Source organism: Rhinoraja longicauda, chromosome 27 (assembly GCF_053455715.1).
Source record: "Rhinoraja longicauda isolate Sanriku21f chromosome 27, sRhiLon1.1, whole genome shotgun sequence".
Lineage (NCBI taxonomy): Eukaryota > Metazoa > Chordata > Chondrichthyes > Rajiformes > Arhynchobatidae > Rhinoraja > Rhinoraja longicauda.
In genome coordinates this window covers 11597671-11669759 of record NC_135979.1, presented here as the reverse complement: position 1 = coordinate 11669759, position 72089 = coordinate 11597671, and the positions used below count along the sequence as shown (strand labels likewise).

Genomic DNA, 72089 nt, shown 5'->3' with positions numbered 1-72089 from the left:
TGTTATATTTTCAAAGTTATTCACATTTTAAAGTTAAAATCCTATCTCCTAGGGAGGGACGGGGGAGGGAGGGAGTGAGAGGGGGAGGGAGGGATGGGGTGGAGTTAGGGGGGGAGGGAGGATAAGGGGGGTTGAAGGGGATGGAGTGGGGGAGGAAGGGGAGGAGAAGAGGGGAGGGAGGAGGAGGGAGGGAAGGAGGGGGGAGGGTAGGAGGAGGGGGAGGGGGAGGGGAGGAGGGGGAGGGGGAGGGGAGGAGGGGGAGGGGGGAGGGGAGGGGGAGGGGGGAAGGGAGGGGGAGGGGAGGGAGGAGGGGGAGGGCACCCAGGGAGAATCTCAAATGACAGGGAGAATGTGAATGTGCAAACACCACACAGAATGCACCTAAGTTCAGGATCTGACCCACTACTCTCTCACTGTACAATCAGGTACTTTTTATCTACAGTCCGTCTGAGATCTTTCTAAATGTGATGGGTAGAAATGGACATAACTATAAATCCACGAAGAGCCTGATGACTTCCTTCAATGACCTCTGTCTGTTTAGCATTTACGTCCATTGTAATGAAGTGCTTCAAACGGTTGGTTAGGTTGTAAATCAACTCCTGTCACAAATTACCTGGCTCTGCTTCAACTTGCCTGCCAACACAACAGGTCAACAGCAGATGCTATCCCACTGACATGTCACAAGCTTACCATCAGATTGAATTAGTCAGGTCAGTATTACTCAGCGTTAAATATTCAAACTGAACTGTTTCAATGCAACAAAGTTCCTGTTACAATACAATACAGTACAATACAATATATCTTTATTGTCATTGTACCCAGGGGTACAACGAGATTGGGAATGCGCCTCCCATATGATGCAATAATTTAAGTAATTTAGACAACAGCAACCCAACGAAACGAAACTATTGTAACAGTTTTAGACAGGGTAAAGTGCAAGTTGATCTATGCGTTGTGGCCATCCCGCTCAGCAGGACCGGTTCATAGCAGCTATGGCCCTGGGGATGAAGCTGTTCCTGAGTCTGGAGGTGCGGGCGTAGAAGGCCTTGTATCGTCTGCCCGATGGAAGGAGTTCGAACAGACTGTTGCAGGGGTGTGAAGAGTCTTTGTGGATGCTGGTGGCTTTTCTGAGGCATCGTGTGTTGTAGATGCCCTCCAAGTCTGGTAGCTGTGTTCCGATGGCCCTCTGAGCTCTATGGACTACCCGCTGTAGAGCTTTCCTTTCTGCCTCCGTGCAGCTGAGGTACCACACAGGGATGCCATGCGTTAGGATGCTCTCTATGGTGCAGCGGTAGAAGGTCGTCAGCAGCTGTTGGGGTAGACCAGACTTTTTCAGTGTTCTTAAGTAGAACAGTCTTTGTTGTGCCTTCTTGACCAGCGCAGCAGTGTTATTGGACCATGTTAGGTCCTCCGAAATGTGAGTGCCCAGAAACTTGAAGCTGGACACTCTCTCCACACTGTCCCCGTTGATAGAGATCGGGGCATATTCCCCGTTATGTGACCTACGGAAGTTGATGATCAGCTCCTTGGTCTTGGTGGTATTTAGGGACAGGTTGTTATCCGAGCACCAGTCCGCTAGGTTCTGCACCTCCGCTCTATAGTTTGTTTCATCCCCGTTGGTGATAAGCCCGATCACCGTTGTGTCGTCTGCAAACTTGACAATGGTGTTGGTGTCGAATGCAGGAACACAGTCGTGTGTGAAGAGGGAGTAGAGCATGGGGCTCAGAACACAGCCCTGTGGTGTGCCGGTACTCAGGGTGATAGTGGAGGACAGGTGCGGGCCCATTCTCACTGCCTGCGGTTGTTCCAGCAGGAAGTCCAAGATCCAGTCACATAATGACGAGCTGAGGCCTAGCTGGTGGAGTTTGGTGATGAGCTTGGTGGGGATGACTGTGTTGAAGGCGGAGCTATAGTCTATGAATAGCATCCTCACGTACGTGCCCTGTCTCTCTAGGTGAGTCAGGACAGTGTGAAGAGCCAGAGAGATGGCGTCCTCTGTGGATCTATTTGCCCTGTATGCAAATTGATGTGGGTCCAGTGAGTCAGGGATGCTGGATTTGATGTGTGAGAGGACCAGCCTCTCAAAGCACTTCATGACTATCAGCGTTAGGGCAACCGGGCAGTAGTCGTTCAGGTTGGAGATCTTTGCTTTTTTCGGCACCGGAACTATGATAGCCAACTTCAGGCACTTGGGGACCGTAGCCAGAGATAATGACAGGTTAAAGATCCTGGTGAATACCTCAGCCAGCTGTTCAGCACAGTCCTTCAGTACCCTTCCTTGAACTCCATCCGGTCCTGCAGCCTTACATGGGTTGACCCTTTGCAGAGCGCGTTGTACCTCCTGTGTGCTCAGTTGCAAGACCTGTCCCACCGCCTCGGCTGGGGTTCTTTCACTCAAGGTGGTTTTGCCAGTTTCAAAGCGGGCAAAGATAGTGTTAAGCTCGTTGGTCAGTGCCATATCGCTGTGGGGGCAGGCAGGGCTGCTCTTGTAGCCAGTGATGTCCCTGACACCCTGCCACATGCTTCTGGTGTCCGTGGTGTTGAAGTGGTCTTCCACCCGTTGCCTATGGGTGTCTTTGGCCCTTTTAATACCTTTGTTCAGGTGTGATCTGGCAACACTGTATGCTGAAGTGTCACCAGATTTAAAGGCATTGTTGCGTGCCCTCAGCAGGTTCTGTACCTCCTTGTTCATCCAGGGTTTCCGGTTTGGGAACATCATTATCTCCTTGTCCTCCGTGACATTCTCCACACAGCAGTTGATGTAGGAGAGCACAGTGGATGCGTATTCCTCCAAGTCTACCTCTGAACCGTAGGTGGCCTGTTGTGCAAACAGGTCCCAGTCGGTGCGATCAAAGCAGTCCTGGAGTTGTAGGGTGGCATCCTCGGGCCATATTTTGACCGTCTTTATTGTGGGTTTGGTCTTGCGGATGAGGGGTTTGTATGCGGGCAGTAGAAACAGTGAGAGGTGATCGGATTGTCCCAGGGGTGGGCAGTGGAGAGCTCTGTAGGCGTCCTTTACATTGGTGTACACCTTATCCAGTGTGTTTGAGCCCCTGGTAGGGCACTGCACATGCTGATGGAATTTGTGGAGCGAGGCTCGTAGGTCGACCTGATTGAAGTCCCCTGCAACAATGAAGGCACCGTTGGGGTGGGCATCCTGCTGCTTACTGATGGCCGAGTGTAGCTGTGCTAGTGCTAGGTTAGCATTAGCCTGTGGGGGAATGTATACGGCCATGATGATGACCACCGTAAACTCCCGCGGCAGATAGAATGGCCTACATTTGAGCAGTAAGTACTCCAGGTCTGGGGAGCAGTAGCTCTCTATTGCGGAGTGGTTGGTGCACCAGTCATTGTTGATGTAGATGCAGAGCCCACCGCCCTTGCTATTACCGGAGTCCTTTGTTCTATCAGCACGATGTAGTGAGCGGATTGCATCAGCTTTGAAAACCTTCAAGAAGATAATAGATAGTTTGATCAAAGATGTGCTGGGTATTGTAGGGTACACAGTCGATTACTTTCCGTAAAAGCAGATTGACAGAGCCGGAACATAAGTAAAATGTAGAAGGTGTACTTAGATAAAGAGCCAAACGAGTACCTGCAACCTCATAGCATCTTTCTCACAGTTCACACTACCACCCAGCTTTGTATCATCTGCAAATTTGCTAATGGTACTTTTAATCCCTTAATCTAATAACTTGGATGAAGGGATTAAAAGTACCATCAGCAAATTTGCAGATGATACAAAGCTAGATGGTAGTGTGAGCTGTGAGGAAGATGCTATGAGGTTGCAGGGTGACTTGGACAGGTTGTGTTAGTGGGCGGATGAATGGCAGATGCAGTTTAATGTGGATAAGTGTGAGGTTATCCACTTTGGTGGTAAGAATAAGAAGGCAGATTATTATCTGAATGGTGTCAAGTTAGGAAAAGGGAACATACAACGAGATCAGGGTGTCGTAGTGCATCAGTCACTGAAAGGAAGCATGCAGGTACAGCAGGCAGTGAAGAAAGCCAATGGAATGTTGGCCTTTATAACAAGAGGAGTTGAGTATAGGAGCAAAGAGGTCCTTCTGCAGTTGTATAGGGCCCTAGTGAGACCGCACCTGGAATACTGTGTGCAGTTTTGGTCTCCAAATTTGAGGAAGGATATTCTTGCTATTGAGGGCGTGCAGCGTAGGTTTACTAGGTTAATTCCCGGAATGGCGGGACTGTCATATGTTGAAAGACTGGAGCGGTTAGGCCAGGGCCGTTTTTACAGCATTATGGGCCTCCCGGGCAAAGCAGTGTACTGGGGCCCCTACCGCTACTCTCCCCCACCCCCTTTCCCTACCAGCCCCCCCCTGTCGTGCCGGTGAAAAGCACTTACCGAAAAGCACTTAGCGATGGACTTAGGGTGCTACATTGTTGCGAAAAGCACTTACAGATCGCTGTGAGAAGCACTTAGTGACTGAAAATGTTGCGAAAAAAGCACTTATTGAACCTACATTTTTAAAGTAGTATTTATTTATTGCAAGTCACTTAACATACACAGATCAGCATGGGGCCCCTATGCTCGTGGGCCCCCGGGCAAGTGCCCATCAGGCCCATGCGTTAAGACGGCCCTGGGTTAGGCTTGTATACACTGGAATTTAGAAGGATGAGAGGGAATCTTATCGAAACATATAAGATTATTAAGGGGTTGGACACGTTAGAGGCAGGAAATATTTTCCCAATGTTGGGGGAGTCCAGAACCAGGGGCCACAGTTTAAGAATAAGGGGTAGGCCATTTAGAACAGAGATGAGGAAAAACTTTTTCAGTCAGAGAATTCTAAATCTGTGAAATTCACTGCCTCAGAAGGCAGTGGAGGCCAATTCTCTGAATGCATTCAAGAGAGAGCTAGATAGAGCTCAAGAATAGCGGAGTCAGGGGGTATGGGGAGAAGGCAGGAACGGGGTACTGATTGAGAATGATCAGCCATGATCACATTGAATGGTGGTGCTGGCTCGAATGGCCGAATGGCCTACTCCTGCACCTATTGTCTATTGTCTATTGTCTACATTTATTTCTTCAGAAGTGGTTCATCTTGGGTGTAAGATAGATGCTTTAGAATCATGCCCATTTGAGGGCAAGGTTAAAGCAATGTTCGATGCATGTTTTTCCATCAACTTGAGAGATTTGAAATCCTTAATTTTTATTAACCGCTTTAACAGTTTGCTGTCGATCTTAAGCAAGGTTTTAAGACATTATGATAAGATATAGAGAAGGACAAAAAAACAAGAAGCTGTGGTTGGAGAGTTGAAGCAGTTGGTTCTGGTATCACCCAATGAAATTGTTACAGCCTTCCGGTTATGCCTTTTTTATAACATTTGTTTCATTTTGCCACATGATGCAATCTTTATCAGTCTTGCATCAGAGTATGTCCACTCACGGCGTCAAAGATGGTTTATATTATCATCAACAAAGTGATGAAGTTCAATACGTACATGTATGTCTGGATCATTATGAGTATGACAGCCGATGGGCATTTTTTCTTCCCAGCTCTTGCCACCATGGCAAGGTATCTTTGGAGAGTCCATGGGATATCTCAGATGGTCTGAGCCACACCATGGCAATGGGCATTTCAATTCCCACAGGTGTCTATATTCTGATGTAGATGAATGGGCAGTACAATGAGAATAATGGTGGCAGATGCTAGTTTAAATCGGAGGTAGACACAAAATGCTGGAGTAACTCAGTGGGACAGGCAGCTTCTTGGGAGAGAAGGAATGGGTGACGTTTCGGGTGACTTCTCTACATCGGCGAGACCAAGCGCAGGCTCGGCGATCGTTTCGCTGAACACCTCCGCTCAGTCCGTCTTAACTTACCTGATCTCCCAGTTGCTCAGCATTTCAACTCCCCCTCCCATTCCCAATCTAACCTTTCTGTCCTGGGCCTCCTCCATTGTCAGCGTGAGGCCCAGCACAAATTGGAGGAACAGCACCTCATATTTTGCTTGGATAGTTTACCCCCCAGCAGTATGAACATTGACTTCTCTACTTCAAATAGCCCTTGCTTTCCCTCTCTATCCCCTCCCCTTCCCAGTTCTCCTTCATCAGACTGGGTAGTAAAGGAGTCCAGTCGGAAGAAGGGTCGCGACCCAAAACGTCAACTTTCCATGTTCTCCAGTGATGCTGAGTTACTCCAGCACTTTGTGTCTTTTTTTGGTAAACCAGCATCTGCAGTTTCTTGTTTTTATGATGTAACCATCTTTAGGGTTGTGTCTGTTGTATTGTGCATGAGTTTCACCAGTGACATAATCTCACCCAATATTGGTATTTCAAATAAAGTAGTACTAATTGGCAGTCAACCCAGCTCATCTTTATTCTCAAAGGTAGACACAAAATGCTGGAGTAACTCAGCAGGCCAGACAGCATCTCTAAAGAGAAGGAATGGGTGACATTTTGGGTCGAGACCTTCTTCAGACTGATGTCAGGAGAGGGGGCGGAACAAAGATAGGAGACAGGAAGACTAGTGGGAGAACTGGGAAGGGGGAGGGGATAGAGAGGGAAAGCAGGGACTACCTGAAGTTAGAGAAGTCAATGTTTTCTTCAACTCAAAGGAAAACAAAATCCAAGTCGTGTGAATTATTAAACTCTTATATAAATAATGCAAATATAAAAGATGTTTGGAGGATTGATAATCCTTCAGGCCGAGAGTATTCATTTTATTCACCTGTGCATAAAACTTATTCAAGAATTGATTATTTCTTGGTGGACTCCAAACTTATTCCTTATACGTATAATTCAAAATATCATAATATTATTATATCCGATCATGCCCCTTTAACATTTAGGGTAAAACTCCAAGGAGTAACGGGGAAACAGACTAATTGGAGATTTAATCCGCAAATCTTAAATGAAAAAGCATGTTATGATTATCTTAAATCGCAATTTGAGATTTTTTTTAACGCAAATGACCTTACTGCTGTGGGAAACATTTAAAGCGTTTGTGAGAGGATGTATTATTGCTTTTCAAGCGTCTCAAAACAAGAAGAACCGAGCTGAACAGAATGACCTGGAAAGTCAGATAAGACAGTTAGACATAACAAATGCCATCGCTCCCTCTATTGAAATACATAATAAAATTGCAGCTCTCAAATATAAGTTAAATTATATCCTTTCAGCTCATATTTTAAGGCTTTTTCAATATACTAAACAAAAACATTTTGAATTTGGAGATAAACCACAGAAATTGCTAGCACGTCAACTCCGTAAATTAGAAGATGATTCTACAATTCATAAAATTAGATCAGAAAATGGAGATTTGCTTAAACTACCTAAGGATATTAATCAGAGATTTTTGCAATTTTATCAGTCATTATATTCATCAAAAATAACAGATACTTCTGCGCAGATGCAAAAGTTTTTGCAGGAATGTAACCTTCCTGGTTTGAATGTGAGTGATAGAAATTTACTGGGCGCAGAAATAACTATGAAAGACGTTGAAGAGACTATTAAATCCATGAAAAATGGGAAGACTCCTGGCCCTGATGGCTTAAATAATGAGTTTTATAAAAAATTCAGTGGTTTGATCTCTCCACGTTTGCAAACTGTATATAGTCACGCCTTTAAACAACAGAGATTGCCACAAACTCTGACTGAATCAACAATAATCCTCATTCCTAAAAAAGATAAGGATTCTGAAGACCCTGGTTCGTATAGGGCGATAGCTCTTTTAAATACTGATCAGAAGATATTAGCGAAAATCTTAGCTCAGAGATTAAGTCTAGTTATAGACAAATTGATACACCCCGATCAATCAGGCTTTATAGCCAAACGATATTCATTTTTCAACTTGAGACGCTTGTTTAATATAATTTATTCAAATAGACTATTAAATGAAGATTTAGCAATCATCTCGCTAGATGCTGAAAAAGCATTTGATCAAGTAGAATGGCCCTATCTTTTCTCAGTGATGGAAAAATTTCAACTAGGTGAAAATTTTTGTGCATGGGTGAAACTTTTATATACATCCCCAACAGCTAGAATATTAACTAATCAAATGCTGTCATCTAAATTTCATTTAGCTAGGGGTTGTAGACAAGGATGTCCACTATCACCACTTTTATTTGCCCTTATTATAGAACCACTTGCTGAGAGTATTAGATCAAATTCAGATATTTATGGCTACAACACTAAACATACAACCAATAAAATTTCTTTATATGCGGATGATGTATTAATATATATTACAAAGCCAGAAATTAGCATTCCGAATTTATTAAATCTCATAACTCAATTTGGTTCATTTTCAGGTTATAGAATTAACTGGTATAAAAGTGAAATTATGCCAATAATGGAGCATAATCCGGCCATACTTCAACAATTTCCTTTTAAAATTGCCTATGAAAAGTTTAAATATCTTGGAATTTACGTGACTAGGAAATATACTTCTTTATTTAAATCAAATTTTCCTCCTTTACTTGCTAAATTACACAGAAATATCCAATTTTGGAAAACACTTCCTATATCATTAGTTGGTCGTAGTAATGCTATAAAGATGATCTTTCTTCCACAGCTATTATATTTATTTCAAGCAATTCCGATCTACCTTCCAAAAAAGTTTTTTTTTTAAATTGATTCAATTGTTACTAATTTTATTTGGGACTACAAGACTCATAGAATAAATAAAAGACACTTATGTAAGTCTAAAATTAATGGAGGAATTGCTTTACCTAACTTTTTATTTTATTATTGGGCGGTTAATATTAAAAATATAACCTGCTGGTTGGATGATTCTGATCAACAATCGGATTGGTTAAAGATGGAGAAAGAGGATTGTTTACCATTTGATATTGGTGCGATCCTCTTAGCTCCAATAAATTTAAATAAAAAAACATATGGAGGTAATCCCATTATACATAGTGTTATCCGTACCTGGAAACAATTAAAGCTTACGTTAAAATTGAGTAAATTATCTGTTTTCCTTCCTATTGCGAATAATCCTTCTTTTAAACCGTCTGTCTTAGATAGAGGCTTTGCTCAATGGAAAAGTTATGGAATCAAAAGGGTGGGAGATCTTTATCATAAGGGAACTTTTCTTTCGTTTCAGGAGTTACAGCAGAAGTACGGATTACATGTTAATAATTATTTTAGATATTTACAACTTAGAGATTATGTAAAATCACACATGCAAGAATATAAGTTTAGAGGTCCAGAAATACTTGATGTATGCCTGAATCGACATTATAACTCAAATAAATTAATATCTTTTATTTACAATATTCTCCTTGACATCGACATTCCGTCATCAGAATCTTATAGACGAGCATGGGAGGACGAATTGAATCAAGTTATAATGCAAGATATATGGGATGAAAGTTTACAACATATACATCAATGTTCATTGAATACTAGACATTCCTTAATACAATTTAAAATAATACATAGATTACATTATTCGAAGACGAAATTAAATAGGATTTTTCCTAGTATCTCTCCTATGTGTGATAAATGTCAATTTCAAGAAGCTAATTTAACTCATATTTTCGTAACTTGTATAAAAATGCAAAACTTCTGGTTGGAGATTTTTAAAATAGTTTCTAAAGTTATTAATAAAAAATTAGATATGGACCCAAAATTAATTATATTAGGATTATCAGAACATACTACAAATTTTACAGTAAGTCAGGTACATTTTCTTGATTACAGTCTAATAACTGCGAAAAAACTAATACTTAAATTTTGGAAAAAACCAATAACCCCCACAATTAAAATGTGGACTATGGAAATGACAGAGACCCTGCATTTGGAAAAAATAAGGTTTGCCTTAATCGACAAACCTGAGTTATTCTTAAAAATATGGTCTCCATTTATTGAATTTTTAGAAAAGTAAATGGGTTTGGCACAGGACTAAAATAAAAAAAATTAAAAAAAATTTAAATAAAAAGTTGAAACTTGAGTTGGGGGTTGGATGTACAGCTGTGGTTTTTGTCTCCCGGATCTACTCCCGTTAATTTTTATTGTTAGATCTTTTTTTTTTTTTTAACCCTCTTACTCTCTCTCCCCAAGTTTATAGTTTTATATTTTTATTTTTACTTTCTCTCTTCAAAAATTTAAAAATTGAAGCTATGTAAGAACTTTGTAACAAATGTGTTTTTTTTAAAATTTCGATTTGTACATATGCTTTTCAAAAAAAAAAAAAAAAAAAAGAGAAGTCAATGTTCATACTGCTGGGGTGTAAACTACCCAAGCAAAGTGGGTAGGAAGTGAATGGGCAGGAAAGTGTGAATACATTGTTATCACAAAATGAAATGAGGTTCAAGCTATGCACCCACGATGCCAGAGTAAACATGATGCCAGAGTTTGTGATTGCCATTTCAAAGCAGATGAGCTCATTTGAACTTTTTTTCTCGCCTTCTACTGAAGCCAACAGGAAAAGAGGACTAACCTTGAAATGCAAATTAAGCTGTTTCATTAGTGATGAGCCACAGAATGATCATATGGATTCAATTTGTAAGTAGCAAGATATATATTTTTGACTATATGTGTGCATTTATGACAGAGGAAGAGATGTAATAACCAAGGTACACTTTAGGACCATGGAGAAACCTTATGTTGTAATCCTATTGTTATCAACATTCTTCAGGGGTTCGATTAGCCAATGGGTGGGATAAATGACAAAGGCTTGAGGTGAAAAGCAGACAACAGAGTGTCCGATAAGGAGAGAAGATAAGTGAAATGCAGCACGGAGGAATATAGGTGGAAGGGAATGAGGTGGGGGGGGGAGGTAAAGTGTGAGGATAAAAGGGAAATTAGGGACAGCGATGGGAGATAGGTGCCTGAAGGAGAGGAAAGGAGCAGGGTGACTGGGAGGTAGACACAAAATGCTGGAGTATTCAGCAGGTCAGGCAGCAACTCGGGAGAGAAGGAATGGGTGATATTTTGGGTCGAGACCCTTCTTTAGACTGTGACTGCGAGGTCTATCACAAAACATATCCTATTACAAGTACAACTGATTCATATTTTAGATTTCTTCAGTCTCTTGCATTATTTCTGTCTTTGATAGGTTATTATTGATAGCTTATGAATTTGAATCTTTGACCTGGGATATCTTAAAAGAGAAAAAAGATAGAAAATGCTGGACTAACTCAGTGTGTAAGACAGCATCTCTGGAGGACGTGGATACGTGATATTTGGGTCGGAACCCTTCTTCAGATTCCCGAGCCGAAACATCACTTATCCATGTCACTCCAAAGATTCTGCTCGGCCTGTTGTGTTCTCCAGCACTTTTTGTCTTTTTTTGTAACCTGCATCTGCAGTTCCTTGTGTCTATCAGAAGAGAAAACTTTGCTTCACTGTTAATACTTCTCATTTTAACTTTGCACATTCTCATCACCTTGATCTTTCCATATTCTGTTTCTTTCAACATTTACTGAGAAAGGAAAATGTCATTTGGCAGGAACGATCCATCTAGGTCGCCACCTTTCTTAGCCAGTTCATATGTATGATGCCTTTTACTGATCTTTTCAATAGGACTCGCACGGCTCAGTTACTCGATTTTGCTATTGTCTTCCTTTGGTTTCAAACAAACTTTTGGCAAATGTCCCATGATACCACAATTATTTAGGTCAATGATGTGTGCTGTTATGACAATAACATTTTCTTCAGGTAAAGCTTTATTTTTCTCTGTTACCATTCAGCTAATCCCTAATGTATTAATGCTCTGTGCTTTTGCAAGGTGACTTTGCCTGTGTTTTTATTGTGTGATGTGCTTGTTTGATCATTGAGCAATATCAAACACATGCTTGAAACTTATTTTCTTGATTTTACTTATTTTCCAGGATAAAGTTGTATGTAATAAATTCATACATAGGTTCCACGAAGTATAAATGATGTTTGGCAACACCTTCCTCAAACTTGTATTGTGCGTACAGTGTTCAGCAGTCCACAACAGTTTCACCTGGCTGCTGATTCCATCTGTTAAACTCGTTTCTGTTGAAGTATTAGGACATGCAGTGGGCATTAATGTTGTTCAACTAATTTACCTAACACTTCAATTTAAAAAAAAAGACTGGTCAGCACGCAACAAAAGCTTTTCACCGTAACTCAGTATACGTGACAATAAATAAACAGAATTAAAATTTGCTATCATCTAGATTGGCTGAAACAGGCAAGATTTTTTAATCAACTTGGCTATTTTAACAACTACAACTAACAACAAAATGGACTTTCATGAATCTGTTTATCAGAATTGTGGTATCATGGGACATCTGTCTAAAAGCAAAGCAAGACCATGGCAAACTGGCTTAATTCAGCTATACAAACTTATTAGAAAGATTATAAGGCATTATACACATGAACTAGTTAGCGAAGTTGGTAATGTGCATGGATCATTCAAGTTAAAGGAAATTTCCTTTTGTCAGTAAATATTGGAAGAAAGGGAGTGTGCAGGGATCAAGATGACAAGAATATGAAGCAGAAACTGTTCCACCTTTCCACATTTCAATGAATCATTGAACTATTGAAAGAACCTAAAACATCAATTGTAGTCATCTTGGCTCTGATACAAACACATAACTCATATTTTTTTGTATATAAAAGTTAAATATTAATGAAAACTCTGGGAAACTAAAGCTGAGGCGAAGTTTAGTTTATATTAATTTTTATGCAGTTGTGTGTTTTGTTGCTTTTTTGGTATGACCGTATGGAAAATCAAATTCCTTGTATGTTTTTACATACTTGGCTAATAAATGAATTACAATTACAATTACAAATCTTCATCAACCTCTCATTATTGAGGTTTGAAGGTCCCACCTGTGTTAAAAGGGCGTCCAAGAAGATATGCCTCAGTGGCTACCGACTAGTGGCACTAACGTTCGTGGTGATGAGCATTGAGAGGTTGGTTATGGCACATATCAACTCCTATCTTGGCAGAACCTGGACCCACTATAATTTGCCTAACATCATAATAAATCAATAGGGGATGTGATTTCGCTGCTGCTCCGCTCTGGACTGGATCATTTATACAATAAAAACGTATACGTCAGGCTGTTGTTCACAGCCTACATTTTGGCGTTTAACACCATCATCCCCTCCAAACTTGTTATCAAGCTCAGGGAACTGGGTCTCTGTGCATCCCTTTGCAACTGGATCCTTGACTTCCTCATCAACAAGACTTCCTCAATGATAACCAACAGCATAGGGGCACCTCAAGGCTGTGTGTTGGACACAGTCCCAACTCCATCTTTAAATTCGCTGATGACACCACAGTTGTTGGATGAATTACAGGTAATGGTGAGTTAGAGTACAGGAGATCTGAATGAATGGTGCCAGAACAACAACCTTGCTCTCAACATCTGTAAGGCCAAGGAGATGATTGCTGACTTTAGAAGAGGAAGACCCAGGATCCACAAACTGTCTTTATCGATGGGTCGGTGGTGGAGAGAGTCAACAACTTCAAGCTCCTGGGTGTGCATATCTCAGAAGATCTGTCCTGGACCCAGTACATTGATGCAATCATAAAGATCGCCTCTAATTCCTTGTAAGATTTAGGAGATTTGCCATGTCAACAAATACCCTCTTGAACTTCTACAGGTGTAAGGCAGAGAGGATATTGACTGTTTGCTCTGGGCCTTATTTGGCAACACGAATGCCCAGGAATGACAAAGATTACAAAAAGTGGTGAACGGTGCCTGGTCCATCACAGATAATGACCTCCCCATCATCCAAGGGATCTATAGGAGGTGCAGCCTCATAAAGGCAGCCAGCATTGTTAAGGACCCACACCACTCTGGCCACGCACTCATTTTATTCCTGCAATCGGGAAGAAGGTATAGGAGTCTGAAGACTGCGACCTCCAGGTTCAGGAACAGCTTTTTTCCAATAACTATCAGGCTACTCAATACTTCAACTGTGAACTGTGAACTGTCCTTGATTGCACTAAGGACTTCGGGCTTTTGTTTTGCACTAACATTGTTTTCATTGAACTTCTATATTAGACAATAGACAATAGACAATAGGTGCAGGAGGAGGCCATTCGGCCCTTCGAGCCAGCACCACCATTCAATGTGATCATGGCTGATCATTCTCAACCAGTACCCCGTTCCTGCCTTCTCCCCATACCCACTTGTAAGATTTGAGAAGTTTTCCCTCATTCTGCAAACAACCAAACCAAAGAGCTGCAATTTTTGGACATTTTACACGGGAGACTGGGGCTGATAGCGGAGAAAGGCTGCGGTCAGTTTAACAAGGGATGTCACAATCCGTGGGTCCTAAGATGGCCGCGGGACCTCGTGACCAGCCACAAAAGCAAAAACCTTACAGCCCAGTCTCTAGGTTTCTGCAAAGCCACGGCCAGAACAATGGATGGATATTGGCTGTGCAGAAACCCGCGAAACCAGGTCGAAGTCCAGACACTGGGGCGCTGAAATCAGCATATTCACAATGCCCCAAGCCGACCTACACAGTTATTCCCGTTAAGGGGGCACAATAGCCCATAGAAACATACCTGGCAGGTGATGGAAAACCATTTACACCCATCACCTCTTAAGGGAAAATAGCTTAACAGACCGTCTAGCCATCACCGGTACCCCCGGACATAACGCAGAACAGAGAGAAAACTCAAATACCCATCTTTGAAACAAAGAGATCCCGAGATCTGGCGGGAGATAGGACGGGTCAGAATAGTATAACTGGCCACGACTTTTGGGTTTTAAACTCATGCAAGGAACGCAAGCCAGGAGGGAGAAGAACTCACGCAAGTCAGAAGTCAAAACGCAAGAAGAAAAACTCGTGCAAGACAGAAGTCAGAGGAGGCAACAAACGGCACGGAGAACGGAGACTCACCGAGAAGAACGGAAGGAAGAAACTCACGGAACAAGCACGACCCTCACGAAGAACAGCGGAGAAGCAGCACGAACAGCCAGTAAACCCAGTAATAGCCCCATGGTGAGCATGTACCCCGATCCTGCACATCCTGGACATAGTTTAGTGTAGAGGGGAGGGTGGTTTTAATTAACGTGGGTGTAAGTGTGTATGTGTTGGCCAATTTTGCGATGTGTCGTACGTGCCCCATCTTAAAGTATTCATGTATATGTCTTGTAGAACTGTACGTTTTATAATTCAGAGTAAAAGGTATTCATGCATATGTCTTGTAGAACTGTACGTTTAAGGATTCATAGTCAAAAGTATTCATGTAAATCGGTATGTGTTTTATAGATATGTCTTATAGAACTGTGAAGAGCATTCATGGACAATAGTCCCAAGCGCTCAATAAAAGCTTTTTCCATTTAAACACTGGTCTTCAAATCTGGTCTGGTTGAGTTTTTCCTGCACTATCAACGCTCCTGCATCTAAGGCCAGTGTCTAGAACCGTAGGGGGTGAGTGGGTCGAACCACTCACGGGGAACCAGTGTGCGCGGCCTGGTCAAGGGATCAGAGCAAGGCACAGGGACCTTAGGTCAGGTGAAAGCTCAGCGCAGAAAACCCCTTACAGATAATGGCGACCACGAAGGGACACTGGCAGCAGGATGATAGTGTGCCGGAAAAAGATTTGAAAACTGGGGACGTAATGGACGAACGCATTGCGGACTATGTCTTTAGCAAGGTGAATATCACCAAACAATGGATGTGCGTTTTATTAGAGGACAAGCGCCCACTGGATGCAGCGATCCGGTGGACGGCCAGCAAAGCCCACAAGAAATCTGTGGAAAAGGCGGTCTGGCTGACCTGCTACAAAAAGCAGGTCCAGCTCTTGGACCGCGTGGTTGTGGCACAGGCAGCCCAGATTAGGGAACTTCTTGACGAGGTAGAGGAGAAGGCTGCGGGTGGGCACCAATTGATTGAGGCTCTGGACTCTTTAAACAAGGAGCGCCGGGTCGTGACCAACCGCCACGAAGCCAGGGTAGAGCTGATGGAGTGCCAGATCACTGAGGCTATGCTCAGTGAGGGCAGGCTCCGGGAGCAGTGCGCTTCCCTGAGCCGCCAGCTGGAGACCCAGGAAGAGAACCTCAAGGGGATTAGGGCAGCCTACAAAATGGTTTTAGAGGACAGGTCGGAAGGGGCCGACCACGGGGCCTGCCTGCAGGAGATAGAGGGTCTGCGGAGTGCATTAAATAAAGCAAGCGGGCTGGTATGTCTAATGAACCCCCCAGTGAGCCAGTCGCTGGCGGTTGCGAAGGTCCCGGTTTCGATCCCCAGACTCACCGTGGTGGCTTCGGCCCCCAGACTCCACGATCCCCCTAGCTACGAGGCATCCTGGAAAAGGGGTAGTGTAGGGGAAAGGGAGAGAGAGGAGCTCCCGGTCGAGGACTCGGCACCGGCGCCCATGTGCCCGGTCCTGGAAACCAGACGGGGACCCACCGCGCTGAATGGGGATGCCGGACCCATTCAGAGCGAGATCGTGGTGCCCCACAGCTCCCAGCAGTTAAGAGCTATGATCGGGCATGTAGCAAAATTGTCCGAATCAGGGGACCCTTCGCTGCATTTCAGAGAGATAGAGCAAACCGCCGCAATCAACGGTTGCGACGAGGGAGAACGGGCAAAATTGTTGCTGTTCTCCCTGGACAGCTCGATCCTCCAATGCCTCTCAGATGAGAGTAAAAGAGGGACCAGGACCTACGATCTCCTACGGGACGAGGTCTTGGGGATGGGCGATGAGGGTCCATTTGCCCGATTGGGGAAGACCCTCCAGATGGAGGGAGAACCCCCAAAGGTTTTTGCGGCGCGACTGTGGTTAGTATACCAGAGCAGCTGCCCGCACGTCCCCGCGCGGGATGTCTTGGTCGGGAATGGGAGAGCCCAGTGGCTCCGATGTTTGGTATCAAACAGCCTGGCAGCCGTCAGGGAACAGGCGAAAGCCTGGTTTGATCACACAAATAGTACAGAGGAGGCGGTTTTGGACCGTCTCACGGTAGGGTATAGGAACACCCGGAGCACGTCTACCCGACTCGTAAAAGGGAAGGTGCACGTAGTGGAGGCTACTGCACCGGCCCAAAAGGAGTGGCGACAGGAGGGTAACCCTACCGCACAGTCCAAGTGTTTCAGGTGCGGTAAGGTGGGGCACTTGCGGAAGGATTGCAGGGCCCACACCAAGGAAGATAGGGTTGGCACCACCCTGCGCGCCGATGTCCCAGTTAAGCCCGAGATTATCGAAACGATGATCGAGGTGATTGCATCCCTCATGGCCGCACAGGGGAAGGTGGCAGTCGCTACCGGCTCCCCGGGTGCGGAGGAGGCACTGGACATTCCCCAATGACATCAGCCCGCGCAGCCCGCCTATCTGGAAGAGGCCGCTTGTGGAGATGGTAGTGGAGAGGCAAAGGGGCAATTATCTGTTGGACACGGGGGCTTCATGCCCTTTGACTCTCCCCTGTCCACAACCCTGTGACTCTCCCCTGTCCACAGGGGTCCCTTTCGCACTGGCGGGGTTCACAGGGAAGGAACAGGCTGGCGCGCGTTCCATCCCGCTGTCCATTCATTTGGGAGCACTCCGCACCACATGGGAGTGTATCCTGATGAAATGGACAGCAGGGGGTGGGAAGGGGATTAGGGGAAAAGAGGGGAAAGGGACTCTGTGCACCATGAAGCCGCCCGAGGGTTACGACCTCGAGCGCATGGTGGCGGAGGTCCCGGCCGAACTGCAAGAGTGTGTGGGGAACAACCTGAACGCGTTTGCGACCCACAAACACGATTGTGGTAGGGTAGGTAGTTATAAGCCTGGAACACAGGGGTCTACCACAGGGGCCAGCCCTGGGAGTGGGGACTCACAGCCAAGGATGAGGCAGGTCACGCAGACAGGCAAGGTTGCCTGCATGAGGGGGGAGGACATTCTCCAGGAATGGGGAGTCTCACGTTTTGGGTGGGATTCAGACGAGGAAGGGCCTGATCAGCTCGACCAGGGGCTGGATCCCATTACGGAGGAGGAGGAGGAGGAGGGGGACGACAGTAACGTCCTCGACTCAAGCACCAGGAAGGCGGGGGTAGCGGGCGAAGGCTCACCACCTGTAGGTACAGGCAGGGTGAGGTCGGATGCCGCGGGAATACCCAGCACCAAGGGGGCAGAGCTGGATGAGGAGGGGCCAGGGTCGGCAGCTGGGGGGGGTACCCGAGCTGCGACACGGCAGGAACCGGTCCTCAGCCAGGCTGTCCAGGGGGCAGTGTCTAAGGTGACTTTCCGTAGGTCTAGTAGGGAACCCCAACCTAGAAAGTTTTGGCCAGAGGTCAATCACGCCCCGAGGTACGGGAGCCAAGTGAGGAGGAGGGAGTTATCGCTTCAGAGGAGATTTAGCCCCCGACAGGCAGCGACAGGCTGCGGAGGGTCAAAGGTGGGAGACAGCGTGGTGCAGCCGCAGGAGACGACCCGCTGCAGCCCTGACAGAGATTAGCTGAGCCGCCCTGGGAAGGCGGCGCTGTATTATATTTTAGAATAGATAAGGATAAGTATTTTAGATAAGGATAAGTAATTTAGATAAGTTTGTGGGGATAGTTTAGAGTTTAGATAAAGTTGATGCGTCCAGGATGCAGGTGTGGGGTGCAGGCTGGGGGTCAAGAGACCCGCCCGCAGGGGCATTAACAAAGCCAAGCACTCCCCAAGAGGCTGGCTATACCATATTTTATCTGTTTTCTGGAGTGGAAGGAGGCACTCGTATGGTGGATCGTTGCCACGGCGATCGGATGTGGGTGGGCCTATCGGGGCCGCACCAAGGACATCATCGTCTACGGCTGCTCCGGGGACCGATGGGACTGGAAGGAGAGAAGCGGAAGAGACCGCAGTTCACTTTCATGAAGGCCGGTGGCCGGGGTGGCTGGGATCGAACTCTTCAGACTATTCCAGCGCCCCAGGCTTTGCTTATCGGGGCACTTCGTTATTGTGCCCGAGAGTCAAGATCATTTCCCAAAAGATAAGCGCCACCGTTGGCAAAAGGATCTGCCTGGTATGCACGGGGAAGGTCCCCACGAGCAGGCGGTGGTGGCTGAGGAAAACGAGCAGGACAATGGCCAACTCCACTGTTGAGTGGGAGAGACTTGACAACAACACTCACAGAACTATTTCTGGGACTAATGAACAGTTGAGTGTGTGTTGGGACAAATGGTGGGAACCGGATGAGGGGATTTATATGTGTATGTGGGGTTCGAGGTATCGCTGCCCCACGGGCAACAGCATATTTTTCCAGAGACAGTGGCAGGATGACGGAAAGGGGATGAGGTGGGATGTCAGCTCGCGGGCTTGTGGGGTCCCCCTTTTTCCCGATCCCGGTAAACGCCACTGAACTCATCACACGGCCACGCACGACACCTCCCACAGTTCCGCTGGCAGTAGCACAGGAGGGTGAGTGCCCTAAAACCACTAAGGGACCCGGGAATGGCCTGGTACTGATACCGACTGACCAGGTATTGTACCAGGGGGTGCACTATGCGGTAGCCTCGGTGATTTTAAACCTCACCGAGGTTGCCGGAGTGGTGCCCCAGGGAAACTGAAAGACTAACCGGGTATATCAAGGAGAATGGAGAGACCGTTACGTGCGGGTGGGCGAACAGGACCCAGCCGCAAGCTGCTAGAAGGACGGGCCCCCTCCGCACCGAGTGGACTGTGTTTTGCATTGTCCTTTTTCAAAATTGTATAAAGAATGATTGTGTTGAAGGAATGTACAAAATGCATCGTTTTGCTGTTGTGTTGTTTTCATGTCCTACATTAAAGCTGACACCAGTAGGAGGATGGCGGAGGCATCGGCCTGGGACAAGGTGTAAGTGTATATGTCTGACATGAAAATGTAAATACTTGTAATATAGTTTTGCCCGGGACACGGGCAGTAAAGGTCAGCCTAAACGATGGGGACCGTACGATCGCAATGGAGCACTAGTTAGTTAAAACTTCAGGTGTGGAAAATCGGGAAAATATTGCTCAACCACATTATTTAATTGATTCGATAAGCTGGGGTTATGCAAATCAACAGGAGGGACTGTAAGATTTGAGAAGTTTTCCCTCATTCTGCAAACAACCAAACCAAAGAGCTGCAGTTTTTGGACATTTTACACGGGAGACTGGGGCTGATAGCGGAGAAAGTCTGCGGTCAGTTTAACAAGGGATGTCACAATCCGTGGGTCCTAAGATGGCCGCGGGACCTCGTGACCAGCCACAAAAGCAAAAACCTTACAGCCCAGTCTCTAGGTTTCTGCAAAGCCACGGCCAGAACAATGGATGGATATTGGCCGTGCAGAAACCCGCGAAACCAGGTCGAAGTCCAGACACTGGGGCGCTGACATCAGCATATTCACAATGCCCCAAGCCGACCTACACAGTTAATCCCGTTAAGGGGGCACAATAGCCCATAGAAACATACCTGGCAGGTGATGGAAACCCATTTACACCCATCACCTCTTAAGGGAAAATAGCTTAACAGACCGTCTAGCCATCACCGGTGTCCCCGGACATAACGCATCTTTGAAACAAAGAGATCCCGAGATCTGGCGGGAGATAGGACGGGTCAGAATAGTATAACTGGCCACGACTTTTGGGTTTTAAACTCATGCAAGGAACGCAAGCCAGGAGGGAGAAGAACTCACACAAGTCAGAAGTCAAAACGCAAGAAGAAAAACTCGTGCAGGACAGAAGTCAGAGGAGGCAACAAATGGCACGGAGAATGGAGACTCACCGAGAAGAACGGAAAGAAGAAACTCACGGAACAAGCACGACCCTCACGAAGAACAGCGGAGAAGCAGCACGAACAGCCAGTAAACCCAGTAATAGCCCCATGGTGAGCATGTACCCCGATCCTGCACATCCTGGACATAGTTTAGTGTAGAGGGGAGGGTGGTTTTAATTAACGTGGGTGTAAGTGTGTATGTGTTGGCCAATTTTGCGATGTGTCGTACGTGACCCATCTTAAAGTATTCATGTATATGTCTTGTAGAACTGTACGTTTTATAATTCAGAGTAAAAGGTATTCATGCATATGTCTTGTAGAACTGTACGTTTAAGGATTCATAGTCAAAAGTATTCATGTAAATCGGTATTTGTTTTATAGATATGTCTTATAGAACTGTGAAGAGCATTCATGGACAATAGTCCCAAGTGCTCAATAAAAGCCTTTTCCATTTAAACCCTGGTCTTCAAATCTGGTCTGGTTGAGTTTTTCCTGCACTATCAACGCTCCTGCATCTAAGTCCAGTGTCTAGAACCGTAGGGGGTGAGTGGGTCGAACCACTCACGGGGAACCAGTGTGCACGGCCTGGTCAAGGGATCAGAGCAAGGCACGGGGACCTTAGGTCGGGCGAAAGCTCGGCGCAGAAAACCCCTTGCACCCTGACTCCACTATCCTTAAGAGCTCTATCTAGCTCTCTCTTGAATGCATTCAGAGAATTGGCCTCCACTGCCTTCTGAGGCAGAGAATTCCACAGATTCACAACTCTCTGACTGAAAAAGTTTTTCCTCATCTCAGTTCTAAATGGCCTACCCCTTATTCTTAAACTGTGGCCCCTTGTTCTGGACTCCCCCAACATTGGAAACATGTTTCCTGCCTCTAACGTGTCCAACCCCTTAATAATCTTATACGTTTCGATAAGATATCCTCTCATCCTTCTAAATTCCAGTGTATACAAGCCTAGTCGCTCCAGTCTTTCAACATATGACAGTCCCGCCATTCCGGGAATTAACCTAGTAAACCTACTCAATAGCAAGAATATCCTTCCTCAAATTTGGAGACCAAAACTGCACACAGTACTCCAGGTGCGGTCTCACTAGGGCCCTGTACAACTGCAGAATATTGTTATTTTATCTATTGAGTAATGTGTTTACAGATCTGTTACGCTGCTCCAAGTAATTTAATTGATCCATATATGACAATTAAACACTCTTGACTCTTGATCCATGGTATCATTGAATGACAGAGTTCCTCCTACCATACATTAATTAAGTTCCTGCTACCATAACATCTTTGGGCTAGGAATGACCAGTCAGAAAATATTTCTGTTCTGTGCCCACCCATTCCGCCCCTCCACCCCCCAACCTTGTTTCCCATTCACATCAATTTTATGAAGATTCTCATTCAATGCTACTTTGTTGTCACATGTACCGAGGCACAGTGAAATGCATTTTTGCCTGATGCCACAGTTATGTATGAATAGTTGAACATCACTGGATAAAGTTGTATTGAAAATCATTCCTTATCTGATAGAAATCCAGTCCTGTTTTTCAATCTACTCACTGTGGTTAGATTTCCTATCTATGGTGTCATAACCTGACTGTGTTAATGCAAACGAAGCCCTTCAGAACAGTTTCAACTGTTGCATAGCTGCTCACTTGTTTTTTGGAGCCTTACTACCTCACCATTCTGGAGCCTTTCGTCCCATGATTTGACCAATTTGTCGAAATGGATCAGGTAAATGCCACTGTTACACTCTGTGAGCTCACCTAAGCAATCATCATGCTGATGCTGCAGTGAGTTCTTGCTATGTTACAGTTTGTTGAGGCCACCAGTTGGTTCAGCCTGCTATTTATTAGGCCTCACAAGAAAACCAAACTAAAACTGCAGACTCTAGAAATACAAGATAAAAATAGAAAATGCAAGAAACACTCAGCAGGTCAATTAGCATTTGTGGAAAGAGAATTAATTAACATTTCGGTCCTAGGCTCTTGAAAGTTTGTAAAAGCATTAGAAAAGAGTTTACAAGGAGAAGCCAAAAATCAAACACCAATTGTCAAAATGGATCTGATATTAAATTGTGACATTGTGTGTGAATGGGAGAGAAACTAAATACGAGTGTCAGAATGGAAGTTATTGTGAATCATTTTCTGACGGGCTGATAACAGTGTTGATTGGGTTTGTAAGAATTACCATTTGAGTATTTACTTTAGTACGTGGCAATTTATACATTTAAGTTTCGAGTTACATGTTTATGAGAGCATGTAAGTACAATTGTGTGGCTTTGTGTATATTAAAAGAGAACTTTGGAATTAATTAGTTTGTAAAGAATTGGAACGTCGGTGGGTGTGCTTTACACAATGCGAGATTCAAATTAGAAATTCCATGGCAGCATTTCACTTAGGAGTAGCATAAAAGACGTACAATATTGATACTGGGATCAAAAAAGTTTATGATTCATCTATAAGTATGATTAATTTACCTGTTCAATAATTACAATTTTTTTGTATTGGTCCATAGCTATTTAACAGGAAACAGTGCGGCGCAAGCTTTTTTCACAGAGAGTGGTAGGTGTGAAGCACTGCCAGGCAAATGGATATGCAACGAATGGAGGATGTAGATGTTGTGCAGGCAGAGGAGATTAGCTTATCTTGACATCATATTCGGCACAGACAATGTGGGCGGAAGGGCCTGTTTCTGTGCTGTATTGTTTTATGCTTATCAATCTTCTGAACAATGAAGAATTATAAAACAGTGTCTGATATTATTGTAGATTAGAAACTAGGTCATAGTTCCCTTTTAACACTTCCATTTTAGGGTAGTTAAGGTACTCAAATTCATGGTGGCCTGACAGAAATAGCAATTGATATTGAACTCCAAGACAGGGCAGTGGCTCGATTGGATCTGACCAGAAGTCTGTTTATAATTTAAAATTCAAAGGAAATTGATTAGTGGTTAAGATGTTGATTTTCTTGTGTCATAAATCAGGTAGACCATAATGGAAAAACTGTGGACCTTCCTATTATATTGTGGGAAGATGGCAGGTGCCCTGATGCTGCTATTTGGATAAAGCATTTTGAATGTTGCTCAACATTGCTGTTGTCCGAGGCACGTGTGTGCATTGAGGAGAGAGATGGCAAATGGATTGAGGATGGAAGCAGGTTCAAGAGTTGGTCACTGCAGTTCTTCCAAACTCCAAACATTGGGCAGCACATTGAGATGCAGCTGCTGCCAACACAGCAGCACCAACAAGATGTGACATAGCACAAAGTAAATTAAGGACAGAGGCAGCAAATGCCGTGAGTATGGCACATAATTCAAAAGTAAGTCACTGCACTTCTTCCCAGCTTGCGAATGTAGGGAACATATTGGCACAAACCCATCATGCTGCCATATAGCTCCAGCAACCTGGGATCAATCCTGACCTTGGGACCTTTCAGCACGGAATTTGCATGTTCTCACTGTGGCGGTGAAGGTTTCCTGAAAGATCTCTGGTTTCCTCTCACATCTCAATGACTGACAAATGAAAATTAACCTGAGTCTAGGTGACTGGTGTTGCCAATTAGCCAAATTAAATGCAGCACATGACAAACCATATTGACAACGACTTTGTTTTTAACTATACCTCTTTAATAATCATGATGAGTTCAAACAACTCAAAGATTTAGCACGTAGTTTCAAACAAAGCTCATTAACTCTTTAAAAACACTTTTTCTGCAACATTTGGTCTACAAATTTACTGTTGTTGATCTGGATGATGAAATTGATAGCTTTGTGGCCAAGTTTTCAGATGATATGAAGATAGGTGGAGAGGTAGTGTTGAGGAAGCAGGGAGTCAGCAGAAGGACTTGGACAGGTTGGGGGAGTGGGTGAAAAAGTGGCAAAGTGTACAGTCATGCTCTTTGCAAGAAGGAATAAAGGTATAGCCTACTTCGAAAGCTATGTATTCAGAAAGATGCATAAGGACTTGGAGTGTTGGCGCAGGATTCCCAAAAGATTCATTTGCAAGTTGAGTCGGTAACGAGGAAGGAAATGCAATGTTATCAATCATTTTGAGAGGACTAGAATATAAAAGCATATATATAACGCTGAGGCTTTATAAGGCACGAGACGGACCACATTTGGAATATTGGGAGCCATTTTGAGCCCCTTATCTGAGGAAGGATGTACCGGCATTGGAGAGGGTCTAGGTTAGGTTTACGAAAATAATCCCGGGGATGACTAGATTAACATATGAGGACTACTTGATGGCTCTGGGCCTGTACTGACTGAAGTTTAGAAAGATGAGGGAGGATTGTATTTAAACTTAACGAATAATGAAAGGCCTAGACTGAGTCGATGTGGAGAGGATATTTCCTGTAATGGTAGGGTCTAGGACCAGAGGGCACAGACTTCAGGATTCAGGATATCTTTATTTGTCATCCAAAAAACAAGTCTTTTGGACGAGATTTCGTCACCCACAGTCCAACAATAGAGCAATAAAATAAGCAAATTACACAACCCCAACTAACACAAAACACACAAAAAAAAGAAATATCCATCACAGTGTGTCCAGTCACCTCCTTCCTCACTGTGATGGAATTTAGAATAGAGATAAGGTGGAATTTTTTTAGCCAGAGGGTGGTGAATCCGTGGAATTCATTAGCACAGACGGCCGTAGATGCCAATTCCTTGGATATTTTTCAAGCAGAGATTAATAGGTTCTTGATTAGAAAGAGTGTCATAGGTTACGGGAGGAGACAGGAAAATGAGATAGAGAAGGATAAATAAATCAACTATAATCAAATGGCAGAGCAGACCTGATGGGCTGAAAGTCCTAATTCTGATCCTATGTCTTATGATCTTGTAAAGTTCTTTTTTAATATATTTCTTTGTAAACTTTCCAGACTGCTTTGATTTTGCAGCCAATTATATGTTTAAAAGTCGTTCTTTCCATATATGTGTTTGTTTGATACTTTAAAACATTCCTGTTAATTTTCATAATCACCTCAGTCACCTGGTCCACAATTATCAAAAGCTTAAACTTGTACAATTTACTAATCTGTTCATGGTGTGCAGTATCTCAAAATTGTATGTGTTTCTCGGTATCAGGGACATTGGAGGAAAATGTTCACAACATTCCCCATCCCCACTCTGACAGTAACCAAATGTCCAAATGTCAGCGTGACCCCACTTCACATTGCTCTTCAGCTTCATACTGACCAAGTCTCTTTTCTTGTTTTCAATTCTTCAACTTCACTCTTCCTTTTCTCTCGACTGTCTACACTGTAGGAGAATCATGGAGGAGTTGACGAACATGTGCGAGATAATAGATTACAGGCAAATAATGATCTCTATAGGTGTTTAATCACTCGTTATCAAAGGACACTTATTTTTTACTAATCTCCTAACATTTTCTCCCATTTCTGAGGAAAGCTTGTTGTTCTGAAAAATTAATTCTGTTCCCCTCTCCTGTGATGCTGCATGATCTCAATATATGCAGCAATTATTATTCTTTATTTAATATTTCGATTTTATAGTGCACAGTAGTAACCAAAGTAGTGAATCTGGACCAATTGCATACCAGAGCATTCAAGTCTATAGCTATCAAATAATGAGAAGATGAATTGAGGGAGTTGTTTAAACAATCAACAACATCAGAAATGTTAGGATGAGTGAGAAGTCGGAGGTGCAGGATTTTGAAATTTCAACGCAACCAAGGGACGGAAATTCCGTATAAACAGGAAACTGGAAAACTGGGTCCCTCTTGCAAACTGGAAAGGCATGTTCTCTAAGGTGTCATTTAATCTGTAGATGGCAACATCACTGTGGAGGAGATACTGATACTAAATTGAATGAGGTGTAAGTGAAGACACTAGGAACTGCAAATGCCATCATTGAACATAGAAATTCACTGCCAGCAAAGTTGTTCTTGCAAATATCTCCTCACAAACAGATGTTACAACTGGATGAATTGTCCAAAGACTAGTTAAGCAATAGTCTGTTAAAATTGGACTCACGGGATCATGCATTTCAGAGAATATCCCAGTCTTATCCATTACAATCCCTGGGTGTATTCTGCTTAACCAGCAGGTTAGATTTACATATATAGTAGTGCAATGATAATACAGTGGGTGGGGCAAGACCACTACCTTGATGTCAGACCCTATGAAATCTGTGGCATCAGGCCAGACATGGGCAAGGAAACACCCTAATTACCACACCTTACTTCCTCAGCAAATGAATTAATACTCCTCCATGTTGAACAACACTTGAAAGAAGCCCTGGAAACAGCCAGGGAATAAAGTTTACACAGGGTGGGGAACTTCAGCCCCATCAGCAAGATTGGCCTAGTGATCACCCACTCATCAAGCTGGCTCGAAGTGCTGGAGGACTCGAAAGCTACTGGATCGAGTCTGCAACAGGTCATTTTAACCAACATGGTGGGTGGGGGAGGCAGGTTGAATCGACTTGACTTCAACCTCATCAATCTACCAGTAGTAGATGCATCTATCCACAGCAGTGTTGATAAGAGTCTCTGCGAAGATGAAATGCCTGTTGCACACTGAGGATACATTGCACATTGCTGCGTGTAACCACTGCACCAACAGAGTTTAACTCAGAATAGATCTAGCATCTCAAAACTGCATGCATGAAGGACTATGGAACATCTGCACATGCAGAAATTTATTCTATACAATCTGTAACCAAACATATCTCACTTTGTACCATTCTACCATTACATAAAGCTCGGGATTAGTCAAGTCCTATCTCCAAAAATAAGGAAAATCTATATGGTTAATTACTGCTTATTCAATCTACTCTCAATCATCAGGAAAATGATGGAAAGTAAAATCAACAATGCTTTTAACTGGCACTTTAGTTTAGTTTAGTTTAGAGATACAGCGCGGAAACAGGCCCTTTCGGCCCACCGGGTCCGTGCCAATCCCCGCACATCAACACCATCCTATCCCCACTAGGGACAATTTTTACATTTATCAAGCCAATTAACCCACATACCTGTACATCTGGAGTGTGGGAGGAAACCGAAGATGTTGGGGAGAACGTACAAACTCTGTACAACACCCGTAGTCAGGATCGAACCCGGGTCTCCGGCGCTGCATTCGCTGTAAGGCTGCAACTCTACCGCTGCGCCACTGTGCCACCACTTACTTATCAAAAATCTGATTACCAATAGTCTTTTGGGTTTCACCAGGACCATTCAACTTCAAACATCATTACAGCTTTGGTCCATATATTGCTTGAAGTCATGGAGTATTGTTTGCATATTTAATGTTCAAACCTGAATTCAATGCCCATCAAAGGGAAAACACTCCAATAGTTAGAGTCAGATTTCACATAAAAGAAAATGGTTGTGATTGTTGGAGATCAATTATCCCAGCTCCAGGGCTTCACTGCAGGAACTGTTTGTGACAATGTCATAGGTCCAACGATTTTCAGCTGGTTCATCAATAACTTTCCTTTCATTGTAAAGACAGAAGTAAAAGTCTAATTAGCAAGTAGTGTTTCTGCTACAAATGTATCAGGCATTGACCGTCTCTCTATCTGAGAGAATCTAATCATTTGCCCTTGAGATTTAATGGCATTAAAAGGATGCACCATCATCAAAGCTACCCTTTGTGTACATATTTGTCTCACCCCTCACTACAATCACCCATCTTGTGTCGATATGCGACCTGATAGTCAAATTTGTTCGAAGATTTGTTCGAAGAGTTCAGAGAAGATTTACGAGGATATTGTCAGGACTAGAGGGCATGAGTTATAGGGAGAGGTTGAGTAGGCTGGGTTTCTAATCCTTGGAGTGCAGGAGGATAAGGGGTGATCTTATAGAGGTGTACAAAATCGAAATAGATCGGGTAGATGCACAGAGTCTCTTGCCCAGAGTAGGGGAATCTAGGACCATAGGACATTGATTCAAGGTGAAGGGGGAAAGCTTTAATAGGAATCTAAGGTGTAACGTTTTCACACAAAGGGTGGTGGATGTATGAAACAATCTGCTAGATGAGGTAGTTGAGGTTGGGACTACCCCAGCGTTTAAGAAACAATTAGACAGGTACATGGATAGGACAGTTTTGGAGAGATATGGACCAAGCGCAGGCTGGTGGGACTAGTGTAGCTGGGACATGTTGGTCGGAGTGGGCAGGTTGGACCGAAGGGCCTGCTTCCACACTGTATCACTATGACTCTATGACTCTAAGCTAGCTATTCTCTTTAGAAAGTGCTTTCATCACCACACCAACCCTGCACTCATCAAAAAATCCTAAAAAACTGCAGTCTCATCTCCAACCTACCTTTCTTCCCCAAGTTCCTTTCTCCCAGTTTACCTTTAAATTTCTTCAAGCCAGCTTCCGCTTTTGATATGTAGACACAAAATGCTGAAGTAACTCAGCGGGATCTCTGGAGAGAAGGAATGGGTGACGTTTCGGGTCGAGACCCTTCTTCAGACTTATTATTCTTCAGTATTTTTGATTAAATTCTGTGTCTGATATTTCCATTCATGCTCGATGGAAATCAAAATAAAAATCCATGTGCTGCAAATCTGACATAAAAACAGAAAAGGCTGGAAGCAATCATGCAGGTCAGGCAGCATCTGTAAAAAGAGAAACAGATTTAATATTTCAGGTAAAAGACCCTTTTGTAGGAATTGGAAAAAAGACTAAATCGAGTTAATGTAAGTCACAGGGAAGAAGGGTTGGGGATAGATAGGCCAGGATTGCAGTGGAGTGAGTTGTAGATGTTCTCCAATCAAATGGGGCAAGAGAGGGAGTTAAAGGTAATGTAAATCAAAGCATGATATATTTCACATAGCAGGGCATTGGAACAAATCCAGCAGGTCAGTTTGTACGAATGAAGAGAGAAAAGATGAGTCAATATCACAGACTTATAGCAGAAATGATCAGTTCAGATACAGACAAAGAAATGAGAGAATTCTCACTCTGCAATATGATTAGACAATACATCGGGTGCTGTTCTTCAAGCTTGCGCTGGGCTTTCTTATAACAATGCAAGAGACCATAGATAGAACAGAGTGAGTGTGAGATAGATGACTAAAATCTCCGGGTTTCCCTGCGGACTAAATACACGTGCTCTGTAAAACAGATGACAAATCTGTTTGGTTTCTCCAGTGGAGAGGAGACTGTATTGTCTCCACAGACTGCCATACACTACATTGAACAAGTTGCTACTACACCTGGAAAGAGTGTTTGGGTGCCACGGTGTGAAATTGAAAAGATAGATGTTGCAGCTGTATGGTAGTTTCAAAGGGCAGGGAGTAACAGAAGAACGGACCAAGAAATTTTAAGGGGAGAAGACTCTTCGAAATGTTACAGTGAGAGGGAAAGTTGAGCCGGCTGGTGGGATCTTGTTGGAGCTGGTAGAAATTGCAAAGAATGATTCATTGAATGTGAAGGTTGGTGGGGTGAGGATCAGATGAACTCCTCAGGAGGGACTGGTGAGAACATTGTTGCAGGAAATAGATGAGATGTAGTTGGGTGCTGTATCCACAATGGTAGATGGGAGGCTATGGTTTAAGAAGATCTGCGTTGAAAGTATGAAATGTCGATGCTCCTCAGTCATAAACAATTTCATTTGTGACAATGTTCAATACTGCTTTCCTTTCTCAACGCACCTGCTCTTCTCCTTTCGTGCAGCTGCATTGATAGTTATCTCTTTTCTCAATTTGTGATCACTGGCATGTGCATTATTGGTGCAAAGTTAACCTATTTTATAAATGAACATATTAGTTGCAGTTGAAAAGGACCCCAGAACCATTGCCAGCAGCATCATGTGAAATCCAGTCAATATCAATACCAAGGAAATAACCTGACCTGATCTCCGAGGTCCTTTTAGTTTTCTCTTGCAGAAATTCTTCTGCGGATGCTGAAGTAATTTCCTTTGTTAATAATGTGGTAGTTTGAAGATAATGATCTGTGACTGTTATGGGTTTTGGACTCCAAGCTTGAGGCTCTTCTGAAAGTGCGCTGCTGTGTAAAATTGCTTTCTGGATACATGTTAGTAAGCTTTCCTAAAACAGTTTTTGTTGCTAAATCTGGAAAGCAGCAAACAGAGGTTTTGCTAAATTAGATAGAAACAATTTGCTTTGGTGCGAATCCAGAACAAGGAGTCATAAGTAATGGGCAAGAGGAACCAGTCGAGGGCAAGGGTGCAGGTAAGGACGATTCGTGAAATTTTGCAATGCATTCGATTATACATTGGGTTGCCTAGTAAGTACCCATTTAGACTCTGTGCAATTCAATTTTTATTTTATGTGGAGTAGTAACATGGAAGAGCAATGGCTGATGGCTTTTGAATCTGACAAGTGTGATGTGATGCACTTTGGCAGGATTAATGAGGGTTTGACATATACAGTGAATGACAAAACGCAAGGGAATATTGAGCTACAGAGTAACTGTAATAGTCCAAGGATCCCTGAAGGTGGCACCACAGTAGATGACTCATATGACTATAGGTTATGTGACTCATTCATCCTGGGGCAGTTTGTACAACTGGACATTTTCAGAGGCCTGCATGGACCAGATAGGAAGATAAGTTGCGTTTACTCCTTGGCTACTCATACCAATATGCTCTCAAATCACTCGCGTGCAAACACAAGAGCCATACAAGCATCAGGATAAGACTGGAAAAGTCTGCGAGTCTGCGTAAATTGAAATTTTGTGGCCTGCATCAGTTGGGGTGCCTTGCAGTGCATGGTTAGTAAATATTGAAACTATTATTGTTTGCCGTATGCTACGCTGCATTGCTAATCAAAGGCAGCAGTTGCTGATATAGTGAAAGTAGTAAGGAACCCTGTAGCCTGAAGGCCTTGGAGGGCAACAAGAGCAAAATAGGTAGTAGGAAGTCCATTGGAGGATGTCCTTACCTAACATCCACAGTCTCATTCCCCATGAGTGAGCATTGCAGGATATAAGAGACTCCCTCACAAGAAAATAATTTCCATATAGGAGTCTACAAAATAAAACTGCCAATATAAACCAAGTGATTCCCCCTTCCCCACTGCAAATCATAACATGAATGTAAGAGGCCTATAATCAACCAGGTGAGCCCTCACATCCAGCTGCACTGAATGTAATACCTGAAAGAATAATCCAACTATTTAAATGGCTTGCTGAAACATGTCTGCATTCCTTGATGAGTGTAACTCAGCAGTTTTAAACAGTCGAGTGGAGATTAACTTGAAAAATTGTGTGGCCACTTCTTATCAGTGTGCTCTCCTGGAACCAACCCTCTTCCCTTCGCTACACCCCCTACCCAACCCAGTGGATAAGACCTTCCTCATGCCATGCATCCGAATAACCAGAACTTAACTTGAAAGTTTCTTTGAGTTCCAGAGATAGAGTAAACATATTTCCGTCCTTCAAAAATATATCAGCATCCAGTTAGTAAACTGAACTTGTTATATTATGTGTTATATAGATTCTGTTATCCAAAAGCAGATCATAAATGATTGAGTGAAACCATGATTAAATGAAGTCTCACAATTCTTACTTACAGTGATTAATGCCTGGACGAACATATGAAGGAAAATTTGGGACACAAAAGGGTTTTCTGCCTCTTTTAATTTCAGAAAGCATTGTTTTTTTGGAATGGATTTTACTTCAATATCTGCCTTGTGAAGTATGAAACCTATCACAAACGTCGTCAATTAAACTGCAAGATGCTGAACTTTATTGCAAGACCCTAAAGCTTCTTCTTCGAGTTGTTCAACCAAACTTTGAAACTTGTCTGTATTGAGGAATTGCCTGGTATGACTCATCTTGCCATGGAATTAGACTTCAACATAAAAGAGTTGATTGACTTGAGCTTCCTAACAGATGAGGAGCAGGATGTGATTGCACAAGTTCTTTACCGGGATACCAAACTCCGTTTATTGGAAGAACAACGTATCAAGTGAGCAGAAAGAAATTTTATATCCAATCTAAACTTAATTACTGAAAGTCTGACAAATAAATGAAAATTCATTTTTTCAACCAATTAACCTACTAAATTACATCCAATGACTGTTTTCCTGAACCATCGTTTTAGTAATGGCTTTAATGTATGATAAAGTAAGTTTTGGGCAATTCAGAAAACCCATGCAATTTACTTTAAATTCACAAATTATCTTTTAACAACTGAGCTGTTTAAACAGTATAATGTTTGGGACAGTTGATTGTAATATTCTTCTTGGACTATATGAGAAGCTCATACCAGACATAACATTGACGTATTCCTTCTGTACTTTAGTTGTAAAGTCTTTGGTATACAGAATTCAAATCCTGATCTGATATTCTTTTTATTTCTAATATTTTGTCCTTAGTTTTAACTCAAGCCTATTCCATCATTCATGTGCACCCGATCAGACCTACATATTCCAAGAAACACCAGACATGTTTATCCAACTTGTCCTCATATGAAATCATCCTACTGAATCTTCATTACACCCACTCCTGCTACATAGTGGTGGCTGCACATTCAATCCTCACATGAAATTTGTTTAAAAGATTCCTGAGTGAAAGATATCAGTTGATCCCATAGAAAAGCTTGGTAAACCTCCCAGCTCAGGCATTGAACTCCTTCACATTCAGAAGTTTATTTGGAATTTTCAAATGATCTTAACCGTGAATGTGCCCCCTTTGGCACATCAAACACACAAAACTACCCATTAGCTTTTTCTTTTCTGAATTCTTCAGGAAGTTACAACAATCAGCTTTTGATCCAGAACAGCTAAAAGTCGTAACGGGAGATTGGTTCAAGGAAGCCAGATCAAGGCGCCACACAGACAAATGGCTTGGGTCAGACATCATTCGGGCTTCCATTCGCAGGAAGAAAAGAACAAAAGGTAATTCTGAAAATTATTGCAGGCTGTTTCCAAATGAGGAGGACATTGAATAGAATTTTTTAATTAACAAATGGAATATTTAATTTTAAATTGTCACTAAGTGTACAGCAAGAGGCTTTGTTACATCCTGCAGTATTTTATCACAAGTGCACAAGTGAGGGAGGGGTCTATTGCAGATTTGAAGGGAAGACTGCATAAATATAAACTAGAAGACAATATAAGCAGCATAACTCAAGAAGCGCTGTGGGGGGTGGGAGGCGGGGGTGTTAGATTCTTGACACATTGGGGCAAGTTCTGAGGAAAGGGACTTCTGTAAAATCTCCCGGATGTTATTTTCAATTAAAGGTTTAATTAGTATTATTTTTCAGTTGCTTAGTCAAAGAAGGACTCAGACATGAAGGTTCGAATAGCTTATTTTTTTATAGCTCCAGAGATGATTCCCAACATCATAGGATAGTCTTTAGTTTACTTTAAAGATACAGCATAGAAAAAGCCCTTCAGCCCACCAAGTTTATGCCGACCATTGATCACCTGGTCACACTGGTTCCACGTTCTCCCATTTTCTGATTTACTCCCTTCACACTAGGGACAATTTACAAAGGTCAATTAACCTACAAACCCCCACATCTTTGGAATTAGTGAGGAAACTGAAGCAGCCAGTGAAAACCTGTGTGGTCACAGGGAAAACTGCAAAGTCCACACATCACAACACCCGAGATCAGGATCGAACCCCCGTCTCTGGCGCTGTGAGGCAGCAGTTCTACCAACTGCGCCACTGTTTCACCCTAAGTCATAAGGTCATAAGGTCATATGTGATAGGAACAGAATTAGGCCATTCGGCCCAAGTTTACTCCGCCATTCAATCATGGCTGATCTATCTCTCCCTCCTAACCCCATTCTTCTGCCTTCTCCCCATAGCCCCTGACACCCGTACTAATCAAGAATTCATCTCTCTGTGCTTTAAAAATATCCATTGGCTTGGCCTCCACAGCCTTCTGTGGTGAATAATTCCACAGATTCACCACCTTTTGACAAAAGAATAAAGAATAGAAATGCAGATATTAAAGCTGATTTAATAATTAAGTGTATTTATTACATATTTCTGGAATATTATATTGTTCTCCCTTGGCGCCAGGATTAAATATCACTGAATATGTGCAGGAGAATCTGCAAGGAGAAATGTAACAACAGGAAGTCCAATTTCAGGTTACAATCCACGAAAATTTGTTGAAATCCTTCAGGTAGAATTTCTGGAATTTGCATAGCAAGTTTAAAATAGAAGCACCAATGAGGTAATATTCTCAGTATAATTTCCAGTGTCACGTGTATTAAAAAACAGGACAACAGGTGATAATTGGTGATCATTTTCCAATGTTCTATAGACTCTGGATCAGTTCCTGTGGACTGGAGAGTAGCTAATGTAACTCCACTTTTTAAGAAAGGAGCGAGAGAGAGAAAACAGTGAATTACAGACTAGTTAGTCTTACATCGGTAGTGGGGAAGATGCTTGAGTCGATTATTAAAAATGTAATAGCAGTGCATGTGGAAAGCAGCGACAGGTTCGGTCAAAGTCTGCATGGATTTATGAAGGGGGAATAATGCTTGACTAATCTTCTGGAATTTTTTTGAGGATGTAACAAGTAGAATGGATAAGGGAGAAGCCAGTGGATGTGGTGTATCTGGACTTTCAAAAAGCCTTTGACAAGGTCCCACACAAGAGATTAGCGTGCAAAATTAGAGCACATGGTATTGGGGGTAGGTATTGACATGGATAGGGAACTGGTTGGCAGACAGGAAGCAAAGAGTAGGAATTAATGGGTCCTTTTCAGAATGGCAGGCAGTGACTAGTGGGGTGCCGCAAGGCTCGGTGCTGGGACCCCAGTTATTTACAATATATATTAACGATATAGACGAGGGAAATAAATATAACATCTCCAAGTTTGCAGATGTCACAAAGCTGGGTGGCAGTGTGAGCTGCGAGGAGGATGCTATGAGGCTGCAGGGTGACTTGAATAGATTGGGTGAGTGGGTCGATGCATGGCAGATGCAGTATAATGTGGATAAATGTGAGGTTATCCACTTTGATGGCAAGAACAGGAAGGCAGATTATTATCTGAATGGTGTCAGATTAGGAAAAGGGGAGGTGCAACAAGACCTGGGTGTGCTTGTACATGAGTCATTGAAAGTAAGCATGAGGTACAACAGGCAGTGAAGAAAGCTAATGACATGTTGGCCTTCATTGTGAGAGGATTTGAGTTCAGGAGCAAGGAGATCCAACTGCCATTATACAGGGCCCTGGTGAGTCCGCACCTGGAGTATTGTGTGCAATTTTGGTCTCCTAATTTGAGGAAGGACATTACTGTTATTGAGGGAGTGCAGCATAGGTTTACCAGGTTAATTCCCGAGATGGTGGGACTGACATATGATGAAAGAATGGGTCGACCGGGCTTGTATTCACTGGAATCTAGAAGGATGAGAGGGGATCGTGTAGAAACATATAAAATTCTTAAAGGATTGGACAGGCTAGATGCAGGAAATATGTTCCCGATGTTGAGGGAGTCCAGAACCAGGGGTCACAGTTTAAGAATAAGGGGTAGGCCATTTAGGACTGAGATGAGGAAAAACTTTTTCACCCAGAGAGTTGTGAATCTGTGGAATTCTCTGCCGCAGAAGGCAGTGGAGGCCAAGGGACAACTGTAAAGTCTCCTGGATGCGATTCCCAATGAAAGATTAACCAGTACTGCTTAAAGGATTTAAACTCATCTGCAAAGAGGATGGAAACCAGCCAAAGGAGAAAAGAACAGCAGCGGGATCTGAGGCAGAGCAAAATTCTGGTGTATTTGAGGGAGGCTGCATGATGATATTAAACACCTATTGTCTGTTTTAAAAGTCGACCTTTTGTAAATGATTGAAGGCAACAAGACTAGGCAAGAGAAAATGGCGAAAAGCATTAGGAAAATATTGCAATACCACAATCAGATCTAATTATTCTGACCTACATGGAAATCTGTGCTCTTACCTCTGAGAGTTATCAGTTGTGCTCTATCGTGTTTCTTGAAATGGTCAAAAACAAACTACAGTTGGAGTCGCATGAGGAACATCTCAAGCTGAATGGTTTTGGATTTCAATGGCTTGAGATTTTAGCCCTTCAATGCATCTCCATACTTATTACAATACTGATCAACATTTTGTCTTTTGTTTTGCTGATTACTCTCACCTCTTGTGGCGACGTTGCTGATTAGCCACCATTGACCTTGAGCAGTAATTCAAAAATATATTTTATTCTGAGGTCAGAGTTCTATAAACTAAATTAAACTTTATTCTTATTTGCAAGCCTTTTCAAGATTATTCCCATCCTATCTGAATAACACGCTACAAGCCATCTATATCACCGCACTCCAATTTTGGTTCTCTATGCATCCCACGGTTTTAATTGCTCCAGTATTGCTCTTCAACGGAACAAACTCTGACCTGCAGAATTCCCTCACTAAATTTCTCTTCCCCTCTACCCATTTCATGCTTAAAGATACTCCTTATAACTACCTTGTTGACCAAGCTATTTTGTATACCTATCAGTAAATTAGTAAACTTCGTATCAAATGTTGGCTGATATATCTCCACTGAAATGCTTTGGAGGATTTTACTATTAATATTGCTATAAATGCAAGTTATTAATGTTGTTGAGCAAAAATCCTTTAATTTAAATGTTATTTCTTGACTCGATTAATTAGCATAATCATAGTTATTCAAGTAAAAAGAACAGATGATGATATTTTAATTTGCAAGGGGTAACCATGGTTCTTCCTCATCATATGACTGTATTATGTTGATGTCATCTTTTCTATTCAAAGCAGATGAGAGATATTTTAGGCAGCTTACATGTATAAAGCACATCAATTAAGGTACTGCATGGCCTTTGGAACTTGCTCAGAAGCAAACCTCACTGCACATTTCAATTTTACCACAAAATCTGGGGTCAACTCGGATTCACATTGAATTTGCTGTGAATTTTGTTTTAAAATAACATTTTTACCTGATAATAGGTGAAGGCGAAAAGAGGGTGACGATTGATGATGAGAAAATCATTATTGATGAGCAGAGTGACCAGGACCAAGAAGAACATGAGAATGAGAATGGTGTTGTAACTGATGAAGGCACGGTTAATCCTGATCTGGTGAATACAGGAGTGGATGAGACAGATTGCGAACTGTTAGAAACCCACAACAGGTAAAGAAATAATCTAAAATACAATATCTTCACTGTTTTGGTAGAAGATCTGTGGTATGTCTGGAAAGAGTGCCGAGATTATTTCTGAGGATGTTGCCAGGACTTGAACGCCTGAGCTATAGTAGGGAGGTAGTTGAGGCAGGTATTATAACAAAATTTTACAAACATTTGGGCAGGTACATGGATAGAAAGGTTTAGTGGGATATGGGCCAAATAGAATAGAATAGTTCCTTTATTGTCATTGTAACATGAGCCATGTACAACGAAATTGTAAAATGTCAGCCAGTCAGTGCACCATTCAAACATTTCTAAAAGCTAACGATACATACAAGGTAAAATATTTAAAAAAGATAAACAACTAAAATAAATATCATGAAAATAGCACGCATAAACACCCAACCCTACATCCTTCTGTCGATTTCACAGTCTCTTATTATGTATCGCCCCTGCGTTCCTTGGCGGCTACATTTAGTGCCTTTATAGCAGTGGGGTAAAAACTATTTTTAAGTCTGTTTGTCCTTGTCCTTGTAGATCTGTACCGTCTGCCTGACGGTAACAGTTCAAACAGGGAGTGTCCGGGGTGGGAAATGTCCTTTATAATACTCTGGGATTTTTTGATGCAGCGGGAACTGTGTAAGTCCTCCAAGGTAAGTAGAGGGCAGCCGACAATCCTCTGGGCGTTGTCAATGGCCCTCTGGAGCGCTTTCCTCTGAGCCGCTGTGCAGCTGGTGTACCATACGCATACACAGTATGTTAGGATGCTCTCAATGTAGCACCGATAAAAGGACAACAGCAGTCTCTGAGTGATGTTATTCTTCCTGAGCACCCTCAGGAAGTGCAGTCTCTGCTGGACCTTTTTCAGCAGCGCAGAGGTGTTCACGCTCCACGTCAGGTCCTCCTCAATATGGATTCCCAGGAAGCGGAAATCCGCCACCCTCTCCACACAGTCCCCTCTGATAGTTAATGGTACCATGTCCGTTTTATTCTTTCTGAAGTCTATTATTATTTCCTTTGTCTTTAAGGTGTTGAGGAGCAGGTTATTTTCTCCACACCACACTGTCAGCTGCTCCGCCTCATCCCGGTAGGCGTACTCGTCCCCCCCGGTGATGAGTCCCACCACCGTAGTGTCATCCGCAAATTTGACAATGGTGTTGCTGTGGTGGGCGGGGGTGCAGTCATGTGTATAGATGGTGTAGAGCAGGGGGCTCAGCAAGCAGCCCTGTGGAGAGCCGGTACTGAGGCTGAGGGCCGTGGATGTGTGATGGCCCACTCTGACTCTCTGGCTGCGAGCTGACAGGAAGCTATTTATCCACATGCAGGTGGAGTGTGGAAGTCCCAAGTCCCCCAGTTTGTCCACCAGTTTATGGGGAAGGATTGTATTAAAGGCAGAGCTGTAGTCCACAAAGAGCATCCGCACGTAGCTCCCCGGCTGCTCCAGGTGGAACAGTGCAGCATGGAGGGCTGTGGCTATAGCGTCCTCTGTGGATCTATTCGCTCTGTACGCAAACTGGTGGGGGTCAAAGCTTCGGGGCAGGAGTGATGTGATATGACCCCGGACCAGTTTTTCAAAACACTTCATCACCACTGGTGTGAGTGCGACTGGCCGGTAGTCGTTGAGGCTGGAAATGTGGGGTTTTTTGGGCAAGGGGACTATGATTGCGGACTTCAGACAGGATGGAACAGTGGACTGGGCCAGAGACTGGTTGAAAATCCTCGTACAGACTCCAGCCAGCTGGTCAGCGCAGTCCTTCAGCACGCGTCCAGAGACGCCGTCGGGTCCAGTAGCCTTCCTTGGATTGATGGCCCGCAGCGTGCGCCTCACCTCATGCTCCTCTATCTTGAGGGTTAGGCTGCTGTGGACCATGTGGTGTGATATGGCTGTCTCGGGTGGCTCCACTTCAAAGCGAGCAAAGAAGAGGTTCAGCTCCTCTGCCAACGAGGCGTCACCTTCAGCAGCTCCAAGGTTGGTCTTATAGTTGGTTAGATACTGGATCCCCTGCCACACCTGCCTGCTGTTGTTACTGTCCAGGTGGTCCTCTATCTTCCTCCTGTAGTCTAATTTGGCCTCTCTGATGCCTCTCTTCAGGTTAGCTCGGGCCATGCTGTATAAAGCCCTATCGCCAGACCTAAAAGCAGTGTTCCTCTCTTTTAACAGCCGCTGGACCTCCCGGGTCATCCAGGGCTTCTGGTTGGGGTAGACCCGGATGCGTTTGTCCACTGTGACAGTGTCCATGCAGTTTTTAATGTAACATAGTACACTGTCTGTGAACACCTCCAGGTCCCGGTGTTCAAACACATCCCAGTTGGTCCTGTCGAAGCAGTCCTGCAGCTGCTGAGATGCACCATCAGGCCAAGTTGTGATGGTCTTTGTGATGGTAGGAGCGGTTTTCCTGAGGGGGGCATATGCAGGAATTAAAAACAGGGACATATGGTCCGACTGACCCAGGTGTGGTAATTGTCTAGCCCTGTAGCCCAGCTTGATGTTGGAGTAGACCTTGTCCAGTGTGTTAGCTCCTCTTGTAGCACATTTAACATGCTGATAGAATTTGGGGAGCATTTTCTTCAAGTCCGCGTGGTTAAAGTCCCCTGCTATGATGTGAACACCGTCAGGATATATGCTCTGTTGACTGCTAGTGCTACCATACAAATATCCGATAGCCGAGTTAGCATTAGCATCCGGTGGTATGTACACAGCAGTTATCATGACAACAGTAAACTCTCTAGGGAGATAAATGGGCCTGCATTTAACAGTCACATACTCCAGGTCCGGGGAGCAGTGACTGTCTACAATCACTGTGTTTGTACACCAGGTGTTGTTCACGTACACACAGAGCCCTCCACCTCTGCTCTTACCAGAGTCTCTTGTCCTGTCATGACGCTGTGCTGTGTAGCCTGCTAGCTCGATAGCAGAGTCCGGAATGAAAGAATGAAGCCAGGTCTCCGTGATCAACAGGATACAGCTGTCCTTCACGGCGTTGTTAGCTGCAGTCTGCAGCCTAAGTTCATCCATCTTGTTAGCGAGGGATCTGGCGTTCGTTAGAAACAGGCTGGGAAGCGGTGGTTTCAGTGGCTGCCTCCGTAGCCTGACCAGAGCGCCGGCCCTGCCGCCTCGCTTTTGCCTTCTCTCTCTGCGCCGCCTTCGCCTCCTCCCCGCGGGGATGGTGATCCACGGAGAGTCGGGGCTCCTCGCTATGTCCGCCGGGATCTTGTATGAGCGGACAAACTCGGCGGTAACCCCCCATTCGCGACCGGCTCCAATCCTAAGAAGATCCTGCCGGCCGTAAACGTTGTTCGCCCGACAGTAAGTACACAGGGCACAAAACAACACGCACACATACACATACACATACACATACACAAAAAACACGAGCACTGACCGGGAGGACATCGAGCCGCTGCAACTGTGTGCGCCGCCATAAAATGTGGGCAGGTGGAACTAGTATGAATGGGGCATCTAAGTCAGCATGTGCAAGTTGGGCAGAAGAGCCTGCTTCCATGCTGAATTACTCTATGTGGTGATGCAGTGCAGATGTAAGAGTGTAATGTGGATATAAGACTGGATTGAGGATGTAGTGTGGGCATAAGGCTGGAGTGACGGTGTAGTGCAATTATAATACTGCAAGGGCACATATGCTATTTGGGTGCGGTGCTTTAGTGAAACTGCAATACGGATGTGAGATAGATATGAAGGCGTAGAGCTGGTACATGACTAGATTGAGCATGAAATTCAAGGAGGGAGCAGGAGTACAGCATGGGCAGAGCTAGAGTGAGTGTGGGAGGTGGGAATAAGAGTTCATGTGGATGTTAGCAGTGGACAAGGTCATGCAGTGCAGCTACAACATGTGAACCAGGATATAATTTGGATGGATGTAAGTTTAACATGAGGTTGCAGTGCAGGCGTGATGCTGGTATGGCTTTAGATCTGCTTTAATAGCCCCCTGTTTCTCCAATTTACAGGTTATTTGATGACAAAAGAAATGTTGCTTCAAATAAAGAAACTTTTGACACTAATATGCAGGTTAGTTCTTTTAAGTGATTAAATCTAATGTTCTGTGTATCAGACTGCGACTTTCAACAGGCCTGATATTTCATTGGTCAGTGAATTGGAAAATGAGCAGTCTGAAAATGAACGGATGCGATCAGAGACCTCGTGGAATACCAAAGGCTTCTCTCCCTTCACAATGAGCAACTCTACTGAAATTCCTGACTAGTTGTGCTCTCTTCATGGAACCCTCATTTATCAAGGATGTTGAAGCTGTGGGATGTAATGGATGCTTTTAGTGGTGGTACATTTGATGTGAAGAAAAATTAAACAAATGAAAATAATGTTTGAAAGAGATTTTAAAGGTTTGGAGTAGGTAATGCCTTTCAGAGAGACAATAAAGGCATTATGGGCTAAAATGACTGCTGTTAACTGTCAGATTTTCTGATGCTTTTACTCAGTTTCTTTCAGTCTTGACTTCTTCCATGTTTCACGAACAAGCCTCTGAACTGGCTTCATTTCTATCTTGCTCACCTTTCGTCTCTTCACTCTCAGCCTCCCTACTACCCGCTCTCATTCTCTCTCACTGTTACTTTCTGTTGCAGCCACATCTTCAACTGGAGCTGCAGCATTTACTTTGAAAGAGATATTCAATTAATTGCACCCCTCACCTTTACTGTGGCTTTTCAAATCCAATTCAAATATTTAGTCATGTCCTTTACATAATACAATTGAATACACTTTCACTATCCTTCTTTTGCAGAACATTCTAGTTCTCCAAAATTCACAATGTATCATTAAAAATTCCCATGTTACCTTTAGTTCCTTTGCAAATCCTCTCAAATCTGAGCCCACAGGTTACTGATCCATCTGCTTTTCATGACGAGTATTTGTCCATCATTTCTCTTATTGACTTTCTCTAATTTAAGAACAAAAATCCTAGCTTCTCCCATTGCCTTTGTGTGAAGATAATCCTATGTCTCTCATGGATTCCACTACATCTGTACCACGACATCATTAATCCAATTTTCTTGATGTTTCATTGTGCCCGTTTCAACCATCTCAGGGGGACAAAAATGTAAAGCCTGGTGGAATCCTGCACTAGCAATTGGGAGAACACTGGGAAGATCTGCAAAGCTGAGATAATCTCCTAAATAAAATGACAGTGAAGATATGGCGCAAATGCAAGAAACATCTGCTAACATATAAAGCTTTGTAAACTTAACAGAATAATCTATCAAGTAGTAACAGAAATTTTATTGGAAGATGTAAGGAAGTACAAAGTAATTAGAAGCATATGAATCTGGAATGGGAGTAGGCCACTTGGTCTCTCAATCCTGCTCCACTATCTAAGATGATGGCTGATTTGATTGTTACCTCAACTCCACATTCACACGCATATCCACCCAACCAAAGTTAATACACCACTGTGATCCCAGTGGCACACCGCTTTGCCAAACAGAAAATAACACATTTGTGCCTGCTCTCTGTTTGTAGTTTACTCGCTAATCAACTCTCCTTACAAAATGTTACCGCCTGGACCAAGAACTTTTATTTTCAGCAACAACCTTTGATTAAACAAGGCAACTGTGCGATGGTAAATAATCACTTCAGAGAAAGTAGAAATGTAATATTACACAAAGGGGGACAGAGCCTGAGGCAATTAAAACAAGCAGACTGGTAACTATCTAGAAGCAAAGGAAAATGTGGATACTGGAAATAAAAACAGAAAATGCTGAAGTTGCTAAGTAGGGAAGGCACCTTCTATGCAGAGAGAAATTGGTTGATGACCTTTCATCAGAATGGGAAGGTGAAAAAACAAAATGTGTTTGACTTGCTGAAAGGGGGAAGGAGTGGTGAGCCCAAAAGGAATGTTTGTGATGCAATGGAAACCAAGATTGTCCAGACATTAGAAATGCATATGGTATCATCTAAGAGAGAATGATGAATGCTTATTAATCCATCAGTGAGCTGTCAGGAGGAGTGTGAATAGGGAAAAATGAACAAAGCATTCGAGAGATTAAAAAAAAGAGACAATGTTGGAACTTTAGGATGCAAAACACCAAGTTGATGGGAATTTGCAATAAAAGAGAATGATTTCAGGCAGAATCTGTGTGGAAAGAAAATCTGAATTGATGTACAAGTAGATGGCCTTACAACGGAACTGACCAGTTCTGATACAAACAGGAAAAGCTGGTCACCGGAAATCGTTGAATTCAATATTGAGTCCCAAGAGCTGCAGAGTACCTAGATGGAAGAGAGATTCAGAGCTTCCAGTTGCCCATCAATTTAATTCTCTGTCCAACTTCCACTGCAACCTCTCTGACTTTGGATTCTTCCAATAAAACCCAATTAAGCTTGAGGAATATCACATCTTCTTTATAGCATGTGCAGCCCTTGGGATTCAATATTGATTGCAACAAATTCAGATATCCAGCTTTTTCTGTTCATATCTGAACTGCTCAGTTCAGATATAAAGCCATCCACCTGTAATATTAGTTACGTTTTTCTCTCTGCACAATTGCTACCTGGCCTCCTGATGAATTCTGACATTCGTTTTTCCAACAATCGCAATGTTCTGTGTCTAACAGTTCCAACATGGTACTTTTCTCCCATCATTCCACCTAGTTATACTCCAGACAAATCAGCCCTGATTAACAAGCATTCATCACTTTGGCTTAGATAGTATGAACAGCATTTCTATCATGTGGACTGCTTTGGTCTCTACCATATCACAAATTCCCTTTGCTCTCTTAAGTCCTACCTCTCTCTGCAACGTAACACACACTTGTTTTTTATACTTTTCCCGTTCTTTTGAAAGGTCATCAACCTGAAATTGTAACTCTATTTCTCTCTTCACAGACGCTGTTTGACCTCCTGAGTATCTTCAGGTAACTATCTACCTTTCCCCTTTGAATTATCTTTAGAGTTTGGTGTTAAACTGGACTTACCAAGTATTTAATATTCGTGAAAGGAAATGCACTTGGTGATTTAAATTCCAACAGTATTTAAAAAAGGTAAGTGATCAAGAAACGGAATAGAGATAATCCAGGAAATTATAGTTTGGTGAGCCTCACACCAGTGATAGGGAAGCCATTGAAAATGATTCTTTGAGGCAGGATCTACTTGTATCTGGAATTGAATGGGATGATTAGGGACAGTCAGCATGGCTTTGTTGACCCACACCATTCTGACTAGATTCCTATTTTGCTACTTCGAGAAGAAGGTACAGTTGCCTAAAACCCTGACCACCAGGTTGAATAAAAGCTTCTTGCCAGCAGCCATCAGGATCTTGAACATTGCACAACACCAATCACTATCTCAGCAACTATGACGTTCAATGGCTTGCATTTTTGATTGCACTGCAAACTTCTTTTTTTTTTGCACTATTATGGTTACCTAGTATTACAAATATTATTTGTTTATTATTGATTATTATATATTTATCTGTGTTATTGCTTTAATGGGCCTATTAGGCTGCAGCAAGTAAGCGTTTCACTGTTCTGCTGATGATACATATGACAATTAAACATTCTTGACTCTTGACTACATGTTCTATATTAATAATGAACTAATGATTAAGTTATCTATCAGCTGCAGATAATCAGATAATTAATTAAAACACAGCACTGCAGTCACTGTGTCAGTATTACTGTATGTAGGAGCACACAATGTATAAATAAGGAACTGCAGATGCCGGCTTACAAAAAAGGACACAAGGTGCTGGAGTAACTCTGTGGGTCAGACAGCATCTCTGAAGAACATGGATAGGTGACATTTCAGATTAGAGCCCTTCTTCAGACTTCTTTAAATAGCAAGCCTGCCCCAATGACAACAGTTGCAGAAAAAGTCGCTCTTAAAACATTCTGTCCCAGAACCTTATAGTTGGAATCGGAGCTAACGTCCATAAGGGAGGAGGAGAAAGAGGAGGAATTAATAGATTATTTATCCAGATCATAGTTATACACAGATATAAGTACGAATGTAGGAAAGGGAGAATTTGACTGCTAGTTAGAGTGTCTGTAAGACTGAATAAAGTCAAGCTCAGCTTATGTCTGAAACGTACAGAATACAATACTTGCTGATAAAGTCTGTGACATACAGCCAGAATGCTGATCGGAGGACTATGAAGCAGGAAGTTGTGTAAGTGGAGGTAACGCAGAAAAAAAAGACTGAAGTAATAAGGGTTTTGTAATTGGGATGTTCAATAGAACTCTTTGCAAATTAAAACAAAAAACAAATGCTAAAAAAAAACACAGCAGGCCAGGTAGTATTTATGAAAAAAAGGTTAACATTTCAGGAATCTGTAAATATTTTATGAATACCAATATTTAATAATTAATCGTATTTTGAAAACCAAATGATATGTAATTCTTTACACTAAAGTGGCTACTTTCATTTTTGCCACAACTCAAAGATGTCACAAAATGCTGGAGTAACTCAGCGGGTCAGGCAGCATCTCAGGAGAGAAGGAATGGGTGACGTTTCAGGTTGTTTTCCACAGCTCATCTTCCCCCAACGATTAATATTTCTTTTCAGTCTCACTGTGGGCTCTTTGTAGCTTACTTTACATTAGAATATATTACCCTCAGTTCAATTATCCATTATTGATAAAGATTTTGAATTACCAAAACCTAAGGGCTGATCCTTGTTTTATTCCCTTGTTATAGTCATCCTGAAATCCCTGCCATCCCTGAAATAACTTGTTTATTCCAAATTTTTGGTCACTCTTTTGTCTCCTTTTCATCTCTAGTGATAGGCGGATGCAGGTGAGGGGGTGGGAGCTTGATTTGTCAGACTGGGCAAGAAGATTGGCTAGCAATGAAATCTTTCCCAACGGACAAATACGCAGAGTACTGTATGCAGACATAACAGTTTCACCCTTAGAGAGAGAGAGATATTCCAACCCTGGCTGATGCCTAGAACAACCTCTCTTCTGTGGATGATCTTCTCTATTATAACCCCAGATTCATGTCCTGTTGGTACACATTCCCTCCGCTCTTCTACCTCTCTGTCAACCATCTACTCATTACGGCACTTTTGCAAGTTGCAACAGTGCTACTTATGTGGTATGTATGTTCCTGGAAGGGCTGGACCCTAAGCCTACAGCTCTGCAGCCAAGTACATGTAAATAACTTCAGTAACTTGTGTTTAAACCACATGATCTTTGGCAGTCAAATCCTGCAAATGCTTTCCTAATGATGATTGCACAAGAAGTTTGGAAAATATTATGATGTTTATGCTATTCCTCAAATTGAAGTGAAATAAATGTTGAATCAGCATCTAGAAATAGTAGCAATTTTACAGTTTTAACCAAAGATTAAAGTTCCTCCAAAGTGCTATTATTCTTGTGTATAATATTTATATTTTAATTTTCAGGCCCAGCATAATAGCGATGAGGCTTCTGTGACAAAAGGTAAATTTGAAGGGTGTGTGCTAGAGATCAAGGCTGGATCAAATACAGGTTGTGTGGCAGAGATTAAGGCTAGGAGAAGGAAAGAGATCCAAGATAAGGATTATAGGTGGCAGCTTGGGCATGAAAGTTGGTTTCGTAGATTGAAGGCTGGAATTTTAGGGTGGATGTGTGGTTTAGCTTTTCTACTTAAATAAATATTTTTGCTTCCATTGTCAACTTTTTAATCTTCCAACATTCACATTTTCACTGGAGGGCATTCTGAAAGTTGGAGAGGCAGGGATAAAATGGTCCTGAGTTTGGTGGATAATTGTTTCCTCCTGGCCTTACAAGGGAAAGGACTGAAGGTGGGGTGGTCCAGCCCTTGTGTGTAAAGCTAGCATGAGCCTGGGACCTGTGAGGGATGGTCGTGGAAGGAAGCCTCATGTATTGAGAGAGTGTCTTGAGAGAAACACCAGGCACTGTAGCTGTTGGGGAATCCAAAACACTTTTGGTGGGTGCATGAAGTGACATTTAGGTGGTTGTGTGTCCACATTCTAAAGTGTGCCATTCAGGACTGAGATCAGGTTTGAAGGATTCAGGAGAAGGAATGTCAGAGAGCAATGGCATGAATGGTAATATGGGAAAGGTGGGGTGGGTATGGTGATTTTTTTGAAAGATCAGTGCCTTAGCAGATAGAGGGCCAAAGCTGGGTGGGGCAGAGGATTCAGGAGTTTGATACCAAGAATCAGATCTGTAAGATTTTCTGCAGACATTTAATGCACAGGAATTTCTAAGCTGGGATGGTGAGATTGTATTGAAAGTTGGGACTTCAACTTGAGGCCCTGGAGGATTGCAGGGCCAGAGTACTAAGAGAAAACAACATGGTTTGGGAAGAGAGAGTTGTAGATTGAAGCTTCAACCTCAGTGACAGTGGGGAATTTAATTGTGAGGAAAGTTGAGGAGTTGGGGGGAGAGATGTAAACATCTCTGCAGAGGTGAAGAAGGTGGTGAGGAGATTGTGGCAGATGAATGAAAGATGAGTAACCCAACACGTTGCAGCGGTGTGAAGACCACTGATCATAGAGTCAAACAGCCGTGAAACAGGCCCTTCGGCCCAACTGGCCCATGCCAACCAAGATGCCCCATCTACAACGTAGTCCCACCTGCCCATGTTAGGCCCATATCCCTCCAAACCTTTCCTATCCATCTACCAGTCCAAAAGTCTTTTAAATGTTGTTATAGTACCTGCCTCAACTACCTCCTTTGGCAGCTTGTTCCATATACCAACCATCCTCTGTGTGAAAAAGGTGCCCCTTAGGTTCCTATTAAATTTTTCCCCTCCCACCTTAAACTGATCTTCACTCCCAAGTAAAAGTGTCCTAAGTTTCCTCGTGACTGATTGAAGTAAAAAATCAGATTGCGATGCAAGGGGGTGACGTGACCGAAAGCGCCTGGCTGAGTTTCGAGGGTGGCACAAAAACAAGAAGTGGTTGTTACTCTGTTTCATTCTGGGAAAAAAAGTACATTTCCTGTTGCAGAATGCTGAATAAAGTGTCAGAATGCAACTTCCATAACAATACATGGTCACATTTATTTTATGTGCACATTTTAGGTGTATTTTATTGCCATGTTGATTGATTTGTAACCTTTATGCTCTAGTTGATGTGGGCAGTGACTGGTTGAGAAATGAGGAGGACAACAAACAGATGCCAGTTATTACAGTGCAGGTACAGAGCACGACACTATTCCCTTGCCTATTTCACAGGCACTGAACCATTAGTCTTGTTTAAATCACGTAGATTTGTTTATTACATGTTGGATGTTAGTTTGGAACAAAATGAATTTGCCAAGCAAACAGAGATAGATAGAGATAGAAGGCTGGGCATGAGCAATGGAGGTAAGAAGAGTGGTAAGGAAGAGGAGGAAAAGGGTGGGAAGAATGTGGTGAAGAGGATGAAAAGAGAAGTAAGAAGGAGAGAAGAAAAAGGGGAGAATGTGACAAAGATAAGAAAAAAGGTGAGGAGATAGAGATTAGGGAGGAGAGAGAGGAGGGTAAAAAGAAATGGCAGAGAATGGAAAGATAGAAAGTGAGAAGGAGAAAAGAAAGAGATTGAAGAGAGAGGGAATGGCAAGGAATCGAAGAAAAGGGTAGGAAGAAAGAGGAGTAAGGGTAGAAAGTTAGAGGGGTATGATAGGAGAAGAGAGACAAGGGGGTATTAAGTGAATCTGGAAAATAATATAAATGGCTGGATGATGTACATAGGAATTCAGCACATTGGCTAGGAGATGTGCTGCTTTTTGTTGGATGCATTTGAAGCCAGGCACTAGTTATAATGATGCACTTTGTTGAAGTATTTGTGCAGGTTGCTGATCAGGTTCATATCCTTATTTTTTATTTTCTTGCCAACTGCAGAATGATGATGATGTTGATGATGATGACACTGTTAGTTCCAAGTACAATAAAGAGGCCAACTTGCAAACAGAAGGTGTGGACATCAAGGGCTCAAAATCCAGTTTGCAATCCCCTGCTGTGGACGTCAGCGGGTCGATGTCCAGTTTCCAATCTGCTGGTGTGAGTACCAATATTTACTGAGGATTGCTGCTTGTGCACTGGGATGTGTGTATTTTTCACCTGCATTCACCAGATGAAATGGCGTTCAATCCATGCTGTGGTACACATGGGTTCAGACTAGTGTTGGAGCAAGTATTTGGCTTTATTGGATGTCTGCTTTATCTGTGTGTGTTCAGGGATGCCGTGGATTTCAATTAATCCTGTTTATTACAAAACTTTAGGTACTTAAATGCTGCTTTTTAAAGTTAATAACCAAAGATTTTTGGAAGAAAAATGCACAAACATTTTTGTTCTTTGGGCTTTTTGTCTGAGGTACATTTCCATATTTGGCAACAGTCATGCTTTATTAATGTTTCCATTTACGATATAAAGGTATTGTAGGCAAAGCCAACATTTATTGTCCATTCCAAACTCCCCTTCAGTAGGGATAGGGAGCTACATTCTAAATGTAAATGTATTTTTTGTCTGCCAGACTCATGAAGAGCAGCAATTGGACAAATAATTGGTCTCGAATTATCGATAGTTTATCAGTGCTGCTGTTATTTAACTGATTATTCTGGTCACGTTGTGCATCACAGAATGATGTACTATCCCAATGTGAAGCTGAATGGATATTTTTCTAACTTTAAAAGCTCAGTTGCAGATGGCATGTAATACATAATATTAATACAAGGCTCAAAATGCATGGGGAAACGTTGAAGTGTTGCCAGAAATCATTTCATTGCCTATCTGTCATGGTCTTGCTTCCCAACTCCATGTGAACCATGCACTCTCTGTATTAAAAAAAACAGTCTATCTCATCCTCTATTAATCATATTTTCAAGGTTTCAAAGTCAGTTTATTGTCCAATGTACCAATTAAAGTACAGTGAAATTTGAGTTACCATACAGCCATACTAAGTGAAAAGCAACAAGACACACAACCACATAAAAGTTAACACAAACATCTACCACAGCGGATTCCACATTCCTCACTGTGATGGAAGGCAATAAAGTTCAATTCTCTTCCTCTTTGTTCTCCCACGGTCGGGGCAGTCAAAACATCCGCAGTCGGGGCGATCAAAGCCCCCGCAGCCGATGATCGAAGCCCTCATCGGGGTGATCGAAACTCCCGCTTTAGGGCGGTTGAAACTCTCTCCGCGGCATGGAGCTCCCGAGTCAGCCTCTTCTTACCAGAGATCGCGGGCTTCCTTAACTTCGTGAAGTCCACAGGCCCCACAGTTGGAGCTTCGATCGCAAGCTCCGCGATGTTAAAGTCCCACAGACTCCTGCGGCTTGGAGCACCGGGTCGGTCTCCAGGAAAGACCACCAACTCCACGATGTTAGGCCGCAATGGGGACGGGGATACGATAAGGAAAAAAAATCGCTCTGTCGAGGTAAGAGATTGAAAAAAAAGTTTCCCCCAATTGCCCCCTCCACCCCCCACATAAAACAAACCAAGGAACACTAAAACATACTTTTTAAAATATACTAAAAATAGCAAAAAAGAAGAAAGGACGAACAGACTGATGGCGAGGCAACTACTGCTGGGGTGCCACCCAATGTGAATGAGCATTATGATTGAGCAGATGATGTAAATTTAAAAGAAACAGCTTTGTTTGACTATAAACAGTGCCTACTAAGCCTTTTAGAGCCCCATCCTACAGCAAATCATCCTAAGTGCCTGGGTAGGTTTCCTATAATTTTTAGTTTACTTCAGCAGCTTACCATGGACCCCTCCCCATTCCATCTATGTCTGAACCCCCATCCCTGTGATCTGCTGACGGGTCAACTCAATCTCCTGACCCAATCTAAAGCCACTTTTACACCCAATTCCACAAACCCCAGACAAACCCCTGATGGGTCATGGCATGATCCTGATCAATTGTATTTCCCTTCACTTCCACTGGTGATTAGTGGCACCTATTATCTTCAGCCCTTTTCTTCAAAAGAATTTTGCAGCAGTGGGCCCATGACAGAAACAGGCATTGACGCATTTTTCAATAATCCTTTAGTTTAACCATCTAGCCTAATCTTTCAATGGCACTATCGTCACAGCATCCCCATCATCAACATCTTGAAGTCATCACAGACCAGAAACACAACTCGACCGTTCACTGTGTACCAGTCGGCACTTGCGGACACAGGGAAAGAAGGCAGCTATATGGAAGCTTGATCCTGTACAATTTAAATCTGAGCTGATCTATAACTTTAGGAAAGCACAAAATGCTGGCGTAACTCAGTGGGTCTGTCAATCTGGGGGACATAGATAGGCGATGTCCGCATGTCACATGGCTATGTTCTCCAGCCAGGGTAGGAGCTAGATATCCTACAATGAGTAACATCTCCTCGTGCCTAAAGCCTTTTTACTATCTAGTGATTGATGAGGGTAGGGTGGTAGAAGTTGTCTACATGGACTTTAGTAAGGAGTTTGACAAAGTCCCTCATGGTAGGCTGATTGAGAAGATTAAGACACATAAGATCCACATTGATTTGGTAGTTTGGATTTAGAACGGGTTTACCCATTGAATACAGGGAGTAGTGGTGGAAGGATGTCATCTAGCTGGAAATTGGTAATCAGTGGTGTTCCACAAGGATCAGTGCTGAAACCTGTGTTTGTGATGTGTATGTTGCTTGGATGAAAATGTACCTGGGTTGGTTAGTGAGTTTTGCAAAACACACAAAATTGATGGAGTTGCAACCAGAAGGCTGTCAAAGGATATGACAAGATATAGATCAGTTACAGATATGGATAGAAAAATGGCACATGGAGTTTAATGTGGGCAAGTATGAGGTGTTGCAATTTTTGAGATGGAACATAAGAGGAAGTATACAGTTAATAACAGGACCCTTAACAACCTAGAGGTACAGAGAGATCTTAGGGTCCAGGTCCCTAGGTCCTTAAAGTAGCAATATAAGTAGAAAGAGTGGTAAAGAAGGCGTATGGTATGCTTGGTATGGTGTGGGTGGAAATGTCAAATACTAGAGAACATAGTTTTAAAGTGAGAGAAAAGGGTTTTAAGAGATGTACAGAGTAATTTTCTTTTTCACACACAGAGTCAAGTCAAGTCAAGTCAAGTCAATTTTATTTGTATAGCACATTTAAAAACAACCCACGTTGACCAAAGTGCTGCACATCTGATTAGGAAAAAAAAAAGAAACAACATACAGTGGCAGGCAGCCAAACACAACGGTGCGGCCTGGAACATGCTGCCACAATGCTGGTTGAAGCAGATACGATAATGGCATTTAAGAGGCTAGACAGGCACATGAATATGCAGGGAATGGAGCGATATGGATCATGTGCAGGAGGAAGGAAATGGTTTGAATTGGCATCATATTTGTCACGGACATCGTGATCCAGAGGGCCTGTTCCTGTGCTGCACTGTTGCAAACTGTCTACAAGGCACAAATCTGGAATGTGGTGGAACACTCTTCATTTGCCTAGATCAGTCAGCTCCCACAATGCTCAAGCAGCCTGACATCATCCAGGACAAAACAAATTGTACGATTGACATGTAGACACAAAATGCTGGAGTAACTCAGCGGGTCAGGCAGCATCTCGGGAGAGAAGGAATGGGTGACGTTTCGGGTCGAGAACCTTCTTCAGATTGACATTCCTTCTACCACTGCAAAATTCATTCCCTGCAATATCAGCAAACTGTGACTGCTGTGATTACCCACTAAACACAGCAACACAAGGAACTGCTGTTGAAATCTTTTGAGTAAAACACACAGTGCAGAGTAACTGAGTGGGTCAGGCAATATCTGTGAAGGGAATGGATAGGTGGCGTTTCAGATTGCCGAATACCCAAAATGACACCTACGATTGTACGATTGACATGTAGACACAAAATGCTGGAGTAACTCAGCGGGTCAGGCAGCATCTCGGGAGAGAAGGAATGGGTGACGTTTCGGGTCGAGAACCTTCTTCAGATTGACATTCCTTCTACCACTGCAAACATTCATTCCCTGCAATATCAGCAAACTGTGACTGCAGTGGGTACCATACACAAAATCTGTTCCATAACCCATGACTTATTACTAGCAAGGACTAGAGATTCAGGTTCACTGGAATATCACCACATGCACATTGTCAAAGTTGCACATTGAGTCACACAGAAGAGAAATGGGTCTTCCAACCCACCAGCTTTAATCCCACCCCAAATACTCATCAATACTGCTTATCCTGACTTGGAATTGTATAACAGTTCCTTCATTACCTATGGTTTAATTCCTGGAACATCTGTCATAATGGTAAATAGGGATACACAATAAATGCTAATCTTGCCAGTGACATCCAGATTTACGCATTAATTATTTATTTTGAAACATTCATGAGTGAATAAATAAAGGCACAGATGAATCTCTAAGCTTTTGTTTTGCACTACATCAATCAGCACTCTAATGTGATCTTGTGTTTGGTACAATACTATAACTACTGAAATCAGTAGAGATCCTGCAACTTACTGCATCACAGTAAATGTGATTACACACTTTGGGACTGATAATATCCATTAGACTACATCAATATCTCTGATACTAACACACTGGCAAATGAGAGAGAATGCATCACTAATTGCTCCTGTGTATTCTATTTTGCAGCTCAGTGGCAGTATGATGAGTTTGTACAGCAACACTGATCTTGGATATGTGGATGTGAGAGGCAGTGTCACTTTCTCACTCCATTATAATGAGAGCAATAATGAGTTTCATGTTCATGTGGTGCAATGCAATGATCTAGCTGCAGCAAAGAAAAATCATTCTAACCCGTGAGTATCAACCTGTCGTTAAAGGTCCAATTATTAGTACTCTGATCCAGTACATTGTATTATTTGGGTAAAACACAAAGTGCTGGAGTAATTTAGCGGGTCAAACAGTATCTCTGGAGGGAATGGGTAGGTGTCATTTTGGGTATTCGGCAATCTGAAACGCCACCTATCCATTCCCTTCACAGATATTGCCTGACCCACTCAGTTACTCTGCACTGTGTGTTTTACTCAAAAGATTTCAACAGCAGTTCCTTGTGTTGCTGTGTTTAGTGGGTAAAGTGATTTGGTTCAGAGGTACCTATCTATAAAAATAGGTGTGTTATCCACCCCAAAAACATGCACTCGTTTGCTGTAATTCTTATTGAACTAATCATAGCCATGTCCTCACAGTTAACATGTTAAACTTATGTAATTGTGTGTTTTGTGCTCTTTACTGTCAGGACTATATGGAACAACATTTCATTCAAATTTATTTTGAATGACAATATATGCTTCAATTCAATTCAATTCAAGGTTCTTGTTCTGTTCTTATTCCCACATTGTTACCTCTGGCATCCCTCAATTTCTTCCCTATTTCTCATCTACAAACTGGCCTCCATTGTCTGCCGCACAGCATCGTACCATTTCAGCCACTAATGAAGCCAGGCATTGTGTTATAGTCATCAGGCTTGGCCATTCTATTGTTTATAAACTGACAGACTGTTTGCCCAGCATCCAATGGTGAATGAGCAGGTGATTCCTTTAATTAAAATCAGAAGGCTTAGTCTTCAATAATGAAGGCATTGTCTTCAGTCTTGTCAGAATATCAGACATCAACACTGTCCCTGTTGTAATTGTGTGATGCTGAACCACTTTACAAACATATTATATTTGGCACCAAAATGAGCTCCAGAATTATGCTACATCATGATTAGTGTTTATTTTCACCTTCATAATACTGTATTGCCCAACTCTGCTCCAATACTTGTTGACCTAGTTAATGCACCTGATTAATTATTATCTCAATGTTTAAAATGTAAAACTAATGTTCAATGTCTATCTCCTTCCATGCCTTATTCTTTACCTATCACTTATAGTGCTTCCAGCCCTATAATCCTCCACTTCTGCTCTTCCCCACTTCAGACAACACCAACTTTAATTGTTCCATCATTGCTGACTATGCCTCTACACTTCTGAATTCCTTCCTAAAAGTCCAGTTCAATGGAACCAGGCTTTGTCAAATTTTAATATATGCTTATTAATATACAGATTGTGATGGATGTGGAAATTTTAAACGGTGTTAAGGGTTGATCACTTTTTAAGATTTAATTGGGTTTTGCAGTTAGCATTTATGATTCAATTTAGCTTTAAATTCAACTTCCTTTTTTCTTCAATGTTAGTCAGTGCGAAACAAATTACCAGCCAGTAGCAGTTGCACAATTAATTAGCTAGCGACCTATTTATTACTGCAGCAGGGCGATCTCAGATCCTTAGAGCTTTCATTAGTACAAATGTAGAAGGCTTTTGCTAATGGTCTGAGTCAATTCTGCAGAATACTGTTTATACAGAGTACTACACTTTAGTGATTCAGCATGATGAGGGAAGAAATAGTGTTCTGATCTTTTTAAGGTGGCGTGCCCCAAGAGTGTGCACCAGATGGAGAGAGCTAAGAGTGGGGATAAAATAGCAACATTTAAAAAAATCAGGGAAGAAAAGGATTTTTTTTAAATAGTGGCATACCATCACAGGAAGGCAGGTAGGTGGGGTGCTCTATCAGTTGAGACCAGCACGACAAAAGGAGCTGGTATGTGGATCACTTATAAGTGATTTTGTTTTCTTTTAAAATATTTACTTCTGCAAAATGAGTTAATAATTAAGGGGTTAGCAAAAATCCTTACAGTGTGTGATACTTCCCCTATTCTTGACAGTGATCCACCCTCATCATTGGCAGCACATTTCAGGAGGTGATTACTCCACTCTCGGAAATGTAACTACAGGATAGGATGATTGCCAAACAGACAAAAAATTGAGCAAATTGGTAGTCCAGGAGACATTCAGTATATCTTACTTTTCAACCATTTCTGAATGTTAATGGGGGAGAAGGTTTTCTTGGGGAGGGAGCCTAGGCCAAGACCAAAGCACCATGGGTGGCTCAGCTGCACACGGAGGGAGGGGAAGATCCAAGAAAGCAATAGTTATTGTGAATTCTATAGTTAGGGGAGTAGACATGATTTTATCGAAGGTATGACAAAATGCTGGAGTAATTCAGCGGGTCAGGCAGCATCTGGGTTTTTGGGGTTGTGTAATTTTAGTGCCTATTTAATGCTTTTATTGTTGGACTGTGGGTGACTGAATTTCGTCCAATATTGGATGACAAATAAAGCTATCTTGAATCTTGAATCTTGAATCTCTGGAGAGAAGGAATGGGTGACGTTTCGGGTCGAGACCCTTCTTCAGACTGATGACAAGTAAAAGATATGGGTGGAGACAGGAATACAGTGGGAGAACTGGGAAGGGGGAGGGGAAGAGAGGGACAGAGGAGCTATCTAAAGTTGGAGAAGTCAATGTTCATACCGCTGGGCTGAAAGCTGCCCAAGCAAAATATGAGGTACTGTTCCTCCAATTTGCGGTGGGCCTCACTATGACACTGGAGGAGGCCCATGACAGAAAGGTCAGACTGGGAGGGGGAGTTGAAGTGCTGAGCCACCGGAAGATCAGGTTTGTTAAGGCGGACTGAGCGAAGACGTTGAGCGAAACGATCGCCGAGCCTGCGTTTGGTCTGGCTGATGTAGAGAAGTTGACATCTGGAACAGCGGATACAATAGATGAGGTTGGAGGAGGTGCAGGTGAACCTCTGCCTCACCTGAAAAGACTGTTTGGGTCCTTGGATGGAGGGGAAAGTGCCTGGGGAGGGGGTGGTTTGGGTCGGAAGGGACGAGTGGACCAGGGAGTTATGGAGGGAACGGTCTCTGCGGAAAGCAGAAAGGGGAGGAGATGGGAAGATGTGGCCAGTAGTGGGATCCTGTTGGAGGTGACGGAAATGTTGGAGGATAATTTGTTGTATACGGTGGCTGATGGAGTGGAAGGTGAGGACAAGGGGGACTCTATCCTTCTTACGAATGCGGGGAGGGGGAGCAAGAATGGAGCTGCGGGATATAGAGGAGGCCCTAGTGAGAGCGTTATCTATAATGGAAGAGGGGAAGCCCCGTTTCCTAAAGAATGAGGACATCTCTGATGCCCTAGTGTGAAACACCTCATCCTGGGCGCAGATGCGGCGTAGACGGAGGAATTGGAAGTAGGGGATAGACTATTCCCTCCGCCCCCACATCAAATCAGATACTGAACGGTCTGTTCTCAGCAGAGGCCTCACCTTTGTTCCCCTCCGCCCCCACATCAAACCTCAAGACGTGATTTTATGAAGCATGTTTCCTCCCTGATGTGAGGGTCCAGGATATTACCGAGCAGCTGCAGAACATTCTAAAAGAAAGAGTCAAAGCCAGTGGGAAGGTTCATATTGGTACAGGTAGTAAAATAAAAAGTTCTGCGGGCAGATTTAGAATTGGGTAAACAGAGTAAGAAGCCGGATCTAAAAGCTACTAATCTCCAGAGTGCCTTATATCAGTAATTACAGAAGTAGGAGGATAATACAGATGAATATGCAGCTAGCGAGATAATATTGGAGGGAAGACTTTAAATTCTGGAAACAGTAGAAAGAGTTTTGAGGAAAGTTGGACCTGCAGAGACAGGTTGCATCTCAAAAGGGCGGGAATTGATATCCACACAGGCAAGTTTCCTGGGACTTGGGTGGTTTAAATAAATTTTACAGGAAAATTAGAACAGGAGCATTGAACAATAGAAAATGGAAGATAATTAGTGGGAGATAAAAGGGGAAGTAACAAGAATCAAAAGGTAATGTTGATGGATTATTTTTGTAAATGGAGGCTATAGTCAGTGGAATTTAGCAGGATTCAATGCTTCCTTTCGCTTTTGTTTATACTTATTAATGATTTGCACTTACTCATTGAGTGCATGTTAGAGAAAGGAGAAAACTGCAGGGACAGACAAATGGCCTGATAGGTTTGTGCAGAAAATGGAAAATGGAATTCACTCCAGACATGTGAGAGATAATGCATTTGAGGAGGTAACAAGGCAAGAGAATGCACAACAAACATAAGCTGCAACTGAGAACAAAGGAACCCTACAGTGTGTGTCCACAGATCACAGCAGGTTGAAGGAGAGAGCAGTAAATTGGTGCTTTCCCTGTTAGACAATGCAAACAATTAAAGAATGTGTTTATGCAACATTATGCTCGAACTGTATAGGTTCTAGACACCCCACATTTTTTTTAAAGTGATTGCAGAACAAAGAAGGTTTAAAACAATATTGCAAGGATTAGAACATTTTAGCTGCGAGGTTAGATGGGGATGCCTTCTTTGGAAGAAAGGAGGGCTGGGAAGAAACAAATTAAGTATATCAAGTAATGTGGGGCTCAGAAAGAGTAAATAGGAAGGATTCATTTATCACAGTGAGTCTCCTCCAGTCCCTCCTCACTGTGATGGAAGGCCAAAATGTCTTTTTCTCTTCCCTGCCGTCTTGTCCCGCGGTCAGGCTGTTGGAGTTGCCACATCGGGGCGGTCGGGGCTCCCGATATTGAAGCCCCCGCTGGGCGGTGAAAGGTCAACGGCCTATTTCAGGCCGCGCCGGACGGTGAAAGGTCCGTGGCGGGCCGACCCAAGCCCCGCGATTCGGGGCGGGCGAACACGCTGCCTCTGCCGTTGCCGGAGCTCCCGATGTCGGCCCCCACCCAGGGGTCTGCGGGCTTCCGACGTCCACGCGGCCCGCGCCGGAGCCTCCGGAGACGAGTCGCAGCCGCGCCCGCAGCATCCGCAGGCAGCCAGCGCCGCAGGTGGTGAGTCCGCGCCGCGGGCTCTGCGAACCAGAGCCCCAGGTGTTCCCAGGTGAATGGCCGGTGGTAGGCCGCAACGGGAACGGAGACACGACACAGAACAAAGGTCACGTCTCCGTTCTGGAGAGAGAATGTTACAGTTCCCGTTCCCTCCCACCCCCCCCCCAAAACATAACATACAACACTACATCATATTAAACTACAATTCAGACAAAAACAACAAAAAACACAAAAGACAGACGGACTGCAGGCAAGCCGCAGCTGCGACGGCAGCGCTGCTTCTTGTTGGCTGGAAATTGGCAGAGTTTAGTTCTGTATCATAAATATTTTATGAAGTTTCACTTCCCTTCTTTAGTTTGCTCGTTGAAATGTGTTTATTAGATCAACCCATCCATATATGCTGCAGTTTCAGATTTTGTTCCTAACAGTATTGCAACCATCTTGCCTTGTTACCTCCTCAAATGCATTATCTCTCACATGTCTGGAGTGAATTCCAAGAAACAAATTAAGTATATCAAGTAATGTGGGGCTCAGAAAGAGTAAATAGGAAGGATTCATTTATCACAGTGAGTCTCCTCCAGTCCCTCCTCACTGTGATGGAAGGCCAAAATGTCTTTTTCTCTTCCCTGCCGTCTTGTCCCGCGGTCAGGCTGTTGGAGTTGCCACATCGGGGCGGTCGGGGCTCCCGATATTGAAGCCCCCGCTGGGCGGTGAAAGGTCAACGGCCTATTTCAGGCCGCGCCGGACGGTGAAAGGTCCGTGGCGGGCCGACCCAAGCCCCGCGATTCGGGGCGGGCGAACACGCTGCCTCTGCCGTTGCCGGAGCTCCCGATGTCGGCCCCCACCCAGGGGTCTGCGGGCTTCCGACGTCCACGCGGCCCGCGCCGGAGCCTCCGGAGACGAGTCGCAGCCGCGCCCGCAGCATCCGCAGGCAGCCAGCGCCGCAGGTGGTGAGTCCGCGCCGCGGGCTCTGCGAACCAGAGCCCCAGGTGTTCCCAGGTGAATGGCCGGTGGTAGGCCGCAACGGGAACGGAGACACGACACAGAACAAAGGTCACGTCTCCGTTCTGGAGAGAGAATGTTACAGTTCCCGTTCCCTCCCACCCCCCCCCCCCCAAAACATAACATACAACACTACATCATATTAAACTACAATTCAGACAAAAACAACAAAAAACACAAAAGACAGACGGACTGCAGGCAAGCCGCAGCTGCGACGGCAGCGCTGCTTCTTGTTGGCTGGAAATTGGCAGAGTTTAGTTCTGTATCATAAATATTTTATGAAGTTTCACTTCCCTTCTTTAGTTTGCTCGTTGAAATGTGTTTATTAGATCAACCCATCCATATATGCTGCAGTTTCAGATTTTGTTCCTAACAGTATTGCAACCATCTTGGGACAATTAGTTACACCAAATGTCCTTTTAATGTGATCTTGGTAACTTTACCCTTTAATAGCTATGTGAAGAGTTATCTTCTCCCAGACAAATCATCTCAAGGCAAGCGTAAGACCGCAGTGAGGAAGAAAACCTTGAATCCTACATTTAATGAGCCATTAACGGTGAGATCAATTATTGTATCTTTATTTTCATTCACCATTCTCCAAGAAGCCCTTCTTGCTTAAGTCCATACTCCGCCACCTCCAGTTTAAATTCCATTTGGAATATTTTGGAGGACCAAGAACCAAGAAACCATTCACTATTCATAAGTATCTAAATGTTTCATTTAGTTCTTGCTGGACTACACTAGAGAAGGTGCAGTTTGTGGTAGAATGCTTAATTATTGATAGCTTCTTTGGGGTTTCTGCATTAAACATGGACTGTGCAGAAATTCTAAAGTTGTTGTGAGTGGCATGGTGTAATAATGCCAAACACTAACGTTTTTTTGTCAATCCAACTGCAAAGTGCAGGGCCAAGCACCCGTAATGATGGCCTCTGAAATATGAATTTATGTTCTCCCACATTTGATATTTAATCATGTAACATAAGTGACACTTCCAGCAAGTATATATTACAATAATAGTAGATTCGGGTTCAATCATTCTACCTTTACTTTCCAACCTAACAGATCATGCAGGGGTATATTGCAACATTGGCCTAAATATTGGCCTCTAAACTATTCATTTAATGGATTCTCAATCCCCCTTCCCTTTGCACTCATTCTGGTTGTTTATTTTCCTTAAACTTCTGTGCCTTTATCTCTCTTGTCCATTTCAAAGCTGTCCATTATTAGACTATCATCTCCATCCACCCTCTCCAACACCAACCCTCTCCCCCCCCCCCCCCCCATCAATAAACTGCCTTAAATCTCTCAACCTCTCGATCTCTCAACCTTTCTCGTCTTTTAAGATGCTTTACTAATGTACAAATTTTATTAAGCTTTTGCTGACCTGACCTAATGTTTTTTGGTTTAACTTGGTATCAAGTTTTGATTGATAATGTTCCTGTGAAGTATACAGTATTATCTCACTTTATTACATTGTAGACTCATGCCCGCGACCATAGTATTAAAGAAACATTGCAAATTCTGCCAAAGTATTTATTTTTACCCGAAAATATCCTGACATGTATTTAAACACTTTGCCACATGTATACATATGGCATATATATTCTGGCAAACATAATATGACCCTTTGGCGCAGAAATGTATGTTATATGTACCTTGTCATAAAAGCATAACACAACCAGAAATTAAAATACTTGTCTTCTATAGCCGTACACCGACACAATGCTCGGTGAGGTTTCTGTCTGAAACTATTTGCTCGCTGATGTACACTCATCATCTGCTATTTTTGTTGATTCAGCAAAATATATTTAAAACATGCTATATAAGGTTGGCTTTAACACTGAGTGTTTTTTTTAACCAAAGTATAAACTGGGAAAAGAAGAGCTGCAGACTCGAACTCTAAACCTCTCGGTGTGGCACAGAGATCACTTTGGGCGCAATCTCTTCCTGGGGGAGATAGAAATCCAATTAGAGCTTTGCGATTGGAGTAATTCTAAACCGACAACCTACACCCTTCAACCACGGGTAAGATTTTGTCACTGTCCAACACACGTTGACCTGTCTTAATGTACTGTCCAGTTGTCTGTTTTGTAATTGTATTAACAAAATAAGGACTAGAAAATGGCTATTTCATCCAAGAAACTCCTCTCACGACAGTTAGAAATTCTGCAGGACTTCGGATTTCACCGTGGTTATGTCGATCTCTGAATATTGCACTTTAGGGAAGACTAAAGGTATCAAGTAGGTGTAATTAATTGGGGTAAAATGGCCATTATGTTCAATTTATGTTCATTAAGAAATTTGTCCACAAGGTTTGTGGCAACCACACGGCCATTATAGTTAATTAAGTTTCTAAGTTTCACTGCAACTGTGAAACAGGGGATGGACATGACTTTTCATGAATTAATGCCCAGTTCACCAATTATTCATTTGTGGTTTCTAGCATTTCCAATCGGAGTGCGCCATATCGAGCAGAGTGGAGAATGGGGAGCAAACAATATAAAATTAATAACAAAATGCATAATGATGCTTGTCTTTTTCCTCTATTTTTTTGTTGATTCGGCAAAATATAGTTAAAATATGCTTGGCTTTAACACAGAGCATGTCAAAAAGCGTGTATATGCACTGCAAGAACTTTTTTTAAACTGTTGCAAGCAATTCTGGAATCAAGCCAACTAAAATTTCATTCTAGTCTAATCAAGTGTGTTTCTAACACAAAAACATATTGGGTAAAGATACTTGAGTATGAAAAATCCGGATGCATCAGCAAAGTTAGGAATAAAACTCCATGCAATCAAAGATCACAACCAGTTTGTCAGAAATCTGCTATTTCTTGTCAACCAACTACTGACTCTTCTGTTGCTCTCCAGTGGACCATCCTGCCATGCCAGGAAATAGCCCCAGCTTGATCTTGCAATCTGATTTTCCATGTTTCGTTTGTTTTCCTTTGAGCATTTACTTTTTCCAATAAATCAGGGATCTGGAGTACAGCTAAAATGTATATTGGTATATTTAAAGAGATGATATACAGATTTGTGAGAACATTTTGAGTTTAATGTTTCTGCTGTGGATTCTGTTGCCATGTATTTTGATGGGGCTGTTCTTGGCATGTTTATGACAATAATAAGATTCCCAAAGAGAGCTCCTCATTATTTAGGGGATAAAATGTATGGGCATGAGCAGAATTACCATCCAATCTATGCCCATTTCTCCCGTTGTGCAGTAAATGCATGAAATGTGTTCCTTGGACTTGAACTAGTATCTGCTATTTGTATCCTAAGACATACAGGAAAATCAAGTAAAATTCAAATGAGATTTTCAAGATTTAGCTTGGACAACCAAAAAGATCCCAGGAGGATAGTATGGAAATTCCTGCTGTAGCCACACCCACAAATGTTTATGAACAAGTAATGGTATTGAATGTCAATGGTGGGCGATTAAACTTGCTCTTAGTGGAGATAAGCATTGTCTACTGCTTGTGTGGAACAAACATTATTTGTCACAGCAGCCGTAGATTAACAGAAACAGGCCCTTCAGCCTATCTAGCCCAAGCCAGCTAAAAGGCCCATCTGTGCTTGTCTCATCTACCTGGGTTGGCTTATATACCTCCAAATCTTTTCTATCCATGTTATCCAGCCAACCTCTGAATGTTGTCTAGATCCTGATGTTTGTGGCAATACTCTGCTTCATAACTTAAGAGGTAGAAATGGAATTGAACATTGTGTGGCCATTAATGAACATAATGGAACTAAGGTAATTTGTGAGGATGATCAGGTCGAATGCACTGTCTGTGTAACCCCTGCTGTGAAGTCTTGAGGCTGGGATGTGTGACCTCCTATATCCACAGCTGTTGTCCATTATGCAATTTATTTCTTCAGCCACAAGATATTGTTGGTTCCCATGAAGTTCAGTTTTACCTGGGCTCCTAGATACCACATTTAGTGAAATGCATCTTTGGTGTCAAAGGTCAATCAGTCCTAGAGTTTTGCTCCTTGCTTGAGCAAAGACTGTGATGAGCTTCTTGAGAGTTATGATCATTGCACTCATTGAGATTAGAGTATTCCAGTACTCTCCTGATTTGCTTCAAACATTCAGTAAATGGATAAGAATTTGACCTGAGTTTTTTTTTCTTTTCTATGGATCTGCTAGAAATCCAACCACTTAGGCTTTTAATTTTTTTTTTATCAATGTGTAAATTTCCCATCATCATTATTTATAGGTGAATTTTTTTTTTAAACATTGCACAAGCCGGAAATATAAAATTTGTAAAAGGAAAATTTGGGAATACTTAACAAGTAGGACAGCATCTGTGGAAAGAGAAATAGAGGATGAAGATCTGAGATATTAATAGGTGATTTTCCAGGTATTTGGAGAGGCTGCAGATTGGTTCCCGGTCTCCACAGTTTAGAAAATGCAGGATTGGTTCCCATTATGCATATTCTTCTCTGAACCATTCCCCAATCCGTTTATCATTATTGTCAATGATATCAACCAAACCAGTTATTTTTCATGCTGTGTATATATATGTATGTATGTATGTATGTATGAACCCTCCCTATAAAGTCTGTGAGGTAAAGTAGTGACAAACATGGACTAAAATCTGTTAATCTACTCTTGTTCAGATTGCTGCTCCACCAAGCCCGAACCAAAGCAAAGGTCAGCTGTCCTTGTCACTAAAATTCACCCCGGCGGGATCATGTGGTACGTTCAATCACACCATTATCATTTACTAATCACAGTTGTACAAAGGTAAGAAGTAGGGGCAGCAATAAGCCATACAACCCCGAGGTTACTGTCCCATTCAATAAGAACATGGCTGATCTACTCAATCCCACATGCCATCATTTTTAATAAAATTACTTTTTACTTCATAGTGTACATTTTATATAAACATATTTACATAAAAATCATGCAAAGACATGTTACAGCCACTATGTTACAGTTTCTAAATATTGTGAACCTTAAATAGAAAACAAAAGACGAAAGTCTATTAATATAGGATAAGGATTAAATGGCAGTCTTAAGTGTTAGTCTTTCCTAACCAGTCAATTGCACAATGCAGTTCTTGCATTCCACTGGACCTCAATATGTGCAAAACCAGGAGGTGAAAGGTTTATTAAGCAGAAAGACAAGCAGCTTTTGGGGTGTCAAGGGTTATGGGGAGAAGGCAGAAGAATTGGGTTGAGAGGGAAAGATAGATCAGCCATGATTGAATGGTGGAGTAGACTTGATGGGCCAAATGGCCTAATTCTGCTCCTTACGACTATAGAACATTCAGTTATCGAACTGCTAGTCTTTCATTTACAGATGACTTTGGTCTTGGTCTGCATCTTGGGGAACAGGTCATGAAACATAGGATCCTGTTATCGAGCTGTTAGGCCAGCACTCAGACTGACATAGATACATTTTTTCCACATCCTCTGTGAGGATAGGACACTACATCTAAAGTGGATGAAAATCTTATTTCTCCCACCAACCCAGATGGCAGTGTATAGTGGCACTACTGGAAGGACTAAACTGGGAAATTTGTCGTCATCATTACCCAGGCTATCCCAGTGTCTGTTGGTCAATATTAGTAACAAGACAATTTTCCCAAATAGCACTGTCTCCCCGATCGAGAAAAAAGCCTCCTCTATCATATTCCCTTAGCACGGCCAAACACTTTTCAGGTCATTAGCTCGAGAGCCAAAGCAGGTAATTTTCATGTTTTTCTCCATCTGGGACAAATATGTGTTGTGGTCCTGCTCATCAAAGTTTTTTGATCAAACTCAGTTTTCTCAGCAGGTGGGCAAGTAAAACCACAACTTGCATGAAAATTATATTTTCAACATACAAATGTGCTGAGGCATCCTTCACTCTCCCTCGCTCCACCCTCCACATTAACACTTACACATGAAATCTCTCCAAAGACAAAGGAAACTCAAAGAATAGTGACCAAGATGTTTTGGTGAAGTATGCACGTCCCCAGTTAAACATGGAAATTCTAAAATTGGTGTCAGTGATTCCCTGCCCCTCCACACCATAGCATTTGGCATTTTTCTCTAACTTAGAGAACTTTAATGAACAGGTTAAAAAATTACTCTCCAATGAAACATTTATGTGTAATTGTGATTCTATCATAATCTCACTTGTCCCAGTCTTTAATTTGCTTACTATAAAACAATGATTGAAATATATATTTTTTTCTTTTTATATATTTTTGATTTTTACTTCCTTGTGTTTGGTTGCTCATTTGGTTTCATTCGGTTTCATTCCTTTGCTGTTGGTGGATGCCAGAGATTCCGGGCAGCAACTGACATTGGGAACTAAATGGGAATTTCACAAAGGTTGGTAGATCATTGTGGTTCCTTTCTTCAAGGTCAAAAACTAGAGCTGTTGTTTTTTCACCACTGATTTATAAAATATCAGACAAAAATGGTAAATAGCTGAGGCTAATGGCACACCACGAAACCAAATTTAGTTAGCAACCGAATAATAAACCAATAATAATTAACTAATAACTTAGTTTCCAAGCTTTCAGTCAGCTAACACACTACCCCCTGCCAAATTTTGGTCTATTCTTGCAGATACTGGACATCTGAAATATAATACAAAATTCTGGTAATACGCAGCAGACCTCGCATATCTGTGGTGAAAACAATTAACATTTCAAGACATGACTTGGAACATTAGCTCTGTTTCTCTTGCCGCAGATGCTGCCTGATCTATTAATTATTTCAAGTCAAGAGTGTTTCATTGTCATATGTACAACAGAACAATTAAATTCTTACTTGTAGCAGCTTATCAGGCTCATAAATAACAAGCTGCATTCCTAACACTCGGGTGAGGTTGGGTGAGGATGAGGTGAAACCAGCATTGTGGAGTGGGTCTGGGGTGGGGTAATGGGATAAGGTGGAGGAGAAGCTAGAACTGATGAATCTCCTTCTTTAGATCAAGGGTTGCCTTCCACCGCAGAAGTGCACATCTGGCTAAAGGAAGCACGGAATCTCATTCCAGTTCGATCCAAGGGCATCAATTCCTTTGTTAAATGGTAATTTCTTGAAACTATACAATTATCTGTCAAGGTGATCAAAAGGGAAAATGGGAGCGGTTTACAGGAATGGGGAAAGGAATTAACTGCCACTACAATGTGGTCTCAGCTGGGCCAGATATCTGACACAGTGGAGGGGCAGCGAGACTGTGCTGTCCATTGGAATAACAAACTGTACCAACTTCTCAGGAATCCAAATCTACATCAGCATAAACTATGGTCCTGGCTGTCCCAAAGTCTTCTAGAAATGTCCATTGGCTCTCTCAAAATCCTAGCCATACTCTAATACTAATAGTAAAAAAAACTGATACTTGCACATATTTAGCAACTATCCCAATATATGGGCTAGTGCATTTAGTACCAGTTTTATATACTGGTCTTTGATAAAATAGCACCTGGAGAATTGTGTGTAAATTAGTCTCCTTATCAAAGAAGGAATGCACTTTACATAGTCTGAGTGAAATACAGTTTTACTAGACTGATTCCCGGGATGATGGACTCTAATTTGAGGTGAGCTTGGTTTAATCAATTTTATATTCACTGTTGTTTGGAGGAATGAGAGGAAATTTAATTGAAAGATACAGAATTTGACAAGTTCGTCACAATGAAGATATTTTGCCCCAATTGAAGGATCTATAAACAAGGGTTATATTCTCAGGATAGACATCAAATGCTGGAATAACAGCAGGGCAGGCTGCATCTCTGGAGAGAAAGAATGCGTGACATTTTGGGTCGAGACCATTCTTCAGACTGAGAGTCAGGGGAGAGGGAAACTAGAGATTTGGAAAGGTACAAAGAGAATGCAAGGAGTGAAAAGGACAGATCAAACCAGACGATGATCAAATGTAGAATGGTTCATTGTTGGCTGAGGGGAAGGTGACAACGAGGCATACAAACAGTAAAATTAACCTGGAGAACAGTGAAACTAGTTGGAAAATTAGGGTGGGGGAGGGACAGAAAGAGAGGGAAAGCAAGCTCTACTACTTGAAGTTAGAGAAATCAATATTCATACCGCTAGATTGTAAGCTGCAAGATATTTAGAATTTAGATGAGAAGAAATTTCTTCACTCACATAATGATAATCCTATGGAATTTCCTACCACTTTTGACGATGTAAGGCAAGTCATTTAATATATTCAAGAAGGGATGGAGATTTGTAGACACAAAATGCATTGAAGGGAGAATTGAAACGGGATGTCATGAATATACATGAATAATAGAGCAGACTAAGGCCAAGTTACCTAATTTTGCTACTTTTCTACATTTCTATATAACACATAGCTCAATCTCATGTCATTACTTTGTTGCTATCAGTTCTATTCTACCAGATGGCAATAAAGCCAGTCAACAGAAGACCAGAGTGATAAAGAAAGATCTGAATCCTGTTTACAACCATACAATGGTATATGATGGCTTTCAGACAGAAGATTTGCGTGAGACCTGTGCAGAATTCACCATCTGGAATCATGACACCTTTTCCAGCCACCTCTTGGGAGGATTGAGACTCAGTCTGGGAACAGGTAAAGAAATTAGTATCTCTCCTCATGGTCCCAAGCAATTAAATAAAAGCAAAAAAAGTCTGGCAGCGATACCATTGCCTTGATAGATGAATGATGCTCATTCTTTGCCCATTAGTACCTTAAAATTGCAGTTTGGATCCAATATGGATCATTAGACCTCAACTTATACGTTAAGATATGATTCCCAATGGAAATAGACAGGTGTTCTGGACAGCATGAGAGTAAACAGGTTGATAAGTTACATTACAATCCACTAACACCTATTTCCAGGCTGCAGCTACTCTTCGTTGCTGCAAGGTGTGAAGTAGGTATTCACTGAACTACATAACCAAACTAAAGCTGAAAGAACCCTCCCATCTACCCTCTGGGACCTTCCTAACTCCCATGTCTTCTCCTTAATGGTTCCATTCCTTCAAATATTTTTAAAATATTTATCACTTGGCAAGTTTTTCTAAGACAAGTATTAGCATTCTCAATGACCATGTGCATCTGCCTGCCACAGGACCTAACACTGAATTTGGATCAGTGGTCTCTTGTCCACGATGTGTGCCATTGCTTGGTATGCAGATCTGGGTAATTATGAAGAACCCAAAGTTACTGATTGAGAATAAAGAGACTATGCTCAGCCCAAAAGTGGTTAAGAAAGTTTGCTGAGGATATGGCAAAACCATCCAGGCAGGCAAACATTAAAGTTTGGCAACAGGAACCAAGTTTTGGCTGATGCCAGATGCTAGTATTCCGTCATATGCCTCCTCCATTATTAACTTATTTTTCAGTAGCTTCAACCGCAATAAATGGGGGTAAAATGGCAGTATTGCCAGTCAGATCCAACAACTTAACTCCCATGGGTTATTATGTAAAGAATCCCAGCATTACCAATTGCAATAACGCCAACAATGTAAACCCTGTTGCCTTTTTAATAACCCCGTGTTTATGTGCTTTTCAACTTAATGTTAAGGGCATATTGGCAGTCCACTGATCACTCTCAATCTTTGCTGTCATTTTAGGTCACAGCTATGGCCAACCTGTCAACTGGATGGATTCAAATGAGGAAGAAATTTCTGCATGGCAGGAGATGCTGGATGTTCCCGGGCAGTGGGTGGAAACTGTATTACCAATCAGGTCCAATGTGGGTCCCAGCGAATAATCACAGAACCAAAGGCTGTTTCTAAAAAATAATTAATAAAATATGTGCGCAAGACAGATTGCTGTAGGAACTCACCAGTTCAGGCAGCATCTGTGGAGCGAAGTAGACATATGACATTTTGGTTCAGGACCCTTCTTTAGACTGTGTCCTGACTCGAAACGTTGTCCGTCCATTTCCCTCCACAGATGCTGCCTGGTTCACACAGTTCCTCCAGCACTTTGTTTTTTTGCCCAACATTCCAGCATCTGCAGCTCCTGTGCCTCCATAATATGTGTAACTCAGCAAATCCCTTAGAACATTATGCTTGGGTTATTATGCCTAAAATGAGAAGACAAATATTTGAGGGGATTGTAGGAGATGTCATTGCTGTTTTGGTGAAATAAATGGCTGAGAATTTGTATATGTGCACATGACAATTTTGACTGGGGTGGAACACAATTCTGTGATAAAGTGTAGATCAGATCAACCTCCATGCAGGGCCTGGGTTAGGAGTTGAGAGTTAGGGCCGTGTAATAACTATAAATTTCATCTCCACTTCAGACCTGCAATAGGATATGGCCATATCTGAAAATTGAAATGTGAAAACTGTTATTTGAATGTCATTTATCTCTAAAGGGAATTGTTTATTAGAAGTTAAGCCCTGGTAAACAAATTAACAGTTATATATTTATAAACCCTGTGCGCTCAAGTGGAAAAATTATTTTTTACAGATGACAACCTTTTGTTATTGTAGAATAGATAATGAATACTGTATTCTTTAAATGTTTGTTGTGTGGAACGTAACAATGTATTGTTGTGTGTTTAATTTTGAGACTGGCTTTTAAATGAAACTTGAAGCTCCTGATATTTTCAGATTGTAATATATAACATTATCAACCTATACCTTTCTAGCAAGTAAACCAGCTGAGTTATCTGCATTACATACTGATCACAACACAGGAAGCCACTTGGCCCAAGCTGGCTTCCAAGAGAGAAATCCCTTCAATCATATTTCTATTGTTTTCCAATAGGTGGCAGTTTATTTTTTCTCACGTATATCAACACCCCTTTGATACTTTTGTCACTTACCCACACTAAAGGGTAATTTACATTAACCAATTAACCGTATTGTTAATTGATAAATGGGAGAGGAAATGGGAACATCCAGCAGAAACTCACAAAGCCATGGAGGAAATGTGAAAACACACATGCTCTTTAACTATTTTTACTTTGTAGAGCATTCTTTACTTCCTTAGTTTCGCCGATGAACAATGTCCTCATCCATCTACCTTTTACCTGGGGTAGGAAAATCATGAACCAGAAGACATAGGTTTAAGGTGAGAGTGGGAAAATGTACTAGAAACCTAAAGGGCAACTTTTTCACTCAGAGGGTTCAGGGTATATGGAATGAGCTGTCAGAGGAGGTAGTTGAGGCAGGTACAATAATAACATTTAAAAGACCCTTGGAAAGGTACAGGATTAGGAAAGGTTTGGAGGGATATGGACCAAGTGCAGACAAATGAGACTAGCTTAGATGGGCCAATTTGGTGGGCATGGATGAGTTGAGCCTAAGGGTGTGTTTTCACGCTGTTTGAATCTATGACTCTATAAAAAAACTTATTTTGTGCAATTTAATGATATGGCGCATAGCTCTCTGGGACATTTCTCCAATAAAGTTGTAGATCTTTAAGTTCTTACAATCTCTGCCTCCCAATACTAACCAGTGACCCATTTCTTACCAGAGCCACATCCCAATCTCTCCTCTATTTATTTTATCCGAGCCTGTCTGCTATTGCACTGATCCCATCTTTATATTAAACGCTGGATTCCTTTTTGCAATAGAATTGTTTAGGTTAGTTTAACTCCTTTGCGTTCAAGGGTTTCTTTTTACATACCAATTAAATGAATGAAAACAAAATCTTCAAATTGTGGGTGAAGTTATTTGTTAATTTTGTGAAGATCATCCCTATTATTTATTTCTCTGTATTGCATTCATCCGATCACATATCTGAATTCATCACATCTATAGCCCCAATCTTTCTTTTCTCTCAACCATGGAGATTGATGACCAAGATGCTTATAGATGATTAATACTCCTCTGTGCTTAGGTTTAGTTACTTCTTCCAGGCTGAGGAAGCAAGGACTCTGCAGAAGGTTAGGAGAGG

At 42.5% G+C, this 72089-nt stretch overlaps 1 protein-coding gene across 1 annotated transcript; it reads left to right on the top strand.

Moving 5' to 3' along the window:
• The first annotated feature begins 32299 nt into the window (after positions 1-32299).
• sytl1 (synaptotagmin-like 1) lies at positions 32300-71814 on the top strand. The gene is made up of 14 exons (XM_078422903.1): positions 32300-32504; positions 33287-33435; positions 37479-37662; positions 41620-41680; positions 47024-47060; positions 48699-48766; positions 49453-49611; positions 54195-54361; positions 60702-60804; positions 62112-62273; positions 64871-64949; positions 67179-67278; positions 68593-68798; positions 69806-71814. Exons 1-14 carry the CDS (start codon positions 32362-32364, stop codon positions 69943-69945), a joined length of 1758 nt encoding a protein of 585 aa, XP_078279029.1. The 5' UTR covers positions 32300-32361; the 3' UTR covers positions 69946-71814.
• The last annotated feature ends 275 nt before the right edge of the window (positions 71815-72089 follow it).

What these genes read in the sequence shown, in the direction of transcription:
- sytl1 (XM_078422903.1), top strand. Translation starts at nt 32,362, where the DNA reads ATGACTCATCTTGCCATGGAATTAGACTTCAACATAAAAGAGTTGATT. An exon ending in CTGTTAGAAACCCACAACAG is followed by an intron (nt 37,663 to 41,619) that starts GTAAAGAAATAA and finishes TCCAATTTACAG; the next exon opens with GTTATTTGATGACAAAAGAA. An exon ending in TGAGGCTTCTGTGACAAAAG is followed by an intron (nt 47,061 to 48,698) that starts GTAAATTTGAAG and finishes TTTATGCTCTAG; the next exon opens with TTGATGTGGGCAGTGACTGG.